This window comes from Choloepus didactylus, chromosome 21 (genome assembly GCF_015220235.1).
Source record: "Choloepus didactylus isolate mChoDid1 chromosome 21, mChoDid1.pri, whole genome shotgun sequence".
Lineage (NCBI taxonomy): Eukaryota > Metazoa > Chordata > Mammalia > Pilosa > Megalonychidae > Choloepus > Choloepus didactylus.
Genome location: NC_051327.1, coordinates 47,672,511 through 47,744,599, shown reverse-complemented (window position 1 = coordinate 47,744,599; position 72,089 = coordinate 47,672,511). Strand labels below are relative to the sequence as shown.

At 40.6% G+C, this 72,089-nt stretch overlaps 1 protein-coding gene and 1 pseudogene across 1 annotated transcript; one reads left to right on the top strand and one right to left on the bottom strand.

Moving 5' to 3' along the window:
• Positions 1-20,560: 20,560 nt before the first annotated feature.
• On the bottom strand, positions 20,561-52,641 carry LOC119517672 (eukaryotic translation initiation factor 3 subunit C). Its single transcript, XM_037814577.1, has 21 exons — positions 52,570-52,641; positions 52,292-52,431; positions 51,018-51,083; positions 50,711-50,900; positions 50,199-50,324; positions 49,959-50,013; positions 49,719-49,828; positions 49,211-49,338; positions 46,321-46,480; positions 46,078-46,181; positions 45,473-45,614; positions 45,147-45,272; positions 44,908-45,001; positions 43,777-43,967; positions 43,305-43,529; positions 23,620-23,983; positions 21,439-21,598; positions 21,277-21,342; positions 21,100-21,187; positions 20,836-20,998; positions 20,561-20,736 (listed from the first exon to the last, which is right to left on the bottom strand). The coding sequence occupies exons 2-21, from the start codon at positions 52,390-52,392 to the stop codon at positions 20,654-20,656; spliced, it is 2,742 nt and encodes a 913-aa protein (XP_037670505.1). The 5' UTR covers positions 52,393-52,431; positions 52,570-52,641; the 3' UTR covers positions 20,561-20,653.
• On the top strand, positions 52,391-59,591 carry LOC119517287 (annotated as a pseudogene).
• Positions 59,592-72,089: the final 12,498 nt, after the last annotated feature.

Sequence of the window (72,089 nt, the reverse complement as noted above, 5' to 3'; positions counted from 1 at the left end):
CATCAGGGCAACACGTTGACTCTCTTCCATCTCCTAGGCAAAAGCTTACCCCTCTCTGAATAGTGGGGTGGTGGCCAGGCTCTCCCCAATCCCTGGGGAATGTGCTCCACCCTTTCTGAAGCCTGGGGTGGCAGCATTCTTCCTGAACAATGGGGTGACCATTTTCCTCTCAATTCCCCAGGCATTTGAGGGCCCTGGGGTGGTAACACTCTTCCTGAATAATGAGGAGGAAGGCCTGCCCTCTGCAAACTCTGGGGTGAACTCACCCTTTCTATGTTCTCAAGTGGGCCTGCTCTCCTGGCCCGAGGTTTCTTTGCTCCAGACCTTAACTTCTATGATTCTGCCCTTTAAGTCATTTGTCCTTCAATCTGTCCCTTTTCTGCCCTTTTAGTCCAGGCTGACAGTAGTTCCATTCATACAGATCTCACAAAAACTTGTCAGTTTTGCATGCAGCACACAGAGGTCACAATCATCAGACAATAGGACTTTCCATAGATCCTTTCTGGGTAACTCCATCTCCAATCCTGATTTGCCCTGAAATGACTGACTGGTTCCATGTTTGGTTAAATTCTCACATGGGGCACTATTCTCTGAGGATTCATTTTCCAAAAGCTCAGAATTTTCCAAACTATCAATTTCTGGTGTCTTTGTACTCAAGAGTTCAGTTCTCAGCTTATCCCTTTCCTCTTGCATTTTACTATAAGATGCAGGAGAAGCCAGGCTGTATTTTCCACATTTTGTTTGGAAATTTCCTCAGCTAGATATCCAAGCTTGTCACTTTCAAATTCTACCTTCCATCCAACACCAGGACTCAATTTTGCCAAATTCTCTGCCACTTTAAAACAAGGATTCCCTTCCTTCCAGTTGTCAGTGACACATTCATCATTTGTGTCCAAGGCCTCAGTGGAAGTACCTTTAGCATCCATATTTCTACCAACAGTCTCTTCAAAGCAATCTAGGCCTTAATGGTTTTCAGTCATTACTTCTTCAAGTATTTGTTTTTACACCAATCTCTTTCTCTTCTCCTTCTGGTTCCCCAAAGTCTAGGATAGTGTGCTGGTTTGAATATATTATGTCCCCCAGAAAAAGCCATATTCTTTGATGCAAACTTGTGGGGCAGACATAATAGTGGGGATTAAGTTGGAATGTTTGGATTAGGTTGTTTGCATTGATGTGCCCCACCCAACTGTAGATGATAACTGATGGGATATTTCCATGGAGGCATGGCCCCACACACTGAGGGTGGGCCTTGATCAGTGGAGCCATATAAACATGCTGACTCAAAGAGAAGAAATGGAGTGCAGCTGTGAGTGACTTTTTGAAGAGGAGCAAGCTTGCTAGAGAGGAACGTCCTGGGAGAAAGCTGTCCGGCGCCCTCTCGATCTGTCCCGCGCGTCCTGTCCTCGGCCGGCGAGGAGAACAGAGGGAGAGAGAGAGAGACACAGACAAACTAACACTCGAGGCACACAATGGCTGTGAGCGCAAGCCTTTTACTGGAGTCAGGAAGAAACTTTCTCTGTTACATTTCCCACACGAGGCCTCATACCCCGTGGGAGAACAACCTCTGTGCGGCCGTCAGGCACGGCTCCTTGTGGGCTGTCTCCCCGAGGCTAGCCCGGGTAATCTCTTATATACAATAGTCACAACCAATAAGCTGGCACTACGTAAGCGTGTACAATAGGCTAGCAGCAACCGCTGCCTCATGCGTCATATGCGGAAGCAGGATGTGAGCGCCATCTTGGCTCACTCGATGGGAGGGGTGTACTCTAGAGCAGGCTGCAGCGTGTCCACTAGGCCCTAACCCGGAAAGCGGCTCCCCACAGAAAGCCATTCTGAAACCAGAACTTTGGAGCAGATGCCAGTCACATGCCTTCCCAGCTAACAGAGGTTTTCTGCCTGCCATTGGCCATCCTCCAGTGAAGGTACCCGATTACTGATGTGTTACCTTGGACGCTTTATGGCCTTAAGACTGTAACTGTGTAGCCAAATAAACCCCCTTTTTATAAAAGCCAATCCATCTCTGGTGTTTTGCATTCTGCAGCATTAGCAAACTAGAACAGATAGTCTTTTGATATGTTCCACAAGTCCCTGAGGGTCTTCATTTTTTTTTTCAATCTTTTTTCTCTATTCTTCAGGTTGGATAACTTCTTTTGATCTTCCAAGTTCACTGATTCTTTTGTTATCTTCATTGTGCTGTAGATGTAGAGCCCATCCAGAATATTTTTAATTTTGAGTATTGCATTTTTCAGTTCTATAACTTCCACTTGGCTCTGTTTTTATCACTTCTCTTTCTCTGCTGAGAACTCCTGTCTTTCCATTCATTTCAGGGTGTTTATTTTTATAAATGGAGCATTGTTACAATAGCTACTTTGTAGTCTTTGATAATAGTTGACATTTGTTAATGGATCTTTCCCTTGAGAACTGATTACACGATAACTAGTTTTGGATTGGATCCTGGACATTTTAAACATTATGTTACGAAACTCTAGGTTCTGTTAAAATCAAGTAAAGAATATTTTTGTTTTGTTATGGCAGACAAGCAACTCACTCATTCAGATCACAGGTTGTGTCTCACCTTCTGTGAGTTGTGGTTCCAATGTCAGTTCCATTTCCAGTCTTTGCAATGGTATGTTCGTTCTGGCCAACACACGTGGGACTTGGGGTTTAGTTTCAAGTACTTGTTTTCAAGGCCTTTGCTTATACTGCCTTGAGTCTTTAAGTATAACTGAGGTGAGTCCAAACTTACCCTGGCTCATATCAAGAATCAGAGGAACCCATTTTCCCTCTCTCCACTCCAGGATTTCTCTCACACACTCTGGCTTACGTGAGCCCCAATTTTCAAGTTCTCTGGCCAGAAAGATAGGGTTCTTTGCCTGTGCCAACACTACAGCTACAGCTCAATGATAAGGACCCACCCAAGGGCCGAATCAGTAACAGGAAAATAAAATGGTGATTGTCCCACTTCTTCAGGCCTGTGTGTTCCTGTTTCCTGGTTCCTCTTGTCCAGAAAGATGGGGTTTCAGCTATCTGAGCCACACTGCTGCAGCTTCCAGGCAGAGCAAAGAGGGAAAGAAAAAAATGAGATTTTGCCTCATGCTCTCCAGCTCACAGGAGCCCCTTTCACTGGCCCTCTGGTCATATCTAACAGGGTTTGGTTCTTGGAGTTTTTGTTGCTTGCCCCATCATGAAGCTTCATGACCGCATGCAGCCTGACCTCAAAGGTAAAAGCCGTGAAAAAAAGAGAAACACCTGGAAACCCACTCCCGTATTTGTTGCTTCTTCAAATTTTGATCCCCCTCCCCAATCTGCCTGTCTTTTAAAAAAAATTTCAGTCACAAGTAACTGTTCTTGCATTTTTTTCCAATTTTTAATTGTAATTTGTGGGAAAGAATAGGTTGTAGCAGGCTTATGCCATCCTGGCCAGCACCAGAAGTTGAGAAGCAACTTTTGAGAACTTAAGAATCTCTGCTTTTCGAAATAATTTCAGTGGCTGAGAGATTCCAAATGGAGTCGAGAGGTCACTCTGGTGGACATTCTTATGCACTATATAGATAACACCTCTTAGGCTTTAATGTATTGGAATAGCTAGAAGTAAATACCTGAAACCACCAAACTCCAACCCAGCAGTCTGGACTCCTGAAGACAACTATATAATAATGTAGATTACAAGGGGTGACAGTGTGATTGTGAAGACCTTGTGGATCACACCCCCTTTATCTAGTGTATGGATGAGTGGAGGAATGGGGATAAAAACTAAAGGACAAATGGGGTGGGATGGGGGGATGATTTGGGTGTTCTTTTTTCACTTTTATTTTTTATTCTTGTTCTGGTTCTTTCTGATGTAAGGAAAATGTTCAGAGATAGATTGTGGTGATGAACACATAACTATGTTATCATACTGTAGACAGTGGATTGTATGTCATGAATGATTGTATGGTGTGTGAATGTATTTCAATAAAACTGAATTTAATAAAAAAAATAAATTATAGCAGACAGCTTTAGACTGTGCCAAAAAAAAAAAAAAAAAAAAAAAAAAAAGAATCTCTGTTTTTCACAAAAGCTGATGCCCCTCATCTTGATTTGCTCAAACTGATGCTAGACCGCATGATTCTAAGCTTGTTTCAGAGCAACTGCTGTTTGAGGGCTTGATTTGCTCAAACTCACATTGGGAGATTAGTTTTAAGAATTCTTGAATCTCATTTTCTTTTCACAAAATGAATAGATTGATTTGCACAAACTCACCTTGAGAAGTTAATTTTGAGAACTTTTGAATCTGAGCTCATTTGCACAATAATCGTTGGTTTTCATTTTAGATTTGCTCAAGTTCATGTTGTGAAGTTACTTTTCAGAGCTTGTTTTCAAAAAACCCTTTTTCATCTAAATTTGCTTAGACCCATTTTTGGAAAATACTTTATAAAGAATTTGTGCATGGGGGCTTGCTTTTACAAAAACTGTTTTGTCTAGATGTGTTCAAAGTTACACTTGGAAGTTTCCTTTGAAAAGAATTTGTGAAGCTGAGTTTCTTCATTTTTACAAAAAGTACTGTGTTTCATACTTGTCATTGCAATGGCTCTTTTAGCTTAGTTACTTGTTATTGTAACGGTAACAACTCCACCTCCCCTTGTTTGAATCCATAAAAACCCTAAACTCTTCAGACTCTTGGGGAAACAGATTAGAGATTGTTTTTTTTCCTGTCTCCTTTCTTGGTGGTCACGAAATAAAGCCCTTTCTCTCTGAAGCACCGGTGTCCCTATATTGATTTGTGTGCAGTGGACAGTGAACCTGCAGTTTTAGCAGCAAATTCTGGCTACTCTGGTGGGACCAAGGCGTCCTTAGGAAGCCACTGACTGAAGATACAGACCCCAATGAGGCAGCAAGTGTTTGAACAGAGTCTGCGTGACCATCCAGAACTTTTTTGTCTGGGTTCTGAGAACAGTTTGTCTGAGAACAGTCAGGTTCTCTTCACCCTCCCAGTGCCCCAGAGCCATCTGCACATAGCAAGAGTTCAGAGGGAGAAACGGTATCTGGACCTGACTCCTGGACTGGATGAGCAGGTCATCAAGGCAGAACTTGGCCGGGGAAAGAGATAGCTTTCAAGTCCCCTGGACTGAGGTCACGGCCTGAGGTCTCCCTCCCAGAATGATCACCCTTGCTCTGACCACTCCATTTCTGGTTTAATGGATTATCTGAATTCCTGTAAAGTGCTAGTACTGTTTTGTAACACAGTCTGGCTCCACTATAAATTAGAATCTAGGGAACACTGGCCTGAAAATGAATTTTGAATTATAGTATCCTACAATTAGATTTATATTGTAAAAGGGAAGTGAAATGAGAAAACAATCCCATATATTCAATCTTTTATGTCTTTGTATCAGAATGAGAATTTACAGAAAAGGTACGAAACTATAGTTCAAACTAGTGAATTTTATATTTCTGTGTCTGATTTCTATTTATGTCTGTCTGTTTGATGTATTATTTTCTTACCTCCGTATGGTAATGCCAAATTAACAAAAATTCTTAGGCGGGCTCTATCCAAATTGTTTAAAGATAAATAAGCATTATATGTATATAAAATATATAGAGGCAGGGGCGGGGCAAGATGGAAGACTGGTGAGCTGTATGTTTTAGTTACTCCTCCAGGAAAGTAGGTAGAAAGCCAGGAACTGCATGGACTGGACACCACAGAGCAATCTGTCTTTGGGCATACTTCATACAACACTCATGAAAACGTCGAAGTGCTGAGATCAGCGAAATCTGTAAGTTTTTGCGGCCAGGGGACCCGCGCCCCTCCCTGCCAGGCTCAGTACCGTGGGAGGAGGGGCTGTCAGCTCCGGGAAGGAGAAGGGAGAACTGCAGTGGCTGCTCTTATCGGAAACTCATTCTACTGATCCAGACTCCAACCATAGATAGACAGAGACCAGACACCAGAGAATCTGTGAGCAGCCAGCCCAGCAGAGAGGAGACAGGCATAGGAAAAAAAAAACAACACGAAAAACTCCAAAATAAAAGCAGAGGAGTTTTAGAGTTCTGGTGAACACAGAAAGGGGAAGGGCGGAGCTCAGGCCCTAAGGCGCATATGCAAATCACCAAGAAAACCCGATCTCTCTGCCCTGTGGACCTTTCCTTAATGGCCCTGGTTGCTTTGTCTCTTAGCATTTCAATAACCCATTAGATCTCTGAGGAGGACCCTGTTTTTTGTTTTTTTTTTTAATCCTTTTTTCTTTTTCTAAAACAATTAATCTAAGAAGCTCAATACAGAAAGCTTCAAAGACTTTCAATTTGGGCACATCAAGTCAAGAGCAGAACTAAGAGAGCTCTGAGACAAAAGGCAATAATTCAGTGGCTGAGAAAATTCACTAAACACCACAACTTCCCAAGAAAACGGGGGTGTCCGCTCACAGCCACCATCCTGGTGGACAGGAAACACTCCTGCCCATCGCCAGCCCCATAGCCCAGAGCTGCCCCAGACAACCCAGTGTGACGGAAGGGCTTCAAATAACAGGCACACACCACAAAACTGGGCGTGGACATTAGCCTTCCCTGAAACCTCAGCTGATTGTCCCAGAGTTGGGAAGGTGGAGCAGTGTGAATTAACAAAGCCCCATTCAGCCATCATTTGAGCAGACTGGGAGCCTCCCTACACAGCCCAGCAGCCCAGAACTGCCCTGAGGGGACGGCACTCACCTGTGACATAGCACAGTCACCCCTCAACAGAGGACCCGGGGTGCACAGCCTGGAAGAGGGGCCCACTTGCAAGTCTCAGGAGCCATACGCCAATACCAAGGACTTGTGGGTCAGTGGCAGAGACAAATTGTGGCAGGACTGAACTGAAGGATTAGACTATTGCACCAGCTTTAAAACTCTAGGATCACCAGGGAGACTTGATTGTTAGGGCCACCCCCCCTCCCCGACTGCCCAGAAACACGCCCCACATAACAGGGCAGGCAACACCAACTACACACGCAAGCTTGGTACACCAATTGGGCCCCACAAGACTCACTCCCCCACTCACCAAAAAGGCTAAGCAGGGAAGAACTGGCTTGTGGAGAACAGGTGGCTCGTGGACGCCACCTGCTGGTTAGTTAGAGAAAGTGTACTCCACGAAGCTGTAGATCTGATAAATTAGAGATAAGGACTTCAATTGGTCTACAAACCCTAAAAGAACCCTATCAAGTTCAGCAAGTGCCACGAGGCCAAAAACAACAGAAAATTATAAAGCATATGAAAAAACCAGACGATATGGATAACCCAAGCCCAAGCACCCAAATCAAAAGACCAGAAGAGACACAGCACCTAGAGCAGCTACTCAAATAACTAAAGATGAACAATGAGACCATAGTACGGGATATGAAGGAAATCAAGAAGACTCTAGAAGAGCATAAAGAAGACATTGCAAGACTAAATAAAATATGGATGATCTTATGGAAATTAAAGAAACTGTTGACCAAATTAAAAAGATTCTGGACACTCATAGTACAAGACTAGAGGAAGTTGAACAACGAATCAGTGACCTGGAAGATGACAGAATGGAAAATGAAAGCATAAAAGAAAGAATGGGGAAAAAAATTGAAAAAATCGAAATGGACCTCAGGGATATGATAGATAATATGAAACGTCCAAATATAAGACTCATTGGTGTCCCAGAAGGGGAAGAAAAGGGTAAAGGTCTAGGAAGAGCATTCAAAGAAATTGTTGGGGAAAACTTCCCAAATCTTCTAAACAACATAAATACACAAATCATAAATGCTCAGCGAACTCCAAATAGAATAAATCCAAATAAACCCACTCCAAGACATATACTGATCACACTGTCAAACACAGAAGAGAAGGAGCAAGTTCTGAAAGCAGCAAGAGAAAAGCAATTCACCACATACAAAGGAAACAGCATAAGACTAAGTAGTGACTACTCAGCCGCCACCATGGAGGCGAGAAGGCAGTGGCACGATATATTTAAAATTCTGAGTGAGAAAAATTTCCAGCCAAGAATACTTTATCCAGCAAAGCTCTCCTTCCAATTTGAGGGAGAGCTTAAATTTTTCACAGACAAACAAATGCTGAGAGAATTTGCTAACAAGAGACCTGCCCTACTGGAGATACTAAAGGGAGCCCTACAGACAGAGAAACAAAGACAGGACAGAGAGACTTGGAGAAAGGTTCAGTACTAAAGAGATTCGGTATGGGTACAATAAAGGATATTAATAGAGAGAGGGGAAAAATATGGCAAACATAAACCAAAGGATAAGATGGCTGATTCAAGAAATGCCTTCACAGTTATAACGTTGAATGTAAATGGATTAAACTCCCCAATTAAAAGATATAGATTCGCAGAATGGATCAAAAAAAATGAACCATCAATATGTTGCATACAAGAGACTCATCTTAGACATAGGGACACAAAGAAACTGAAAGTGAAAGGATGGAAAAAAATATTTCATGCAAGCTACAGCCAAAAGAAAGCAGGTGTAGCAATCTTAATCTCAGATAAAATAGACTTCAAATGCAGGGATGTTTTGAGAGACAAAGAAGGCCACTACATACTAATAAAAGGGGCAATTCAGCAAGAAGAAATAACAATCGTAAATGTCTATGCACCCAATCAAGGTGCCACAAAATACATCAGAGAAACACTGGCAAAACTAAAGGAAGCAATTGATGTTTCAACAATAATTGTGGGAGACTTCAACACATCACTCTCTCCTATAGATAGATCAACCAGACAGAAGACCAATAAGGAAATTGAAAACCTAAACAATCTGATAAATGAATTAGATTTAACAGATATATACAGGACATTACATCCCAAATCACCAGGATACACATACTTTTCTAGTGCTCACGGAACTTTCTCCAGAATAGATCATATGCTGGGACATAAAACAAGCCTCAATAAATTTAAAAAGATTGAAATTATTCAAAGCACATTCTCTGACCACAATGGAATACAATTAGAAGTCAATAACCATCAGAGACTTAGAAAATTCACAAATACCTGGAGGTTAAACAACACACTCCTAAACAATCAGTGGGTTAAAGAAGAAATAGCAAGAGAAATTGCTAAATATATAGAGACGAACGAAAATGAGAACACAACATACCAAAACCTATGGGATGCAGCAAAAGCAGTGCTAAGGGGGAAATTTATAGCACTAAACGCATATATTAAAAAGGATGAAAGAGCCAAAATCAAAGAACTAATGGATCAACTGAAGAAGCTAGAAAATGAACAGCAAACCAATCCTAAACCAAGTACAAGAAAAGAAATAACAAGGATTAAAGCAGAAATAAATGACATAGAGAACAAAAAAACAATAGAGAGGATAAATATCACCAAAAGTTGGTTCTTTGAGAAGATCAACAAGATTGACAAGCCCCTAGCTAGACTGACAAAATCAAAAAGAGAGAAGACCCATATAAACAAAATAATGAATGAAAAAGGTGACATAACTGCAGATCCTGAAGAAATTAAAAAAATTATAAGAGGATATTATGAACAACTGTATGGCAATAAACTGGACAATGTAGAAGAAATGGACAATTTCCTGGAAACATATGAACAACCTAGACTGACCAGAGAAGAAATAGAAGAACTCAACCAACCCATCACAAGCAAAGAGATCCAATCAGTCATCAAAAATCTTCCCACAAATAAATGCCCAGGGCCAGATGGCTTCACAGGGGAATTCTACCAAACTTTCCAGAAAGAACTGACACCAATCTTACTCAAACTCTTTCAAAACATTGAAGAAAATGGAACACTACCTAACATATTTTATGAAGCTAACATCAATCTAATACCAAAACCAGGCAAAGATGCTACAAAAAAGGAAAACTACCGGCCAATCTCCCTAATGAATATAGATGCACAAATCCTCAACAAAATACTTGCAATTCGAATCCAAAGACACATTAAAAAAATCATACACCATGACCAAGTGGGGTTCATTCCAGGCATGCAAGGATGGTTCAACATAAGAAAAACAATCAATGTATTACAACACATTAAAAACTCGAAAGGGAAAAATCAATTGATCATCTCAATAGATGCTGAAAAAGCATTTGACAAAATCCAACATCCATTTTTGATAAAAACACTTCAAAAGGTAGGAATTGAAGGAAACTTCCTCAACATGATAAAGAGCATATATGAAAAACCCACAGCCAGCATAGTACTCAATGGTGAGAGACTGAAAGCCTTCCCTCTAAGATCAGGAACAAGACAAGGATGCCCGCTGTCACCACTGTTATTCGACATTGTGCTGGAAGTGCTAGCCAGGGCAATCCGGCAAGACAAAGAAATAAAAGGCATCCAAATTGGAAAAGAAGAAGTAAAACTGTCATTGTTTGCAGACGATATGATCTTATATCTAGAAAACCCTGAGAAATCGACGATACAGCTACTAGAGCTAATAAACAAATTTAGCAAAGTAGCGGGATACAAGATTAATGCACATAAGTCAGTAATGTTTCTATATGCTAGAAATGAACAAACTGAAGAGACACTCAAGAAAAAGATACCATTTTCAATAGCAACTAAAAAAATCAAGTACCTAGGAATAAACTTAACCAAAGATGTAAAAGACCTATACAAAGAAAACTACATAACTCTACTAAAAGAAATAGAAGGGGACCTTAAAAGATGGAAAAATATTCCATGTTCATGGATAGGAAGGCTAAATGTCATTAAGATGTCAATTCTACCGAAACTCATCTACAGATTCAATGCAATCCCAATCAAAATTCCAACAACCTACTTTGCAGACTTGGAAAAGCTAGTTATCAAATTTATTTGGAAAGGGAAGATGCCTCGAATTGCTAAAGACACTCTAAAAAGAAAAACGAAGTGGGAGGACTTACACTCCCTGACTTTGAAGCTTATTATAAAGCCACAGTTGCCAAAACAGCATGGTACTGGCACAAAGATAGACATATAGATCAATGGAATCGAATTGAGAATTCAGAGATAGACCCTCAGATCTATGGCCGACTGATCTTTGATAAGGCCCCCAAAGTCACTGAACTGAGTCATAATGGTCTTTTCAACAAATGGGGCTGGGAGAGTTGGATATCCATATCCAAAAGAATGAAAGAGGACCCCTACCTCACCCCCTACACAAAAATTAACTCAAAATGGACCAAAGATCTCAATATAAAAGAAAGTACCATAAAACTCCTAGAAGATAATGTAGGAAAACATCTTCAAGACCTTGTATTAGGCGGCCACTTCCTAGACTTTACACCAAAAGCACAAGCAACAAAAGAGAAAATAGATAAATGGGAACTCCTCAAGCTTAGAAGTTTCTGCACCTCAAAGGAATTTCTCAAAAAGGTAAAGAGGCAGCCAACTCAATGGGAAAAAAATTTTGGAAACCATGTATCTGACAAAAGACTGATATCTTGCATATACAAAGAAATCCTACAACTCAATGACAATAGTACAGACAGCCCAATTATAAAATGGGCAAAAGATATGAAAAGACAGTTCTCTGAAGAGGAAATACAAATGGCCAAGAAACACATGAAAAAATGTTCAGCTTCACTAGCTATTAGAGAGATGCAAATTAAAACCACAATGAGATACCATCTAACACCGGTTAGAATGGCTGCCATTAAACAAACAGGAAACTACAAATGCTGGAGGGGATGTGGAGAAATTGGAACTCTTATTCACTGTTGGTGGGACTGTATAATGGTTCAGCTACTCTGGAAGTCAGTCTGGCAGTTCCTTAGAAAACTAGATATAGAGCTACCATTCGATCCGGCGATTGCACTTCTCGGTATATACCCGGAAGATCGGAAAGCAGTGACACGAACAGATATCTGCACGCCAATGTTCATAGCAGCATTATTCACAATTGCCAAGAAATGGAAACAACCCAAATGTCCTTCAACAGATGAGTGGATAAATAAAATGTGGTATATACACACGATGGAATACTACGCGTCAGTAAGAAGGAACGATCTTGTGAAACATATGACAACATGGATGAACCTTGAAGACATAATGCTGAGTGAAATAAGCCAGGCACAAAAAGAGAAATATTATATGCTACCACTAATGTGAACTGTCAAAAATGTAAAACAAATGGTTTATAATGTAGAATGTAGGGGAACTAGCAGTAGAGAGTAATTAAGGAAGGGGGAACAATAATCCAAGAACAACAGATAAGCTTTTTAACGTTCTGGGGATGCCCAGAAATGACTATGGTCTGTTAATTTCTGATGGATATAGTAGGAACAAGTTCACAGAAAGGTTGCTATATTATGTAACTTTCTTGGGGTAAAGTAGGAACATGTTGGAAGTTAAGCAGTTCTCTTAGGTTAGTTGTCTTTTTCTTACTCCCTTGTTATGGTCTCTTTGAAATGTTCTTTTATTGTATGTTTGTTTTCTTTTTAACTTTTTTTTTCATACAGTTGATTTAAAAAAGAAGGGAAAGTTAAAAAAGAAAGAAAGAAAGAAAGAAAAACAAGGAAAAAAATGATGTAGTGCCCCCTTGAGGAGCCTGTGGAGAATGCAGGGGTATTCGCCTACCCCACCTCCATGGTTGCTAACATGACCACAGACATAGGGGACTGGTGGTTTGATGGGTTGAGCCCTCTACCATAAGTTTTACCCTTGGGAAGACGGTTGCTGCAAAGGAGAGGCTAGGCCTCCCTATATTTGTGCCTAAGAGTCTCCTCCTGAATGCCTCTTTGTTGCTCAGATGTGGCCCTCTCTCTCTGGCTAAGCCAACTTGAAAGGTGAAATCACTGCCCTCCCCCCTACGTGGGATCAGACACCCAGGGGAGTGAATCTCCCTGGCAACGTGGAATGTGACTCCCGGGGAGGAATGTAGACCTGGCATCGTGGGACGGAGAACATCTTCTTGACCAAAAGGGGGATGTGAAAGGAAATGAAATAAGCTTCAGTGGCAGAGATTCCAAAAGGAGCCGAGAGGTCACTCTGGTGGGCACTCTTACGCACACTTTAGACAACCCTTTTTAGGTTCTGAAGAATTGGGGTAGCTGGTGGTGGATACCTGAAACTATCAAACTACAACCCGGAACCCATGAGTCTCGAAGACAGATGTATAGGAATGTAGCTTGTGAGGGGTGACAATGGGATTGGGAAAGCCATGGGGACCACACTCCACTTTGTCTAGTTTATGGATGGATGGGTAGAAAAATAGGGGAAGGAAACAAGCAGACAAAGGTACCCAGTGTTCTTTTTTACTTCAATTGGTCTTTTTCACTCTAATTATTATTCTTGTTATTTTTGTGTGTGTGCTGATGAAGGTGTCGGGGATTGATTTGGGTGATGAATGTACAACTATGTAATGGTACTGTGAACAATCGAAAGTACGATTTGTTTTGTATGACTGCGTGGTATGTGAATATATCTCAATAAAATGATTAAAAAAATAAATAAAAAATAAAAAAATAAAAAAATAAAAAAAAATATAGAAATAAGTACTACTCGAGTCCCAGAAATTATGGTATCTGAGCTTCTAGTGCTCTTTGAACTCCTCCTGTCTTCCCTGTGTCCTGGCTCAGACTTATGAGCCCAGATATTCAGACTTTTACCAATTAATTTACAGGAATGCTGGTGAAGGTCATGCCAAAATCTGGATAGACAAAACTATTTGGGAGAAAAAACTGAGGAAAAGAAATCTTCCTGAGCTAATTAGGCCACAATAAACCCTCTAGCCCAGGTGATAGCTGGAATAGTTGGAAAGATGCTCAATTATCCTTTAGCTAGAAAATGCTTGGTATAGCCTTTAGTGGCAAGAAAACGTTTATTATAATCTCTTCACTCAAGCAGCTTTGATTCATCTAAAGCCTAAAGCCCTTACTGGAATAGCTTGCTGTTGATCTAATCTCAAGTTTACCCTCTGTTCCTAGTTAGATTAACCAGACCTTCTCAGCTTTACTTGCAGGAATGAGATAACATCCTAAAGTAGAATGGAAGGGCACCAGAAACACCATATGGCCCAGTAAATCAGCACCTTCCTGCCTTGAAGGAGGAAGGTCTGGGATGCCAGGATGGTCAGCAAAGGAAGACCATTAATCAATTGTAATGAATCCTGTGACCATTACTCAGTTTTGTTTTCTTCTTTCTTATTCTGTTTTTCTCTGGACCCTTATCCTTTCTTTGTCTCCTTGGGCTATAAAAACCTAAGTCTCCTTTTCTCATTCTGAATGGGTTTTGGAAAGATTTTCTCCAGCTCCTTGCATGTACACCTGCAATAAAACTCACCTCACCAGAGACTCATTTCTGTTTGGCACTGGATAGGGTGGACTCAACTATTGAAAGTCATGATTTCAGGGTATCATAGGGTTCAGGGTGTTAGTACTTGAAATTACTGTAAACAACCCGGACATTGTTAAGAAACCACCTGGAACTTCCAGACGGCGACAATGCCCACCCCCAATGTTCTTTGCCCTCCTAGGAAAGCAAAATAAGTGACTTTCCATGTCACTGCCTTGGAAAAACAGCTAATACCTTTCCAACTGTCTGGGTCACATCTTTAGGTGAAATAGAGCTGATAACTGGAAACAATTAAAATAAGGCTATAGGAACTCTGATCAATACTAGGGCCACCTTATCTGTCTTATATCCCACTGCCCTCATTTGGAAACTTTAAAACCAAATTCAACAGACCAGGCCTCATTCTTTCTGTCTCTCCTATCCCTGCTCCCAGGGCCTCTTAAACCTTGGTGGAAAATGAGTGAACCAGTTAGCACAGCTATAGAAGGGTCCGGTGCAGAAAGATGGGGGCAGTGTGGCTTGGTTTAAAATCCTGTCTATTGGGCCCGGACATTAGGAAAATAGGCACAGGGGAAATATCACAGAATAGGCCATGTTTGTTCTGAGGGAATTCCCCAACTCAAAATTATTTTTTCCTAATAACACCATTGTTGCAATAGCCACAGTAGACAAATCATTAAAACATTTATAGCCTTGGAATGGGAGTAAATGAGTAAAATACAATTGCCAAATTTCAAAAGTTCCAGTAGGGAAAAAGAAAATGACCTTAAGAGATACAGAGAGGTTTTCCTGGATTATGTCTGGGACAAAATAAATAATTGTAGTTTATTTTCCAGAGCATGACTGTCAGTATGCCTTTGAAGTTGTTCATAATTTTAGGATATTATGAAAAGAGAGGGTTTTTTTTTAACCTCCAATGGTGGGGTGGGGGTGGGGGGAGGATCATTTCCTGTGTTAAATTGTTGGATGACCAAAGGTTTTGGTTTTGACTGTAATTAAAATTTCTAGTCATTCTTAGGAAAACACTGGTAATCATGAGGCAAATACAGCTGCAAAAAAAGCACAACAAAGTCTAGTCCTATTCCTGTTTCTGTAACTTTTGAACCAAACAATTCTATTGGAAATAATTTAAAAGAACTGAAGAGCACTGGCTGCCTTTATAAGTCTGCAATTAAATCATGGCTTTAAACCAGCCCTCCCTACTTGGCTCCAAAAAGCTGTTCCAGAAATTGTTCACAACATATCTAACTGGAATACTGATAAAATGGTAAACTGAAGAAAACAATATTTCTGGAAACTATACCTCACAGCTATGTCCTATTGTTAAGTGTAATAAAAGAATAGAATTTTATTCTCTTGGGTATGTTCTCCCTAAATTCATACAAGTTTACTGATAAAATAAGCTAGCATTTTATCTATTACATCTTTAAGATGGTGAAAAATTAAGTCTGTTTTTAACAAAATTATTATTTTGACAGATTGTAAGAATAATTATGTTTTGTAGAATGTTTGAAGGGAGTATCAAAGATCTTTTTGGTAACTTAAGGTATGTGGTATGTAGAGTATACAGGATGTGCTTTGTTAAGGGAAGTTCTGTCCTACAGTAAAATGACTGGTTTTCATAGAATGAAAAGCAAGAATGTGCGGGACAAAGCCTGGTGAATATGGAAAGCTGTAGAAGGTTTGTGGAAATGAGTTTTATTTGTCATGGTTTGATGCTGACTAGGATTTGATAAGCTTGTTTATAATATTTTTTAATAGTTTTCATATCAAACTATATTCACGCAAAACTGGAGACTAGTTTTCTCTGTAAAAATAATGAAATTTTCTCAGATAACTGGTCTGCTCTTAATAGGAAGTTATAAAAAGTTTTTCTTAATCATCTGAGTATTCTGCTTAGAAGACAAAAGATTCTATGTCATATCGGAATATCCTCATTGATGTTTATATTGACCTTACCCTTTACTGTTTGGAAGTTAAGTCTCACTTTTAAAAGAACTAAGTCTTTTTCTAACAATTATATTAACTCCTACTTTACTTTTTTGTTGTCACATTGGCTAAATAGGGAACCAATATTGTTTCACCATAACCCATTTTCCTGTTTAGCATAATGCTCGAACTTGACAACTTCTGTCATTTTACCTTCCTCAAACCAAACCCCAAAGGCTATCTTTTTATTTCAAATTGTTGCAAAGGATTTACTCTTTCACCTTGTAAAAAGAGAGGTGCTAGAAATAGTTGGGTTCATTTGATCTTATGAGTTGCACAGGAAGTAGTATAAAAATTAAAAGGGACTTCCTAACCTATTAGTTGAATTTGTAGGGGTGAAACATTATATTTAGAGAGTGTATAAAATTCCTAGAGGCTTGACAACGTTCCCACTGTCCATGTTATGTCCTGACACTGATCTGCATATTAGACAACGGTGTAGTATCATGGTTTTAATAATTTTTAAAAACGTTATGTCACTAAAGCAATGAAATTTCCTTGTCAGTTACTGTTTTACTCTGCTCCTTCTCTGAAAGTGAACGTGGTCAGCTACAGGTCAAACTTCATCTTCAACAAAAAGGGACTTCAAAAGAGAAGCAAGGCAAGTATACAGATTATGTTCTACCTATTAACATAACCCTGCTAAAATTGTAAAGGTGAAACTGGAAAAACCTTATGCTATGGTCTGTGGTTGATGACCCCAGTATAAAGCTAACTTTTTATTTCTGCAAATGGCTTCGTCTGGAAAATGTGCATAAGGGAATTAGGGCCCAGATTGTAAGCTCTTACAGCAGTCATTTGCTCTGGGCTTTAGTTATTTCTAAATTCCGAAATGCTTTGTTCTCTGTAACCTGGTTACACCCTGGAACTTTGGTGGCTGTGTGACACACGAGACTCAGAGCTGGAGTTTTCCAGCTCTGGAGGTACTTGAGGAGCAGCATCAATTCTAAAGACAACTACATAAAGCAACTGTTAAAGAAGCTGAAGAAGGGTTCAGACTTCAATTAGGGATGTAAATGGGGATGATCTGCTTGGGACTAAGGTGAATCAGAACACAGGGTAAAGGATGATATTGTCTGTATTTTAGATCTTTAATTTCTGTGTGAGACCAAAAGAGGAGAGACTTATTTTGTCCAAACATTTAAACTTTCTGTGGCACACTATCTGATTTAACCTGTCTGGTCAGTTTATTTAGACAACTTAACTCAGCTTTATCTGACATTAACCCAGAATAAGAAATGAGATCCTGGTATTCTGTACAGGTTAATGCAATACATACCCTGCTGCTTTTCAGAGTGTTTTGGGCATGAAGTGAAAAAAATCATTTATAAGGTCCCTTGAGGGGCTAGGGAAGGAAACATCTGCACCTGGGGAATTCCTGCTACTCTCTCAACCAGTTTACTGAAACTGTAATCAAAGAACTTTGCAAAGTCTAAATCTAAGATCCATTCCTTTTAGAAAACATAAATTATCCCCATTTGAACTTATAAGAGAGTCCTAGGAAAATAAAGTCTGAAATATGAGCCCTGCCTAATAGAAGGAAACATGCTATAAGCTAAGCCCTTGATCTCGAGGCATGCACTAATGAAATTTATTTCGGAAACAATGAAACTAAGCCTAATTATAATTAATGAGTCACTCCCCTGAAAACCTTGCTCAGATGTGGTCTCTCTAAGCCAAATTCTGTGAATAAACTCACTCCCTTCCACCCTATGTGGGAAGTGACTCCAAGGAATAAGCCTCCCCGGCACTGAGGGACTAATACCAAATGTTGATCAGCAGTGCTTTCAGAGAAAGATCTTGATCAAAGGGGGAAAGGAAATAAACAATCAAGTCTTTTTTGGCTAAGAGATTTCAAATAGAGTTAGGAGGCCCTTTTGGACGTTACTCTCATGCAGGTTTCAGCCAGATATTGCAAACTGCCCCAAGTATGCCAAGCCCCAAGCAACAATGTTCCTGAAAACCCTAGGGACACATGGACACCAAAAACAAGCCACATGGCTACTAAAATGAACACCCCAGGCTCTATCTAGTAATCTATGAAAAAGCTATTTCTCTGTGACACAATTTTATTCCCTTGTAAGTTCCCTAAATCATGATCTGTCTACTTTTTAAACCTATAATTTTCAATTTACTTGTGCAGTTTGTTTCTCAGACTTAAAGCCTCTGGATTATTCTCATGCCAGTTAAGCCCTGAAACTCAGGGGTACCAGTCTCTCCAAGAACTCATGAATGTCTTCAACTGTAGGCAAAAAGGTTTCATTCCTCTACCCTTAAAAATGTTACCCCTTTTCAGCTTGAAGAAGAGCAGCTGTCATCCAAAATCCCTGATTTGAGGAATGAATAAAAAAACGGAAGACTGTAACCGCTGAGTAGTGTCAGACATGATATCGTAATGGCTATTTTAGCTTAGTTACTTGTTATTCTAATGGTAACAAATCCACTTCTTCTTGTTTGAATCCATAAAAACCCTAGACTCTTGAGACTCAAGAAGACATATTTGAGTTTTTTTTTTTTTGTTTGTTTTCTTTACTGCTATCTCCTATCCTGGTGGCCATGAAAGAAAGCCCTTTCTTTCTCTGAAGCACTGATGTCACTCTATTGATTTCAGTGGGCACTGGGCAGCAAGCCTGCAGTTTTCGGCCACATCATCACCTGTCCCCCCTTGGTTCTATGACCTCTCTGGCCACCCCTCTCCTCTGGCTTCCCTTCCACCCACCATTCACATGTTGAGAGTTCAGTCCTTGGCACTACCACCTCTATGCTCCCCTCTCCAGAAATACAATTAGCACTAAATAAAATGGTTAAGATGTAGGATCATGGAATGAGGTTGCATTGGCGTGCATCTAACTCCCTCAATTCCCAGTTTTGTGATTTCAGGCAAAAATTACTTAACCTCTTGGGTCTCTGTCTCCCTGTCTACAAAATGAGAGTAAAAATAAGGCTATAGTAAGAAAATGAAATGAAATAAGGAATGTAAAGCACCTAGCATGCAAGCATTCAATATATGCTATGATAAATGTATCTACTACCATACTTTAAAAAACCATTTAAAAGCCACTTACTTCAAAATCTTTATCTCTGCTCTTTCTGTTCTATGACAGACTAATAATTGCCCCCCAGGGTCCACCAACCCATTCTCTTCTTTTAGCACTAGAAGCCCTCAAATTTAAATGAGCACATGACCTATCTACAGGGTGGTAAGACTTGAGACCAAGTTCTGGCCAAAGGGATCTGTTAATCTCCAGGCCCTCTACTTCCTCTTCCCCTTACCGCAGGCTTGAACAGAGATGTGGGGGTGGTTTAACACAGCTGCTTCTACATAGCATTAAACATGTAGAAGAAGAGGACAACAACGTAGGGGTGGTAAGTGACAAGACGGGGGAGCCTAAAACCCTGGATGGTCTTGTGGCACTCGGCTGCTTAACCCCAAGCCTGGACCACTCACCTACTACAGGACTGCCACATGCAAATAGAATAACCTCTCTGAGCCTAAATGCCCTGGCTTTAAACACTTTTTCCTTTGTAGTTTGGCTCTCTGTCTCCAATTCCATACCCTACAATGCTGCTCACTTGATCTTTCTTAAAACTAGATCTATTTGAGGCATTTTGTCTACAAAATTTCAAAGCATTTAAAGCCTCTGTGAAATGTCCCCAGCTTAAGTCTCCAGTCTATCTCCTGCACACATTCACCAGGTTACTTTATACCAACCACACTATTCTGTTATCCCTCCAATGCCTTTGCACTTGCTCTTTTTCCTTTGCCTAAATCCACGCTTCTCAAAATATTTGTGAAGACCTTAAAAAAAAAAACAACTTCCAATCTATAATAGACCAATACTTTTGTAAAGTATAATAAACATGAATTAAATCAATTACTAGAAAGATAATCACATGCTTAGATATCATAGCAACAGGAAAGTTTCTGAATGCTTACTCTTAATCACAGTACTTGTCTTATCACGAACAGGTTACAGCAGCACCACCTAGTCCAAGACCACAGGTCGCACTGTCCTCCCTCTTCCCTGCCTGATGAATCACCACCCACCCAAACCTCAAAATCTCTAGGCCCAACAATCACCACTGCTTCCATTAAGGGTTGACTTTCACCCCACCCCCCCATAGTCACATCTGTTCAATATATCCACCACCCTTTTTTCATACCCTGGTTATAACTTATCACATGCTACTCCAATTTCCTGTTACAGTCAAAAGCAACAAGCTCTTTGGTTCACCTCTGACAGCCTTATGCCTGTCAGATGGTAGAAGCTCAGCAAATGATTGAATCCAACAAACCCCTCCTTTGGTGACATGCAGACACTCAGGAACTGTAACGACTCTAGATAGACCTTTAATGACTGGGGTGGTTTAGGGCTTAAAGGTTGAATGGCTGAAGCCCCAGAAACAGAGGTGGAGAGATCAGTAGGCTGTCTGTGACTGCTGCTGGCGATAGCCACCCCGGCGCATGTAGCCCTCGTTTTTGCGGTAGCCATCCTTCTGGTCTGCAGGATAAGGAAAAGAAGGGAAAAGGGGTCAGTGTGCAGGGAGCAGCAGTGAGGGGATCAAGACCCTGGGAGGGCAGAGGGGATGGAACCACTCACCTCGGAAGTAGCCTCCATAGGTACCCTGCTTATGGTCAAACACCCGCTCATTATTCTCCACCAGGCTGCCCAACTTCTCGGCCAGCTGCAGAGCCAGGTTCTGCTGGGCAGTGGGCTCCGTGCGGTGCATCACCACTGTCTGTGTCGGCTGATCCAAAGAGGCCTGATGGGGCGAGGCGGCGGAAGGGATACAACACAGATCAGACCCGTCCACCACGCTCTCTCTCCTGACCCACCTACCCGTTCACCACTCCTGGCTCTTACCATCAGCTCCTCATTAATGATCATCTTGCTGATGATGGAGTGCACAGTGGGCAGGTCCAACTCAAACATGTCAGACAGTGTCTCCATGCTGGGGGGAAAGAAGGCAGAGAGCAGGGAGCAGTCAGGACTCCCAATCCCAAAGCTGGGACCCCCCTTCCTCCCCGGGGTCCATCCTACCTGATGGAATCATAGACACTGCTGTAGGTGAAAAGGTAAGTCCTTAGTGACTCTTCCTGAATCTTCCTGTGGGGAGAGGGGAGAAAAGGGGGAGGTCTTCAGAGAAGGAAACCAACCAGTCTTTTACTCATCAATCCACAATGGCCTCCCCTCTCTGCTCACCTAACCAGCATGGTGCGGACTTTGTCGGCCTCTGGGAAAAGGTCCCACACTTTGCCATTCATCTTCTCGTTGATGATAAAACTGTGGCAGGTCTTCCAGTCCCCCATTTTCATGGCCTTGGAGGCAGCAACCACATGTTCCCTCATTGACTCAGGGGGACCTGAAAGGTTATAAATGAGGCAGGGCCTAGGGAACTTGGGACCAGGGCTCCTACCCTCACAAGGCCTGTCCAAGGAGGAACACAGGCCAGAAAAGTAATTAAAAAAAACAGTCTAGAGACAAAAGGGTTTGGACTGATTCTTCTCCCACCTCTCCACAACATAGCCATGTGTGACTGTACAAGTCACTTATCATCTGACATAAGTTTATTTAGGTTTAGACCAAATCAGCCCACAGATGTGCTTCAGGGGATTGTGAACCCTCGAAAATGCTGTCGAATTTCTGCATGCAAACCCTTTTGTACATTTCCCTAGGAAAAGGCCCATGGCTTTCACCAGAGTTTCAAAAGATTCCTTAGCCCAAAAACTGTCTAACACTGAATTGGAATAGAATTTAGCAAACTGCACTCATCTGTCTACCACCTTCATGATTTTTGCCACATCCATACATCACTTACACTATTATCAGCTTATTTTTCTTTAAAGTGGCTCACTTATTTCCTTAAAAATTTTAGTCTCATCCTGAATTACAACATCTGTGAAATCACAGGTTTGATATGCTGATTATGGACTTGGGCTCCCAAATATGTACTGAAAGCCAGGAAGATAAGATATGGGAAATGAAGAGTACTGAAATTTAAGGCAGACAATAAAGTGTAAAAATTCTAAGACTGGAAATGGATAGTAAGTCTAGAGAAACACGAATATGGCAGACCCTAAAACAGAGAGGGCTAGGCAGTCAAGACAAAACAGAAATGTATGACTAGGGCTGGTATTAGAAAAAGTACAACCCTTTTCGATTAGTTTTCATTTTACTGCTTTTGAAAAAGGCAGAGTTAGATGTTCAAAGAAGATTTCTCTATAATCCAAACAAACAATAGTGTAAGGCTAAGGATAAACAGAAACTGGCTCTTGGTCCCGCTGCCAGGTAGAAAAAGAGAGACGGAGGACTGTGGAGAACTGGAGAGCTCTTCCCCACAGCTGCTGTATCAGCTTTAGTCAAGTCTAGCTCATGGAAATGTAGGCCCAGGGTTGCCAGATTCACCAAAATTTTGAGAATGCGGGAAAACAAGATTTCAGGGGAAATTTTCTAACTAAAACAAAACAAAATAAAATATTACTATGTAAGCAGAACAAAATTCATTTCAATGACCACATACACAACCAGAAGAGGACAAATCTATAATGGGATGTGGCCATGTGATTAACTGTCAAGTACTTCCATGCACCAATCTCAAGAAGGGTACTATTCAAATTCCTTTTCTAGTAAAAAATCACAACTCAACCCCAAGGATGACCAGGTCTTTCAGAAATGATCAAAAGAGCCGGTGTTATATTCACGAAAGACAAAAAGTCTACTGTAATTAATTTGGCTGGAATATAACCTGCATTAAGAGGAAAAATAGGAAGAGGTTAGAGGGGCACACAAAATAGTAGTTGTATTAATCGCGGATAAGTCACTTAACTTCTCTGTGCCTCAGTTTCCTCCTCAGGAAACGGGGGTAATAGAGTGCCTACATATCATAGGTACCAAATGTTGAAAACTAAACGAAGTATTATTTGTAAAGCACTGAGAACAGTGCCAGGCAGAAAAAAAAGTGCTATGTAAGTTTATATTAAATTTTTTAAATGTTGGTGTTCAGATCACAAAGAGTTTAACTTAATGAGACTGAAGAGATATTACTTTATTCTGTAGGCAGTGAAGGCTCTCCAAAGGTACTGGGGAGGTGTATAGGATCATAAATACGGTAAAAGGATAATGCTGACAAGTACAGACAGAAGGAGAGAATGACAGGAAGCAGAAAACTCAATTCAGGGTGTCATAATAGGCAGTGTGTGTCCCATGGCAAGTCCCATGGCAAGAGACTATAGAGACTGTTTCAGGTTTTACATGGAGAGGTCATTAAATCAATTTGAATCATCAAGTGGGAAAGTTAGTCCCTTTATCTCTTCTTAATCTTTATGATTAAAAGTAATCAAGGAATAAATAAAAGGTTGCTCCAATACAGAGCCTCACACTCACCTAGCAAGGGCTGTCGCTCGCCCACCCGCAGCTGGTGATGGAACTGCTTGCTGATCATGCGTCGGCGGGCATCGCTCTCATGGGCAGCCATGTAGGGGATCTCCAGGAGCATGGCAGACACCAGATAGACACACTCCAGCAGCTCCAGGTTGATGTGCAGGTGGAAGGGCACCTGCCGGCGCCGCTCCACCTTCTCCTGCTCCTGGTTGCGCTCCTGCAGGCTACGCAGCAACAGACCCTGGCCCAGAAGCTCCTTGGCCCGGCCACTTGACTGGATGTCCAGCAGGGCATTGTGAGCATCCTTGGTCAGGCCTTGGCGGAAGGCACATATGCCCAGCTGCACCATGGTGCGGTTGTACAGGATCTGGGGACAAAAAGGTAAGGTGGTGAGAGGGGGCAGCCCTGAGGCAAGTCGTTCACTTATTCCACAAATCTACATTGAGCACCTACTATGAGCAGAGCTGTAGGCTTTGCACCAGGGACAGAGAACAAGTCCCTGGCCTCCATGGAGCTTATATTCTAGGGGTGGGGTGTGGAGGGCCAAATAACCACACTATGCAGATGGTGATTAATGCTAAGGGGAAAATAAAGCAGGGAAGGGAGTTAGGAAGGGAGTATGTGCAGAGAATACTGGGAGCTTACAATATCACAATGGATAACTGTGGAAGGCTCATTGTGAAGGGAATGTTTGAATAAGGACCTAAAGAAAAAGAGGGAGCAAGTCATGCAGGTAACTGGAAGAAGAGTATTCTAGAAAGAAAAGTAAATGCAAAGGCCACATGTGTTCTGGCAAAAGATGTGATCATAAGCTGGAGGATGGGGATGTGCAAGGCCTGGTAAGCCATTTTAAGGATTTAAAGGTGGGAGACCACTTAGAACAAGTAAGTGATATAATCTGACTTAATTTCACAGGGATACTCCAGCTGCTGTATCAAGAGCAGCCTGAAGGCAGTCCGGGCTGATGAGAAGAAACTAGGTAAGATAATGGAGGCTCAGACCAGAGGGTGGCAGAGGAAGTGACAAAAGTGGTCAGGTATTTTGAAAAGACAAAGCTGGGGAATCAGATGTAGTATGTGAGAGAAAAAGAAGAGTCAAGGATGATGCCAAGGTTTTCGGCCTGAACAAGTGAAAAGATGAACTTGCCACTAATTAAGATAGGGTAGACTGTAGGTAATACAGATTTTGGGGAAAAAAAGACTGAGTTTATTAACAACAACAAAAGAACAATATCAGTCATGAACACAAATTCACAAAATCCTTAAAAATTTATTATTAAGTAACAAAGCATGCAAGTTAATGCAATATGTTGTTAATAGGGAAAACTTTGTGTATGGGAGAGAGAGGTATGGCTCTCTGCATGATTTTTCTGTAAACCTACAAATGTTCTAGTTAAAAAAGAAAGAAAAATACATATATTAGCAAAGAGCTAATAAACAAAAAGGAGAGTATATTACAACCATGTAGCACTTATCTCAGGGATGAAAGGGTGGTACAAAAATCTAAAATCACAGTTATTCACAGTGGAAAAAACATATAACATTTCAACAGATGCAGAAAAAGCATTTTACAAAATTCATGAAAAAAATTCTCAGCAAACTAGGAATCAGATGGGACCCTCCTCAATCTAATAAAGGGCACCTACAAAAAACCCTACAGGTAACATCATACTTTATGGTGAAATATTGTCAACAGCTTCCATGCTAAAAACAAAGAAAGGATATCTGCTGTCACTACTTCTATTCAAACACTGTATCAAAGTTTGAGACACTGCTAGAAAGCAAGAAAGAAAAAATTTAAAAGTGAATTCAGCAAAATCACAGGATACAAAGCCAATATATATACAAAAATTAATTGTATTTTTATAACTAGGGGTAAACAATTGATGTGCCAGTTTGAATGTATTGTGTCCCCCAAAACACCATTATCTTTGATGTAGTCTTGTGGGGCAGACATTTTGGTGCTGATTAGATTTGCTTGGAATGTGCCCCACCCAGCTGTGGGTGATGACTCTGATGAGATATTCCCATGGAGGCGTGGCCCCACCCATTCAGGGTGGGCCTTGATCAGTGGAGCCATATAAATGAGCTGACTCAAAGAGAAGGAACTCAGTGCAGCTGTGAGTGATGTTCTGAAGAGGAGCAAGCTTGCTAGAGAGGAACGTCCTGGGAGAAAGCCATTTTGAAAACAGAACTTTGCAGCAGACACCAGCCACATGCCTTCCCAGCTAACAAAGGTTTTCCGGACACCATTGGCCATCCTCCAGTGAAGGTGCCCGATTACTGATGTGTTACCTTGGACACTTTATGGCCTTAAGACTGTAACTGTGTAGCCAAATAAACCCCCTTTTTATAAAAGCCAATCCATCTCTGGTGTTTTGCATTCCAGCAGCATTAGCAAACTAGAACAACTGGCAAATGAAATTAAAAAGCAATTGCATTTGTGAAGCATGCAACTAGGTGAATGAATCTTTGTTGATATTATGTTGAGTGAAATAAGCCAAAAACAAAGGGACAAATATTGTTAAGGCCTCACTAATATAAATTAACCTATAATGAGCAAACACTGAGAATTGAATTCAAGAACACAGGCTATCTGGGGATAGAACAGGGGCAGAGATTGGGCAATTGATTAAGGAGTACAGAATATTCCAATAAGCCTTCTTGTAAAAGTTCCTAGACTGTAAGCTCTCACAGCAGTCACATCTATTCCTGAATTTGAACTGTTATTTCTAAATACTGAGATGCTGAGCTCTTTGTGTATAACCTGCTAGTTCCCTGGAAATTTGGTATCTGTACGAGACCTGAGACTCAGAATTAGAGTTCTGCAGCTCGGACAGTCAGCATTACTCCATACAGCAATTGTTAAAAGAAGCTGAAAAAGAGATCAGACTATCAATCATTAGAGGTATGAACAAAATGGACTTGGTTAGGACTAAGGTAAATTAGAATACAGGGTAAAGGATGCTATTGACTGTATTTTAAAACTCCAACTTTTGTGTTAGACTAAAGTAATAGAAGTTTATTTTTATATTTATATTTAAATTTATATTTTCTGTAGCACACTATCTAATTTAACCTGTCTGGTCAGTTTATTTAAACATAATTACACGGAACCTAGAATAGGGAGTGAGATCTTGTTATTCTGTACAGGCTAATGTGATACCCCAATACATCCCAGAATATTTTGGGCAGAAAATAAAAAAGAACTTGCGAAGTCCCCTTCAGGGAATGGGGAAAAATGTGGAACTATTAAACTTCCCCATCTGGGAAATTCCTGCTGTTCTCTTAAACAATAGGGGCACCCAATTTAATAAGCCAAGCCCTCGATCTAGAGCCTGGCCCTTCTGAAACTTATCTCTCTGACGGCGAAGCTGAGCCTACTTATAATTAAGCCTAAGAGCCACCCCAAGAGAATCTCTTTTGTTGCTCAGATGTAGCCTGTATCTCTAGGCCAATTCTGCAAATTAACTCATTACCCTCCCCCTTATGTGGGACATGACTCCTAGGGATGAGCCTGGCCCTGGCATCGTGGGATTGAGAATTCCTTCTTGACCAAAAGGGGGAAAAGAAATGAAACAAATAAACTTTCAGTGGTTAAGAGATTTCAAATAGAGTCAAGAGGTCATTCTGTAGGTTATTCTTATGCATTATATAGATATTCCTTTAATTTTCTAGTGTATTAGAATACAAAATACCTGAAACTGTTAAACTGTAATGCAGTAGCCTTGATTCCTGAGGATGATTATATAACAAAATAGCTTTTATGGGGTAGCTGTTTGATTGTGAAAACCTTGTGACTGACACTCCCTGGACTCCATGCATGGGCAGATGAGTAATAAAATAAAGACAAACAAACAAATAAATAAATAATAGGGGGGGAGAATGGGTACGGGATGTTTTGGTGTTCTTTTTTATTTTTAAATTTATTTTTAGTTTTATTTTGGAGTAATGAAAATGTTCTAAAATTGATTGCAGTGATGAATGTACAACTATATGATGATACTGTAAGCCACTGATTGTATACTTTGTATGGATTATAAGGTATGTGAACATATCTCAATAAAACTGCATTTAGAAAAAAAAGCATGGAAAGGAAGAAGTAAAACTTGTCATTGTTTGCAGATGATATGATTTTATATCTGGAAAACCCTGAGAAGTCGACGACACAGCTACTTGAACTTATTAATAAGCAAATTCAGCAAAGTAGTGGGATACAAGATTAATGCACATAAGTCAGTAATGTTCCTATACACCAGAAATGACCTAGCAGAAGAGACATTCAAGAAAAAGATTCCATTCTCAATAGAACTACCTAGGAATAAACTTAACCAAGGATGTAAAAGACCTATACATAGAAAATGACATAACTTTACTAAAAGAATTAAAAGGGGACCTAAAAAGACAGAAAAATATTCTGTGTTCATGGATAGGAAGGCTAAATGTCATTAAGATGTCAACTTTACCCAAACTCATTTACAGATTCAATGCAATTCCAATCAAAATTCCAATTCCAACAACCTACTTTGCAGACTTGGAAAACCTAGTTATCAAATTTATTTGGAAGGGAAAGATGCCTCGAATTGCTAAAAACATTCTGAAAAAGAAAAATGAACAGGGAGGACTTACACTCCCTGACTCTGAAGCTTATTATAAAGCCACAGTAGTCAAAACAGCATGGTACTGGCACAAAGATAGACATATTGATTAATGGAATTGAACTTAGAATTCGAGACACCCCCAGATCTATGGTCGACTGATCTTTTTTTTTTTTTTTTTTATTTCATTTCCTTTCACATCCCCCTTTTGGTCAAGAAGATGTTCTCCGTCCCACGATGCCAGGTCTGCATTCCTCCCCGGGAGTCATATTCCACGTTGCCAGGGAGATTCACTCCCTTGGGTGTCTGATCCCACGTAGGGGGGAGGGCAGTGATTTCACCTTTCAAGTTGGCTTAGCCAGAGAGAGAGGGCCACATCTGAGCAACAAAGAGGCATTCGGGAGGAGGCTCTTAGGCACAACCATAGGGAGGCCTAGCCTCTCCTTTGCAGCAACCTCGACTGATCTTTGATAAGGCCCCCAAAACCAATGAACTGTGACATAACAGTCTATTCAACAAATGGGGCCTGAGAGAGCTGGATAGACATATCCAAAAGAATCAAAGAGGACCCCTACTGTGCACCCTACACAAAATTAATTCAAAATGGATTAAAGACCTCAATATAAGAGACAGTACCATAAAACTCCTAGAAGATAATGTAGAGAATCATCTTCAAGACTTTGCATTAGGAGGTTACTTCGTAGACCTTACACCCAAAGCACAAGCATCAAAAGAAAAAATTGATAAATGGGAACTCCTCAAAATTAAAAGCTTCTGTACCTCAAAGGAATTTGTCAAAAAGGTGATAAGGCAGCCAACTCAATGAAAAAAAAAATTGGAAACCATGTATCTGAATATGTAAAGAAATCCTACAACTCAACAATAGTACAGACAGCCCAATTATAAAATGGGCAAAAGATATGAAAAGACAGTTCTCCAAAGAGGAAATACAAATGGCTAAAACACATGAAAAAATGTTCATCTTCACTAGCTATTAGGGAGATGCAAATTAAGACCACAATGAAATATCATTTCACACCAATTAGATTGGCCGCCATTAAACAAACAGGAATCTACAAATGCTGGAGAGGATGTGGAGAAACTAGAACTCTTATTCATTGCTGGTGGTACAGCCACTCTTGGAAGACAGTCTGGAGGTTCCTTAGAAAACTAGATACAGAGTTAACCTTCAATCCAGCAATTTCACTTCTCGGTATATACCTGGGAGATCTGAAAGCAGTGACAAGAACAGGTATCTGCACACCAATGTTCATAGCAGCATTATTCACAATTGCCAAGAGATGGAAACAATCCAAATGTCCTTCAACAGATGAGTGGATAAACAAAATGTGGTACATACAGATGGTGGAATACTACAAGGCAGTAAGAAGGCACAAGGTTGTGAAACATGTGACAACATGGATGAACCTTGAAGATATAATGCTGAGTGAAATAAGCCAGGCACAAAAAGAGAGATATTATATGTTACCACTAATATGAACTCTGAGAAAAATGTAAAATAAATGGTATATATTGTAGGATGTAGGGGACCTAGTGATAGCCAGCAAATAGTGAAGGGGGAACGATAATCTAATAAGAACAGATAAGTATGGAGAGTAAACTTAATGTTCTGGGAGGGTATGGTAGGAACAAGTTGGCAGCAATGTAGCTACTTTAGGTTAATTGTTTCTTATTCCTTTATTTGGTTATAGTTTGTTTATTTTCTTGGGGTATGGTAGAAACATGCTGGAAGCAATGTAGTTATTTTAGATTATTTGTTTTTTCTTATTCCTTTGTTTTGGTTTTGTTTGAAATGTTTTTATTGTTCGTTTTTTAATTTTTTGATAAAGTTAAAAAAACAATGAATGAGTATTTAAAAAGTAAATAAGTAAATGAACAATAGAGGGAGGAGGGGAATGGAATGTTTTGGATGTTCTTTTTTATTTTAATTTCTATTTTATTTCTTGGAGTAATGAAAATGTTCAAAGATTGATTGTGGTGATGAATGCACAACTATATGATGATACTGTAAACAAATGACTATACTTTGGAGGACTGTATGCTATGTGAATATATCTCAATAAAACTGCATTAAAAAAAGCAATTACATTAATAGCTTAAAAACTGTAAAATATCTAGGAATAATTTTTAAAAAGACATGCAATACCTCTACACTGATAACTATATAACATTGCAGAAAAAAATTTAAGACCTAATAAATGAAGAGATAATGTATAGGACTGAAAGAGTCAATATTGTTAACATGTCAATTTTCCATAAAGTAACATACAGATTTAATATAATCACAATCATAATCCCTAGCTAGGTTTTTTTCCCACAGATATTGACAAGCTGATTCTAAAGTTTATATGGAAATGCAAGGGACACAGAATTTCCAAAACTATCTTGAAAAAGAATAAATTTAAAGGGCTGATACTAACTGACTTCAAGATTTACTATAAAGGCACAGCAACCAAGCCAATGTGGGACTGGCATAACGACAAACAACAGATGAATAAATGGAACAGAACAGAGGGCCTAGAAATATACCCACTCTTACAGGGGAAAAAAAGAATGTTGACCCAGCTCACATCATATGTAACAATTAAATGAAGACAAATCAGAGATCCAAATATAAAAGCTAACACCATGAAAGCTTTCAGAAATAAAAGAAAACAAAATGAAATAGAGTATCTTCATTAATTGGGAGCAGGCAAAGGTATCTTAGACAGGGCCCAGAAAATAATAACCATAAAAAAAAAACTGATGAGCTTTCATTCTAAGGCATGGTTAAAAAGATGAACAGGTAAACCATAGATTAGAAGAAAATATTCACAAAATATATCTGACAAAGGACTGGTATTCAGGTTATATAAATAAATCCTACAACTCAATAATAAAACCATCAAAACAACCCAATTAAAAAAAAACAGACAAAAGAAACATTTCACAAAAGAAAACATACAAATGCCAATAAATACATAAAAGCAGCCAAAATCTACAATGTTCATATAAATTTTAAATTAATTAAAAATAAAAATTTAAAAAAAAAAAAAAAAAAAAAAAAAGCAGTCAGTAACAGTCACCAGGGAAATGTAAACTAAAACTACAATACAATACCATTACACAAGTACGGAGATGGCTAAAACTAAACCTTGTCAACCAAAAGTTGACAAGGATATAGAGCTATTGGACTCTGATGCATTAGAAGAAGTGTAAAATGAGTTTCCTTATAACACAACATACACTAACCCTGTGATCCAGCAATTCTACTCCTGAGTATTTACCCAAGAAAAATGGAAACACATCAACACAAAGACATGCACAAGAATTTTAATAGCAGCTTCATTCATAATAACCAAAAACTGGAAATAGACCATACATCCATCAAAAGGAAAATGGGGTAACATCATCAACATGGCAACATAAACAGCTACTAAAAACTTCTCTCCAGGAATTCAAAAAAAAAAAGGACAATTCTGAATTATTTAAAACTCAGGAGGAGGATACAGACTGGAGTAAGACCTGTAAATGCTGAATTGAAGAAAGAGAAGAAATAACAGGTAGGAACTGTCCGTCCCAGACCAACCAGTCATCTCCCCTCCCCCTCACTCGGTCTCCATGCGGAAAAGGCACAGAAACAAAAGACAGGACCCCTCCCACCAGGGACACAGATTTTAAAACCTCACAGCAGTGAGAAATACCCTCACTATTTTCACTATTTGAAAATCTGGTGGACAGGGGAGGACATCTCAAGGCCCAGATCAGTGAGGGACAAAGAGACAGGGAAAATGTAGACAGATTCACATTCCCAGACCTGGGTCTGGGTCTGAAAGCCCAACCTCGAGAGAGGCAGTAGCCAGCAGCTGCAGTTCCCTTGCCTTGGAAACAGCTGGAGTGCTGGATCAGCTGAAGGCATAGTTTGCCACAGAGAGGAGGCAGCTGGCAGCCTTGGGGATACCTGGAGTGCTGGCTTGGCTGGGGGGAGAGTTCTGCCACGGACAGAGCTTCACTTAGAGCAAGGGCTGTGCTCTGAGCTCCAAGGCAGAACAGCCTCTGAAGATGATTAAGTTACTGAATACTGCCATCTGCTGGACAGTCTGTATGCCCTGTATGGAAACCCGGCCCTTTCTTGAAAGAGAAATAGAGAAGACCCAATTGTTGAAGCAGGGACCCAGAGCAAACCCAGGTCTTGCTGGCTGGTGGAAAATGGAGCACCACAGGAAGCCAGCGGATTTGTATTATCACACACAGTGAACCTGCTGTGGTGCCCAGTGCCTACCTCCCATCCCTGCAGCAGGCCACAATGGGTGCCTGACTCTGGGGAGAAGAATGAGGCACAGAGCCAATCTGACAAGCAGCCAGGGAGAGAAACAAAGAAAAGATAGAGATCCAAGTCAACCAACAAGAAAACCTTATGCAAAAGAGAGAAAACAACCTCCAGAATAAACCAATCAAGAAACCCACATGCCAAGACAGCAGAAAATCACGAGCCACATCATGAAACAGGAAGATATGGCTCAGTCAAAGGAACTGAGATTCATGAGTTGAAACAACTAATTACAGATGTTCAAACAAATCTTTGAAACTGAATCAACGAGGTTAGAGAGAATATGACAAAAGAGACAAAGTATATAAAGACGACACTAGGTGACCATAAGGAAGAATTCGTAAGTTTGAAAAAACAAACGGCAGAACTTATGGGAATGAAAGGCACAACAGAAGAGATGAAAACCACAGTGGTGACATATAACAGCAGAGTTGGAGGGGCAGAAGAAAGAATCAGTGAGATGGAGGAAAGGACATCTGAAATCTGGCTCACAAAGGAACAAACAGGGAAAAGAATGGAAAAATACGAGCACTGTCTCATGGAACTGAAGGATAACATGAAGTGCATGAATATATGTGTTACAGGTATCCCAGAAGAAGAGAAGGAAAAAGCAGCAGAAGGAATAACACAGGAAATAATTAATGAAAATTTCCCAACTCTTATGAAAGACATAAAATTAGAGGTCCAAGAAGCACAGTTACCCCAAACAGAACTGATCCAAATAGACCTGCTCCAAGACACTTACTAATCAGATTTTTAAATGTCAAAGATAAAGAGAGAATTCTGAAAGTAAGAGAAAAACAACCCACCACATACAAGGGAAGCTTGATAAGACTAAGTGCAGATCTCTCAGCAGAAACCACAGAGGTGAGAAGACATGGTATGACATACTCAAGATACCAAAAGAGAAAAACTGCCAACCAAAAATCCTATATCCAGCAAAACTGTCCTTCAAAAATGAGGGAAGGGAACCTAAGATGGTAGCTAGCTGAGACAGGGCAAAAAAACACCTCCGTGAAAAATACTAGATAAAAACCAGAAGTTGACCCAGAATACCGGTTCCAGTGATGCACCAGCTGGACAAGGTATGCCAGAACCACAGAGGCTGTACACTTGGTGAAACTGGGAGTCTGCATTCTGAAACGAGTGAGTAAGCTGGCTGAAAGACCTGCAGCTGTGCTGCAGTGTGGGGAAGCCAGGGGTTGGCAATTGGAGACAGACTGGTTCTTTAACCAAAAAAAAAAAAAAGGGAAAAACCCAGGAGCGGCTGCAGTTGCGACGATGGGAACCACACCAGCACGGCAGGAGCAGGCTGAGCTGGCCTCTCAGTGTCTGGCGTGGAGGATAGCCCGCTGCAGATTCCCTCAGGGCCAGGGGAGCAGAGGGGAGAGCTGGAAGGAGAAAGAAACCCCGCTGCTTGCAGCTGGCTCCCTGGTGGACTGGAGACACTCCTGCCCGGGGCCGTGCCCACAGCCCAGAGCCACACCAGCTGTTCCACAGCTGGGAAGGAGGAACTGTGTGAGGTGGGGGGGGGGGGGGTTGAGACGCCCCATTCAGCCATCTTTGCATCAGGCTGAGAGCACCCCTGCACGGCCCGGCAGCCTGGGGCTTCCCTTGAGGGACGGCGCGCACTTGTGACGTAGCACAGCCTTCCCTCAGCAGAGGTCCTGGAAGATCACAGCTGAGAAGGGGGGCCCGCTCGGAAAACCCAGGGATGCTACGTCAATGCTGGTGGTTTGTGGGTCAGCGACAGAGAGGGTCTGGGACAGAAATGAAAAGAAGGCTTAGACTCTTGCAGCGGCCTTCAATCTCCAGGAACACCTAGGGGGTTTGAATATTAAAGCTGCCCTGCCTCCCTAGCCACCCGGACACATGCTCCACATTCAGGGCGGACGGCTCCAGCAACACACCCAAACTGAGTTCACCAACTGAACCCCACAAGAATCATTTCCCCACACACCACAAGGACAAAGTTGAGGAGAACTGACTTGAGGGGTATAGGTGACTTGCAGATGCCATCTGCTGGTTAGTTAGATAAAGTGTACACCACCAACTTGTATTTCTGAAAAATTAGATTGGTATTTTTTTTTTATAATTTGAAAGAACCCTATCAAGCAAAGCAAATGCCAAGAGGCCAAAAACAACAGAAAATCTTGATGCATATGATAAAACCAGATGATATGGAGAACCCAATCCCAAACACCCAAATCAAAACATCAGAAGAGACACAGTGCTTGGCGCAATTAATCAAAGAACTACAATCGAGGAACGAAAACATGGCAAAGGATATAAAGTACATGAAGAAGACCATGGAACAGGATATAAGGGACATAAAGGAGACCCTAGAAGAGCATAAAGAAGACAATGCAAGAGTAAATAAAAAAAAAGAAGATCTTATGGAAACAAAAGAAACTGTTGGCCAAATTAAAAAGACTCTGGATACTCATAATACAAGATTAGAGGAAGCTGAACAACAACTCAGTGCCCTAGAAGTCCACAGAACAGAAAATGAAAGAACAAAAGAAAGAATGGAGAAAAAAACCTAAAAAATCTAAATGGATCTCAGGGATACGATAGATAAAATAAAACGTCCAAACTTAAGATTCATTCGTGAAGGGGAAGAGAAGGGTAAAGGTCTAGAAAGAGTATTCAAAGAAATTGTTGGGGAAAACTTCCCCAACCTTCTACACAATATAAATACACAAAGCATAAATGCCCAGGGAACTCCAAATAGAATAAACCCAAATAAACCCATTCCAAAACATATTCTGATCAGATTGTCAAATACTGAAGAGAAGGAGCAAGTTCTGAAAGCAGCAAGAGAAAAGCAATTCACCACATACTAAGGAAACAATGTAAAACTAAGTTGTGACTACTCAGTGGCCACCATGGAGGCGAGAAGGCAGTGGCATGACATATTTAAAATTCTGAGAGAGAAAAATTTCCAACCAAGAATACTTTATCCAGAAAAACTCTCCTTCAAATTTGAGGGAGAGCTTAAATTTTTCACAAACAAATGCTGAGAGAGTTTGCCAATAAAAGACCTGCCCTACTTCAGATACTAAAGGGAGCCCTACCAACAGAGAAACAAAGAAAGGAGAAAGAGATATAGACAATTTTAACAGACATATATAGAACCTCACATCCCAAATCACCAGGACACTCATTCTTCTCTAGTGATCACAGATCTTTCTCCGCAATGGATCATATGCTGGGACATAAAACAAGCCTCAATAAATTAAAAAAAAAAAAAAAAAAAAATTGAATATATTCAAAGCACATTCTCTGACCACAATGGAATACAAATAGAAGTCAATAATTTTTGAATTGTAACTCCACTATTTACTTCCTACATGATGTAAAATACACAAACTCTAATGACAGATCAGTGGTTTTGAACTCAATGTAAAATACGTAATTTTTGACAAGAACTATAAAAGGTGGGGGAATGGAGGAGTATAGGAACATAGCTTATGTGTCCTATGGAAGTTAAGTTGGTATCAAAGAAAAACAAGATTGTTATGGATTTAAGAGGTTAATTTTAACCCCCCAGTAAACACAAAGAAATTATAAGAGAATATGACCATAGAGATGAAAAGTAGAGTATGGGTTAAGAGAAATGGGGGAAGGGGCAATGGGGAGTTCAGAAATGAGTGTAGGGTTGCTGTTTGAGGTGAAGGGAAATTTCTAATAATGGATGGTGGGAAAGAGATAGCATTACAACATTCTAAATGTGATTAATCCCACTAATGGAATGCTAGGGAGGGGGTGGAATGGGAAGATTTAGGCTGTATATATGTTTCCACAATTGAGGAAAAAAAAAAAAAAAGACAGTCTAAATAGATGACAATTGAATGCTAAGGATGACCCTGGATGGGATCTGAGGACGGAGGACAGGAGGCTCAAAGGGACACAGCTGAGACATAAGAAAAAAAAATATATATATATATATAGAATGTAAGCTTTGTATCAATGTTGAATCTCTTGTACTTCTTAGCTGCGTTTAATGGGATTGCATAAAAGAATGTTCCTGTTCATGGGAATTGTATATGTGAATTACAGTGTTTATTCAAGGATGTGTGCAGCTAGCTCTCATATGTTTAGAAGACAGAACAATAGATGATGGATGATAGATGGGGAGGGAGGGAGAGAGGGAAAGAAATAGCGGTGTGACAGCATGTTAAAGTTGGCGGCTTGGGGTATCAAGGGAGTGGGGTCAGGGTATGCTGGAGTTCTGTGTATGGGGTTTGTATTGTTTTTGCAACTGTTCCTATAACTTTGAATTTATTTCAAAATAAAATTAAAAAAAAAGAAAAAAATGAGGGAAGTTTAAAATATCTAGATAAGACACTGAAAGAGCTCGTGAACAGGAGGCCTCCTCTTCAGAAAATACTAAAGGGAGTGCTACAGACAGACAAGAAAAGACAGGAGAGAGAGGTTTGGAGAAGAGTGTAGAAATGAAGATCAGGCATAGAAAGAGGGTAGAGATTGGACATTTGATGTTGAAGGAGTACAGAATGTTCTAGAGGATTGATTGTGCAGATCTAGAAATGGATAGCAAAATACTGTGTGATGGTAGCACAATATTCTAAGTACACTGAAAAAAAGATGACTGTGAATATGGTTGAAAGAGGAAGGTTAAGGAGTCTGTATGTCACCAGAAGGAAAGATAGAAGATAAAGACTGGGACAGTATAACTTAGTGAAACTTGGAGTGGTCAATGTGTTTGATTAAATGTACAAACATAAGAATGTTTTTGGATGAGGGAGCAGAAAGAATGAAGTTATGAGGTATGCAATGAAATGAATGGACCACGAGGACAGGTTGAGTGAAATAAACCAGAAATGAAAAGGCAGACATTATAATACCTCACTAAAATAGACTAATAACAATGTGTAAACTCTGAGAATTGAATCTGGGAGCATGGGCTATAAGGGGAAGGCTTATATAAAGGTTGCTAGATTGTAAGCTCATATGGCGGGCACATTTATTCATGAGTCGTAATAGTTATTTCTAAATTTTGAGATCCTGAGCAGTTTCTGTGTGACGTGGTCAATACCTGGAGCTTCAGGAGTCTATGTGGCACCTGGGACTCAGAGCCAGAGTTAGGTAGCTCTGAGTGTCAGCATTATCCCATGAATCAACTGCTAAAGAGGCCGAAAAGGAGATAAGGCTCCGACTGGAGATATAAACAAAATGGACTTGATTGAGATTGGGGTAGGTAAGAGTAAAGGGTACAGGATGGTACTAACATGTTTTAAAACTTTGACTACTGTGTGGGACCAAAGGAAGAGATGGATATATGGTGCAAAATCTATATTTTCTTTAGCACAGCATATAATTTAACTTGTATGGCCAGTTTACTCAAATGTCATAATTACATGGAATCTTGATTAGGGAGTAAGATTTTGTTGTCTGTACAGGTTGACATAAAGCCCCAATACAACCCAGAGTAATTTGGGCAGAGAATAAAAAGTATTTACAAAACCCCCTTGAGAGACTGTGGAAAATGTGGAAATATTAAACTTCCCCAGCTGGGGAATTCCTGATATTCTTGCAAGCATTGGGGACCACCAGCTTAGTAGGCCGAGCCCTCAATCTTGGGGCTTGCCCTTACAAAGCTTGATAATGCAAAGGAGAGGCTAATCCTACTCATAACTGTGCCTATGAGTCACCCAGAGGGCATCTTTGGTTGCTCAGGATGCGGCATCTTTCTCTAAGCCAACTCAGCAGATAAATTCACTGCCCTCCCCTCTATGTGGGACATGATTTCCAGGGGTATAAATCTCCCTGACAATATGGAATATGACTCCCAGGAATGAGCCTGGACCCTGCATTGTGTGATTGAGAAAGACTCTGGACCAAAAAGGGGAGGGAGAATTGAAACAAAATAGAGTTTCAACGGCTGAGATTCCAAATGGACTTGAGAGGTCATTCCGGAGGGTAACTCTTCTGCATTATATAAATATCCCTTTTTAGTTTTTAATTTATTAGAATAGTTAGAAGGAAATACCTGAAATTGTTGAATTGCAATCCAGTATCCTTGATTCTTAAAGGTATCACATGACTATATAGTTTATATGGTGTGACTGTGTGACTGTGATAACCTTATGGCTCATACTTCCTTTACCCAGTGTGTGGACAAATGAGCAGAAAAAATGAGGACAAAAAGTAAATGAGTAATAGGGAGGAGGGGGATATGGGATGTTCTGAGTGTTCTTTTTACTTTTATTTTTATTCTTAATTTTAGTTTTTGGAGTAATGAAAATGATCAAAAATTGACTGTGGTGATGAATGCACAACTATATGATGATACTGTGAACAACTTTTACATTTTGGATGACTATGGTATGTGAATATATTTCAATTTAATAGGAGAGGTATGGGATGCACAGTTATGAGTAGGATTAGCTTCTCCTTTGCATTATCAAGCTCTGTAAGGGCAAGCCCCAAGATTGAGGGCTAAGCTGGTGGTCCCCAATGCTTACAAGAATATTAGGAATTCCCCAGCTGGGGAAGTTTAATATTTCCACATTTTCCACAGTCCCTCAAGGGGGCTTTGTAAATACTTTTTATTCTTTTAATGTTTTCTTTTATTTTCTTTTATTTTCATTTTTATTTTTTGGAGTGCTGAAAATGTTCAAAAATTGACTATCGTGTTGAAAACACAACTATATGATGAAACTGTGAACAACTGTTGTACACTTAGGATGACTGTATGGTATGTGAATATATTTCAATAAAATTACATTTTAAAAAAAGGAAAATGGATAAGGAACCTGTAATAAATTCATATAATGGGATCAAAAAGAACAAACACAATAAAAAGGAACAAACTATAGACATAGACAACAACATGAATGAATCTCTAAAACAGCAAAAAGAATACACACTGTATGATTCCACTTATGTGAAGTTCTAGAACAAGTAAAACTAATCGTGGCAGAAAAAATTAAAATAGTAGTTGCCACGAGGAGCAGGAGGGACCATTCTTGAATGAGGGCAATATTCTATATCTTGAAGAGATTCAGGTTAACAGATGATAAATGTTTGCTGAAAATCCACTAATTCACTTGAGATTTGTGCACTTCTTTGTATATGACTTCTATCTATTAAGAAAACTGTAAACAAGAATATATGCTATGTGAAATTAGGAACCACCTACTTAGTAAGTCAAACCCTCGATCCTGAGGCTTGCTCTTGTGAAACTTAGGGCTGTAAAAGGGAGGCTAAGCCTCCCTATAATTATATAGGAAGGCACCTCCAAGAGGCACCTCCAAAGAACTTCTTTTGTTGCTCAGATGTGGCTTTTCTCTAAGACCAACTCAACAAATAAATTTATTACCCCTCCCCCTTTGTGGTACACAACTCCCAGGGGAATGAATCTCCCTGGCAATGTGGCACTGAGGGATTGAAAATGCCTTCTTGACCAAAAAGAGGAAAAGAAAGGTAACAAAATAAGGTTACAGTGACCAAGAGATTTCAAATAGAGTCAAGAGGCTATCCTGGAAATTACTCTTATGCAAGCTCCAGCTAGATATCCCAAATGGCCACAGTATGCCAAGCCCTAACCAACAGTAGTACTGAAATATCTAGGTCCCTATTTGAGATTCTATAAAAGTTTCACTCACTAAATTTATCTCTCAAAAACTTAAATCCACCAGTGTTCCTATGACAGACAAGTCCTAAAACCCAGAGACAACAGCCTCTTTAAGAACAATCGGATGCAGCCTCCTTCCCCATAATGTAAACACCCCTTTTCAGTATGAACAAGTTTAGGGTGGTCACTGCCTAGACACCCCTGAAGATCGAGAAAGTGATTAAACGAGAGAAAGGGGTAGCAACAGACAAAGGATTTAACAAAGAATTACAAATACTGAACCTTTATATAAATTTTTTTTTAGATGCTACGGTATTAGAAGACCTAGAAGGAAATAACTGAAATGGTGGAACTGTAACCCATAACACTCTGAAATTTGCTCTATAACACTCTTTGAAATTTGCTCTATAGCTACTCATTATCTTGTACTTTGAAAGTTATCATCTTTCTGTATATATTTTACAATAAGGAAGTAACTGAAATTGTGGAACTGTAACCCGTAACATTCTTTGAAATCTGCTAACTACTTGCTAAATTGTACTTTGAAAGTTACCACTGTTAGTATATATGAATTTCACAATAAGAAAATGTATTAAAAAAACTGTAAACAAATACTGAACACTAGCTAACGATATTCATGCTGAAATATTTAGGGGGAAGTGCACAGTTTACTAAGATATGCATATAAAAAATAAGACTAAATTAACATATGAATAGAGGCTGGATAGCTAAGAGAAAACAAGTATAGCAAGCTGTTAATAGGAGAATCTTGGTGGTATGTATTTGAATGTTTACTATACAATTATTTTGACTTTTCCATATTTTTTGAAAATTTTGTAATAAAACGTTGGGAAAAAAAAACTAGCATATAGGTTTGGACAGGTGATTTTTCAGCTGGTCATAGGATCCAAGTAGAGGTGTCCAGTAGGTGACTAGATGTTTAAGTATGGAGTTACAGGGGACAGTGATATCTAGATGCTATTTAAACCCAGGTAAAGTAAGCAAGGGTAATAACAGAAGTAGCCAATGGCAAGTGTGTGATTTTAGGCAGTAGTGGGCAGGGCCCTGATAACACTGACTCAAATGGCAAGAAAGCAAGTCCCTTTTCAATTCATAAGAACAGGCCAAGGAGCTAGAAGTAAATATCTGAAACTATCAAAGTGCAACCCAGTAGCGGTGATTCTTGGAGACAATTATGTAACTATGTAGCTTACATGTGGTGACAGTGTGCTTGTGAAAACCTTGTGGCTCACACTCCCTTTTCCCAGTGTATGGATGGAGGAGCAGAAAAATGGGGACAAAAACTAAATGAAAAATAGGATGGGATGAGTCGGGTGTTATTTTTTACTTTTTTTTTTTTATTCTATTTTAATTCTTTCTGGTGTAAGGAAAATGTTCAAAAATTGACTGAGGTGATAAATGCACAACTATAGGATGGTACTGTGAACAGTTGATCATACACCATGGATGACTGATTGGTATGTGAATATACCTCAATAAAACTGAATTTAAAAAAATAAAAAAAGAATAGGCCAAGGAGATAGTATGTTTGGTTCTAATACATAATTAACATCTTTCTCATGTTTGCTAAGTTCATTTTTAAGAGAGTAAGATGGTAACAAGTTAGATAGCATTTAATAACATTGTTTTGTTTTGATCATCCTTATTTTATGGTTAATTTCCATTTTTGGAAGGTGGCTCTCCATTTACCACAGAGATAAAAGTTTCCTTTACAAATACACATCGATGAAACAAGAAAAATCAATTTGAAAGACAATGTGAAATAAATCACAGCACAGGTTCTATGTACATAAGGCAACAAATGGTGAGATGGTAGGTGAAATACCTAAAGTTTGAGAAATACTGGCAGAGGACTTTACAGATTACAGAGTACTCTTTAAAAATGAACCACCACACAATGACCTTGCAAGGAAAGCTGACTGAGACACAAAGACGTGAGTACCAACTCATGCACACAGATTTCCAGCTATAAAACCTGAGAAGTGTAAGAACAATCCATCAAGTGAAGTGTCTAGACAATGAGAACCTGGAAAAACTGGAATAAGTATCTTGAATTGCTTGGATGCCCCCTGCTGCTGTGAGCACTGAATGGGACAGTGCCATGTCAGGGTCGAACTAGGAAACAGTAACTAGGGAACTATGAAAAAAAAAAAACTTCACAAGACCAGAATGCCAGATGTTTGCTGACAGCACCTCAAAGACCCTGGAAAGCAGAAGGCCACTGATTTGATGTCTCCAGTGGCCAGCACAGCATCTTCTGGCATGTAGTAAACCATTCAGTAAATGCCTGCCTGTTGAAGAAACTTAAAAACTGTACAGAACTGATACCCCCTCCTCTCTCTTCCTTGATATTAACAGCTAATATTTGTTATCTGTCAGCCACAGTTTCAAGTGCTTTACTGTATTCATTTAGTACTCACAACACTCACTGTGAAGGAGGAAAATTATCCTCTTCATTTTACAAATAAGAAAAGTGAAGCATCAAGGAACTCATTTGAGTACATTCAGCTAGTAAGTGACAGAAGTCAGAGTTCCCACCCTGGCATTCTAAATCCAGAGCCAGGGCTTCTAACCATTATGCCACACTGAACAAATAGGAGGGTTCTCTCAAAACCACCACTACCACCAGACAGGGTCACCAAATGCTTTACATAAAAATATTTCCTAATTATCATAAGAAAGTAACTAGTAAATACAGAATCTCAACTTCAAGACACAGCTTAAAAACTCCTATTATTCGAAAATTTCCTTACAATAATCCACCCCCACAAGATCAGATGTTCCACAATTATGTTCCAACACATCACACTGCATTTGAACCCCCGTCTTCCTCGTAACTTAACAACTTACTGGAGACAGTAAGATGAACCAGCTACAGAGCAGGCATAAGCAATGTTGGTTGAACCCTAATCTTTCTCTCTGTCTCACAAAAGTCTAGTGCTGTAGGCATAATACAAAATATATGCTAACATGCAGGGGTTCAAAGGCTGGCATTTGGGAAAGATCAAGTCTCTACTTAAATCTGCACTAGCCAGAGGGAGACTCTTCTGGTTGAGCAGGTTTGCTAGAAGAGAGGACAGGGGTGTGGCCCCTTTCCCTTGGCCATTTCCAGAGAGCCAGAGCATGCCCTCCCATCCTACCTGCACGGGCGGGTCTGCGTGCTGGATGTTGTCTTGTAGGTGGCTCATGAGCATGAGGTCCCGGGCCTGGTACCAGCGGGAGTGCAGTGCATGGTGGTAGATGTGGCAGAGGATGGCACACGTGCGGATCCGGTCTGTGCGGTCCTTGGCGTAAATGTACTTGCACAGTCTCTCCATCAGCACAGCTGAGTCTTCACCCTCATTTTCTGCCTGGTCTTGCTCCGACTGGGGTGGGGGGTGGGGGGTGTTGTTAGAGAAGGAGGTGAGGCAAACACAATGGCTTCAAATGGCTTAAGCTCTTGCAATCGAAGCCAAGACTCCATCTTCATCAAGCTCATTCAAATCCCTCAGTGTCCCTCCCTGCTGCACCCTAGGAAGTCCCTAGGGAATAGATCTGCCACCAAATCCAGACAGGCAGGTAGGAAGGACCAGCATATCTCTTTCCCCTCTAGCACCACTGCTGAGCACTCACCTTTGAGGAGCCCTCAGGGGGGGCAAGCTGCCGCTGATGGGCCTTATAATCAAACTTGTAATAGGTATGGAGGATGCGCCTCAAGTAGACGCGGCAGATCTCCTCGGTCGTGCCCTTCTCTTCCAGGTAGCGCTGCACGCGCTCAATGATGGCACACACCTGTGCCTCATCCTTCAGGTGCTCCACGTACTCTGGCAGGGAAAATGCTCACCCTCATCTCGGTCCGGCCTCAGGCCTCCTTCCCAACCACCCATCCCCAGTCAGTCCCATTACTCCTTTCTGCACCTATGAGAAATAACACCTCTCCCAGGACGTACAACACTCTCACCCCACTGCTCAGAAAAAAAATCCCAACTCCTTCCCTTGGCCAATAAGGGTGCGCAAGCTCTTGCCTTATTTCTCATGATTCTCCCATTCTCTTCCTCATCTCCAGCCACACTGGCCCCTTTCTATTCCTGGGTCATGCCATGTTCACGTCTGTTTCCCCTGCCAGGCACTCTTTCCTGCTAATTCTTCACCTGGTTAACCCCTCCTCATCATTCAGATCTCATTCCAAATGGCCCCCTCTCAAAGACGCTTTCCTTGGTCACTATCTAAAGCAACCACCATCTCCAGTCACACTCTACCACAATGGTCATTTTAATTTTAATTAGCACTTTACAGTATCTAAAATTATCTTATTTACTTTTGAACGACCTTTCTCCAGCACCAAAATGTAAGCTCCTTGCCCATGGAGAACCCTGGCTACCTTGCTCACGCCCACCTTGACTCAGTGGACACAGGCAGGCATTCTAATTTTTACTGAGTAAATGCCCTGCCCTTTCCCCTCCCGATGCCTCTGAGCCCAGCCAATCAAGACAAGTGGATAGATGCTTCATCTCGATGGTACCCAGAGCAGCAGCGTCATCTTGGAACTTGTTAGAAAAGCAATTTGTCTGGCCCCACCCAGACCTACTAGATCAGAAACTATGGGGGTGTGACCTAACAACCTGCATCTTAACAGGTCCCGCAGTGTGAAAGCTGGGTAGTGCTGGCTTTCCACACATTCCCATTTAGTATAATCCTTACCAACCCCAGAGAATTATCCCTGCACTTCTCCCCTTACCGAAGCCCAGGCTTGCTCAGACTCACCTTGGGAGTGAGGATCAGTATTCTGCATTATTTTGGTAAATTCCTCATCCATTCGTTCCACCAGAGTTAGGATACAGCCACGGACACGCAGTGGCTGAAGATGAAGGTAAAAGAGGGGTAAATAAATTAGCCCTGATCTCAGTCCCAAACCTCAACCCCTCTGTCTCCACTGAGCCTTCCCAAGGCAGACAACACATGCCACTCTATACCTACAATTATCTACCAATTCATCCACTTACCTGGTCAAGATTGTGCAGGTTCTCGCTCTCTTCAAGAATGTTTTCCCCAACAAATATGTTGGGGTTTGCAAAGAGAATGTCCATCAGTTCATTGATGCAGTCCAGGCACTTCTGCCACATCTCTGGCTGCCATGAGATCAGAGAGCAGAGTTAGAGGTGTGAGGATGGAACACAAGCAGGCACCTGTGAAGAGTCTCTTCACCATAAATCCACTGGGCCTTCAACTATCAAGACCATTTCCACAGCCCCCCAGTTTTAAGACACAAGGCACCTTCCCCTGACCCACCTAGCTCGGCCCTGAGATGCTCCTCTTTTTTCGCCCTCACCTTCATGTATGTGGCCAGGTTGGGGTTGTAGTCATACAGAGAGGCAATGATATTGAACTTGATCTTGACAACGACTCCCTCCCCTAGGTTGTTTTCTGAAGCAATCTGAACCAGCAGCTGTAGCAGCTCAATCTGGGCGGCACTGAGTGAGGATTTGGAGACAAATCAAAAAGCCTCATCCTGCCACATACCATGCCCTCTTCAGACAAGCAAGGCAGCCTCATTCCAATATTCCTCTCCTCACCCCTGGCATATGTGCCTCTCCTTTATAAATTCGAAACAGAAACAGCAAGAATGCTAAGGATCCTGGAATGACAGAAAATGCTTTCACATTCACCATTCTATGTAGTTATAGAATAACTAAAGAAGATGAGCATATTTCCATTTTACAGATGGAAAACAGTCCCAAAAGGTTAAGTGACTGATCTGCAGTCACAAAGAATAAATGGCAGAAACTGGACCTGCATGCTGCCAAACACTTTTCCTTCTACTACAGTCACACCCAGATCCTTTCAAAGCAGAACTATTTCCCTACCAATCTCCACCCAGCATCCTAGAGAAGAACTCTGAACCTGTAATCCACAGCCTAGATCCACAAATCTTACCGATCAGTTCCCTTCTTGCCTCTTGCCTGTAGGATCTCATTCAATTTCTTGATGACCACAGCATGGGTGATCTCAGTTCCCTTGGCAAACATTTTTGGCTTCTCCTAGGCAACACAAGTTCTGTCATGTGCAAGCCAATAGGACCCCCTTCTCCTCTTAAGTTTTCTCCCAACCTGACCAGGAAAGCACCTGTATGCTCTTCCCAAATTGTCCCTCAATTCATTTTAACCTCCAAATTCTCACCTTCACGAGGGGCACTCCACCCCGGACCCGTTCCCATTCCCCGCCTTCATTGTCTTCCTCCTCCTCATCCAGGCGCTTTGATTTCCTATCATGCTTCTTTTTGGCTTTGTCCTCCCGTTTCTTCTCTGCTGCCCTCTTGTCCTCCTCTGTGGTGGGGGCCCTGCCAGAAGACATGGGAGAGGATGATAAAGCAGCACCCTCCCCACCTCTGAGGCTTCCTTCCTCCCATGTGCTTCATCTTTTCTTCCATCAAGTACTAAAGTCCAAGTGACACAAGACAAGATCAGAGGCAGAGTTAACCAGAACCATAACCAAAGAAAAAATCACTTTGATAATTGGGCTAATTACCAAAGTCTACCACCATTTCATCCCCACTGAGAAATTCTTGAGTGGACTGACAAAACAGGTTCAATAAGGGTGAGGTGTCAGACAGCCCACTGGAGACACAGAAACAGCCTGTCACATGTTGCTCCACAGCTAAGCCCCAAGATTTCTCAATAATCCATAAACAAAAGTGAAACTGTTTTCTTTGATACCAGTTGGTATGTTCAGACTAACTGCTAATTAGCTGCCAACCAATCATTTTACCAAAAAAAAAAAAAAAAAACAAAACAAAAAAAAAAGGGGCAAAAAATGCTGCTCCCAGGCTGTTTTTATTCTCTTTTCATATGACAATAGATCAATCTAAATTCCAAATTTGAAAAAAACAAAAAAACTCTTCACCTAGAAGCACACAATTATCTAAACTGACTCAAGAAGGAATAAAAACTTTCAAGACCTATAACAAGTAAAGAGATTGCATTAGTAATCAACAAAGAAAAGTCCAGAACCAGATGGCTTCACTCGTGAATTTTACCAAAGAATTAACACTCAAACTCTTCCAAAACAATGAACTGAAGAGAAAAAGAATGATTCCTAATTCATTCCATGGAACTGACATCATACTAAAACCAAAACCAGACAAAGGTATCTCTGTCTCTTACTTACACACACACACACACACACACACACACACACACACAAGTACAGACCAATATCCCTAATGAATACAGATGCAAAAATCCTCAACAAATCACTAGCAAAATGAATCCAATAGAACAGTAAAGGGATTATATACCAAATACAAGTGGGATTTATCCCAGTAATGCAAGGATGGTTCAATAAGAAAATCAACTAATATAGTACACCACATTAAAAGAATGAAGGAAAAAAACCATATGATCATCTCCATTGACATGATCATCTCCAAAACACCTTTGACAACATCCAGAACCTCATCTTGATTAAAAACACTCAGAAAAATAGGAATAGAAGGAAACTTCCTCAACATGATAAAGACGATATTTGAAAACCCATAGCTAACATCATACTCAATAGTGAAAAACTGAAAGCTTTCCCCCCAATATCAGGAACAAGACCAGGATGCCCACTTTCACCATTACTATTCAACACCATACTAGAATTCTAGCCAGAACAATTAGGCAAGAAAAAGAAAGAAAAGCCATCGACACTGGAAAGGAAGAAGGAAAACCTTCCTTATTTGTAGATGACATGACCCTTTGTATAGAAAATCCCAAGAACTTCACAACAAAGCTACTAGAGCTAATAAACAAATTCAACAAAGTGGTGGAGTACAAGATCAACACACAAAAACCAGTCATGTTTCTAAATACTAGTAATGCAATCTGAAAAGGAAATCAAGAAAAATATTCCATGTATAATAGTAGCTAAAAGAATCAAATATCTAGGGATAAATTTAACCAAGGATGTAAATGACCTGTACACAGAATACTACAAAACACTGTTGAAAGAATTAAAGATGACCTAAATAAATGGAAAGACATTCTGTCCTCATGGTTAGAAAACTAAATATTGTTAAGATGTTGATTTACAGATTCAATGCAATCCTAATCAAAATTCCAACAGTCTTCTTCACAGAAATGGAAAAGACAATCACCGAATTCACATAGAAGGACAAGGGGTCCCAAAGAGATAAAATGATCTTGAAAAAAAAAAGAATAAAGGACAACTCACACTCCCTGTTTTTAAAACTTACTGCAAAGCTACAGTAATCAGAACAGTGTGGTACTGGCACAAGGACAGACACATAGACCAATGGACTAGAACTGAGAGCTCACAAATAAACCTTCACATCTATGGCCAATTATTTCTGACAAGGGTCTACTCAAATGGGAAAGTCTCTTCCCAAATGGTGCTGAGAAAACTGGATGTCCACATGCAAAATAAAAGTGGACCCCCACCTGACACAATATACAAAAATTAACTCAAAATGGATCAAAGAACGAAAACTATAAAACACCTAGAAGAAAACAGGGGATTATCTTCAAGTCCTTGTATTTGGCAATGGATTGTTAGACTTGCCACAAAAACACAAAGCAACAAAAGAAAAAAATACATACATAGGGCCTCAACAAAATTAAAAACTTTTGTGCATCTAAGGACTTTATCAAGAAGGTGAGAAGACAACCTACAGAATAAGAAAATTTATCTGGAAATCATGTATCTGTTAATAGTTTAATATCCAAGGAAATTACCCCATTTTACAGATGAGAAAACTGAAGATTAGAAAGACAAGTAACTAGTCTGTTACCACAATAGGCGTCAAAGTGAGATATGTATCCAGTCCACACACAATGAGTGCTGCTGAGTTAACTATTTAGACTCTGGAACCTTCAAAATCCCATCTCTAGGAATCATTATTAGCTTTGTGACCTTACTAATCATTCAACTCTCTGAAATCCCTCTGTAAAATGGGAGCAGTTGGCTTCTACAACCTAAAAGGACTCCATGGAAGCCACAACAACCCTCAAGATGATTAAGGGCCTCCTACCTTTCCCACTGCAGCCCTAGGTCCCACTAGTTTTCTTACTTTTTAAGGAATTTTGAGGCTAGGGCAGTCTGTTTCCCTTCTTCTTCCTCTGAGTCTGAATCAGAAGATGTGGAACCTGTGTCCCAGTCTTCATCATCTTCTGAATCTTCTGAGTCCTCTTCTTCATCCTAAAGGGAAAGGAGAGCGTCCGCAGGAAAAAGATAGGGAGACTGACTAGTCTACCTGCTCCCTCTGCTGACACATTTCAGGGATTTTCAGGAGCAGAACAAGAGTAGTTTTTCATGGAATCAGGATGTCAAGAGCCGGAATGGACCATCAAGACCCAGAGAGAAATAGTGATTTCCACCAGGGACACACTCCCCAGAGGCAGAGCTGGACTCAGAATCTAGTTCTCCAGATTCCAGTTTGTTCAGGGTGCTAATACAGCACGAAGCCTGTTCTCAAACAGACTCCACTAAACCCCATCCCTCTCAACCCTAGTCTTGTGAGTTGCCCCAAAATGGTCTCTGGCAGGCAGATCACATCTCAGTCTAACCCTAGCTCATACCTCCATCTTTTTGAGGAACTTGCGACTCTCCCCAGAAGGAGCTTCTGATTTCTTCTTTAGGAAAGCTGCAGCACTGACTCCATCCTCATCCTCATCCTCATCAGAAGAACCTGGAGAGAAAACGGAGAGAAAAAACTAAATTGGAGAAGAGCAAGGACAAAGGACAACCAAGAAACCAAGCCAAGAAAGCCCTAACTTTGGATCTTCCTAACTATTTGCAACAAGAGTCTCCCCTCTCACCTTCTGAATCCTCCTCATTCTTCTCAGCATCTTCATCTGCAGATTGCTCAGGATTCTGGACAAAGGAAAATCAGGGAATAATTAAGGATGCCTGTCAAGCATCAACCCACAACTCCATCCCAGACAATTATGTCATGATTCCTTTTCCAGTTACATGTCCCATTTGAAAATACGTTTATGAGTCTCTATCATGGGGTCACCATCTCTACAGCTCAAAAAGTCTGCCTCTAGCATCCCCACCTGCTTGTAATTTGTGATATGAGACTCAAAATCTCGGTTATATTTCCGGATCTTCTGGCGCAGGGTGCTCAGAGCCTTGGCGTTGTTCTTATTCATCTTCTTCTTCCCTTCCTTATCTTCCCACAGCTAAAGGAAAACAGAAGGAAGAAAAGGAGAACAGCAATCTGAGACTAGTATTCCCTAAACTTCAGGTTTCCCCTACCACTTTCGTGAGTCCTGCTATGTTGTACACCATCTATACTACTTCTTAACTCCACCTGTTAATTTACTTTCTAAAGATTCTTTACAAATTCCCACTAAAATCACAAATAAGAGGTAATAATAAAAAATAAAACAAAATTTGGGACCTTAAAAAAAGTTTCTGTTTGTTTTATCTTCCTATTTCTTGTTCTGTGGGAGACACTGGATAAGGCAAACAACTCCAAGGAGACACGATCCTTGAAAGTGGTTTAGGAGCCAGCCCCAGGCCCACATCCTCCTTCCTGATCCCTCCTTACCCACAGGCATCACACCTCATTAAGATAGTCCTCCAGGTCAGCCAAGATCCGAATATAGAACCGGGGGACACCTTCCTTGTCCACAATGCTCTTGGCCTTTCCATAGGCTTTTCCCAGGAGCTCAAACTCTTCCAGGCACTTAGTGACATCTCGAATTTTCATGGCATTCCGGATGGTCCGGATAAGGTTGGTTAGCTCCTCGAACCTGGGTTGGGAGCCCAAGACCACATTGGACATTGCCACCATCACCCACCCAGATAACTCACCACTGCTGCAAAGCCTCCCCCCAACCTCACCATGATTTAAAAACCACCAGCCTCACCTCTTGTCCTTGGCACTTCGGACAACCCTCTTGGTATCTTCTTCATCCTCACTCAACAACAATGGCCTGTATAGAAGGATCAGAAATCATTAGCCTCCCTACCTAGTTCTAGTCTTTCCAAGTGATCTCTATTTCTCTTCTCTGACAGGGCAGGTAGAACTGCATAACTTGGGCCATTCATACCACAGTTGTCCTCTTTTGGACTCTTCCTCTCCAGAGCCTCATCACATACAACTCCAACCTTTTAAGTCTACCTCAAGCATGACCTTTTATCAAACACTGTAAGGGCATACAAAGTTGACAATTTCTACCCCCTCAAAATTAAACAAATGAAGATACTTATTTACTGTGTAGTGAGCCCTTTAAATACTTGAGAAAAGGGTACTTCTACTGGCTTTAAGGAGCTAGTACCTGAACTAGGTCTTATAAAGCCAAGTATCCCAAAGTGTGGGAAGCCAATGGCAAGGAAAAAATCTCAATGGCCTTAACACCTCCATTACTACTTATCTTTAATACTACGTGAACATGTCCCAGACTCACAGCATTCAGCTGGCAACAGTATCTCCATTCATGTTTCCACTTTATTCATTTTTCCAATTTCTGCTTTATGGAAATGATGTTGGTTTTCCACTTATGGCAGTGATATAGAATCATTTTTGTATAGGGGTGTCTGTGTTATATTTTTTTCTTTTTTTTTTTTTTTTAACATAATAGTAAGGTTAGCACAGGTATACAGCAAAAATAATGAAGGTGATATGTGAATGACAGAAGTCTGAGAAACATTTCCCTGTTTCAAAGGATGAAAAGAATTTTAATTTGCAGATGGACTAAAGATATTTCAAGTGGAGGTAAGCAACAGATACTTAAGAACCTGTCAGGGTATCCACCAGTCATTTTAGACTTCCTTCTTTGATTAGCTAAGGGCCACTGGGACTCTCCTGGCGGTAAGAGAAACTATGACTTTTGGAGTTTTGGTAAAGACCAGTCCAACGTCGTGTGAGAAGGGAAAAGAGGAGGTACAGAGGCCGTGGACATGCAGACCAGTTAAAAAGCTGATGCAGTAGACCCAACCAGCGGGAAACTTCTCTGTGCCTTGCACCCGGTGGCTAGGCTCCCACTTCCCGGCATTCTAAGCGTGAAGGCTGTCCTTACGACGCTGCTCGGGTCCCCTAAACCCTCAACATCTTCAGAACCTAGTCGCCATTCCTCTCCCACATATACGGCCTTCCATAGCCAGCCCGAACCACCGCTCCAAGGCACAGGCCCTCACTCACTGTTTGCCGTAGTTACCCCCGACAGGTTTGGTGACCAGCTCCTCCCCGGACAGGGACGACTCGGACTCGCTGTCGGAACCGGTGGTGAAAAATCGCGACATGGCGACGGGGTTGAGGGCCTGCGGCAGGCGCGACCGGAGCTGTGAGAGAGAGGGTCGGAGCGTCACAGGCCACGAGAAGGGGACCGGGCCATCTCTCGACCCGCATCCTTCACCGTCCCCACACGTACTCGGACCCGGGTCCGCCTCCTCGAACCACAAGGCCCAAGAAATACGTACCACCTGAGCTCACGAGTCACACTGCGAAGCCTACCCAGCGGAAATGCAGAGAAAAAAGGCGGTACCCTACCATCACTTCCGGGAGGCGCCAACGAACTACACTAGCGAACTACAACTCCCACAGGCCTTCGCGCCGCAACAGGAACCTGGGCTCTAGAAGCCCCTTAGCGTCTGGTTTTAAAACATGCAGTTACCCGGGCCTCACCATCTGAATTACGGAATCAGAATCTCCGGGTCAAGAGTTTAACTTTCTTTAAAGGGCCCAAGTGGTGTTTTGTAAACTTCGAGTAAGACTATTTAGATTTGAATCCTGACTCTGCCACTTACTAGTTGTGTGAAGTTGGGCAAATTTCTTAACCTCTGTGTGCTTCAGTTTCCCGTCGCTAAACAAAAAAGGGCAAGGATAGCACCTACTTCATAGGGGTGTTATGACAATTAAACGACTTAGTACATGTGAAGCATTTAAGACAGTGCCTTGTACAAAATAAATACTAGCTAGTATTCATTCATTATTCTGCAATTTTTAGTGAGCATTTATTATGAACCATTAGTGTCTAGGCACTGGATACAGCAGTGAACAAAAGAGACAAGGTCTCTGATTTCACATTCTAGTGGAGTGACATAATTAAAAAGTAAACAAATACAAGGTAAATCTAGATAGTAATAAGCACCATAAAGTCATTGAAGTGGTTAGAGAGGAAGATTATTTTGGATAGGCTGAAGAGGTGACATTTGAGCTGAGATCCACGAAAAGAAGGAGGGAGCCGTAAGTCAGTTCAGCTGGGGACAGAGCCTTCCTAGCAGAAGGAACAGAAAGTACAAAGGCCCTGAGGCAGAAATGAGCTTAGCTAGGTTCCAGGAATAGAGAGAAGGTAGTGTGCTGTCAGCAGAGTGAGCAAGATGCTCAAAGTAGACAAGGGGGGGGGGGGGTACCAGATCTACCATGCAGGCCATGATAAAACATGTGGATTTAAATCTAGGTGGATTAGGAAAGCTTTCATAGTAGGGGGAATAGCAGAGCAGGGATTGTTTTACATTTTAAATGGTTGTTTCATTCATTCAGCATTTGCAGTTTTCCCAGCCCTGTGCTTAGCTTTTCAGGCACAATGCTTCCCTGAAAGAAAAGTGAGAATTAGCAGAATAAGGGGGGAAAGGAGGCCACTTTAGGTAGAGGGAACAGTATGAACAGAGTCCTGGAGGCAAGAAAGTTCAGGGCACATTTAGTGTCAGGTGTATTGGGATTAGAAAGTGGCAGGGCTTCTCTACACACCGTTGCCTGCCTCCCCTGTTCTCTCTTCTCTCATTCTCTCCTTCCTTCTCTATCTGTCTCTCTCTCTCCCTCTTTCTCATTCCTGTTGTCCCATACACCACAGATCTACTTGGTTGTGACATCAACCCCTTCACCTCCCAAAATAGAAACAGGAATTGCCAAGGGAACCTGAGGGTCCTGGGTAAGGCAGATTGAATGAGCTGAGGATGATCAATGTCAATGAAGAAGAAGAAATGCATATTTAATTCACATTAAAGTAAAAGCTACTGATTTTAGAGTGGCTTCCTGTTACTCCCAAGAGCCTGATCATCCTTAAAGGAAAAATCATACCAAACTTTTTACTTTTTACTAATTCTCTACTAAGTTGAATTTCAAATTAATGGGGAGGGGTTTTCTCCAGTAAAGTTGTATTGAAGTATATAACACAGATTCAGGTGAGCAACAGATCATAAGTGGACAGCTTGATGAATTTTCAAAAAGTGTAACCAGCAGTACATCAAGAAATAGAATGTGACCAGACTGCCATTACTGAAAAGCTGCCTTCTCCTATCCGCCTCCAGTCACAATCCAACAGACTTAAATGTTATTTTTTATTGTGAAATGTCTCAAACATAGAGACAAGAAGGGAGAATATTCTAATGAATGTCTATGTACCCGTAACTCAGCATTGTCAAAGCTTAATACATTGCCACATACCACATTTGCTGCAGTCCCCCACTTTTTTTAATAATAAAGATCATTTATTTACTGCATATAACAGAATAACACCATCCAATTAGAAGAAAAAGATTAGTTTTTCAATGTTAGGGCTTGTAGAGTTTTAGAGGAAAATAGAGTGTACAATAATCTTAACATCATATTTAGAATAAGATACTATAATTCATAAGAATTGGGCAGGATCAATCTATCAATACCCTTTACCACATATATTTTCAAAAGACACAACCTGAACCAGATCAGTTGTAATTTGTACTAAATTAGTAGGTGTGGCCCTTTGTAGAATGGGAGCATTGTGGTTGAATCAAAATTTGTTGAAATTGTGTCATCATAAGTATAGATGACAGTTAATAGTAACTTTTGGGGGAATTATTTAAAGGCACAGTGTGAAGTTAAGGACTATACTGATATACAAACTCAAGCCAATCACGTTGATGCTTGATATACAATAAGGCCAGCCTGTTATATCTGCAGTTACAGTTAAACAGTCCCAGAAAGTGAGCCCTAGCAATTTATTTTACTCCCACTTCTGACTTTCAGCAAAACCCCATTACATTCATGATCGGTTGTGTTGTGGAGAGGAATTAGTTCTTAAAAGACTTTAAAAGCTGAGAAGTTAGCTCTCTGAAGAGAACTTAGTCATGACTTTAAGAATAAGGATCAAAGTGGTCTCTTCAAATGGGCTTCTTGGACTATCGCCATTGGTCACCAGCCTTCTCAAAACTGAACCCCACGACAACTTAATGAACTGGGGGAAAAGGAGGGGGAGGTGGAGAACACATTTTTAAACAAGTTTTAAAGTGGCTCTTTCAAGTCTAAGAAGCCTTCTGCCTCAAAGTTCTGAAATGATTGACTAAATTTATAAAAGACCTTAATTTAGCAATGAGCTTTTTCCCCTTTTGTTTCAGTTATTCAAAATCCACTTTGGTTGTAGGAATAATATATCTGTCATTCAGTCTTCACCATGGTTTTCTTGTGATAGTGAAGTATTGTACCTGTTACTCAGATATTTAAAGACGGCATAATCACAAAAGTATAAGAACTGTAAGATCATTGGTGGTCATTAAAGTTGTTACTATTCTTGTCACTCAGGTGTATGAAGCAAGGCTCCAAGTCAGAGCAGTCACAGCTCCCGAGTCCCTTGTCTTCCACACATACTGGAGTTGAGCAAACTGCCTGGCCACACTAATGAAAGTACATAAATTCATTCCCAGATCTATGATCCACTTCTGCAGAGTGAGGACAAACCAAGAAGACAAGCAGCGAAGTAAGGTGCAGCCTGTTTCACGTCCTGCTAATATAAAGAACACAGAGTAGGAAGATGATATATTGTGCAATGAGAATGGGATACTCCGGGTAGGTCAGCAGCGGGTAACCATAGTAACACTGATACCTGAGAAACACCAAGAACCCCGCCAGCTCCGAGAAGTAAACCCGGGAAGCTGAGGCCCCGCGCGCCTCGTGCGGCCAGCGGAGCCGCGATCTGCGCAACTTGAACGCGGCGCACGCGCCCAGGGTGCTCCCCCTTTGTTAGTTTGTTTGTTTAGTGGATCAAAAATTTATTCAGTAATATAGATGGAATACGGACTTATACACAGAATGATCTGATAATTATTTCCTGTGTAATTCTGCCCATTAGTAACACTTAAGTCAAGAATTTGATAAACGTTTCATTCAGTTGCAGTACATGTTTCTGCGTGATTTGATCAACAAAAAAATATGTACACATCAGGTTTTTTCCCTTTTTTTTTCTTTCTTTTTTTAAGAGCAGCTCAGTGATTTGGGGGTGGGTTAGTACAATACAGAGAACCTAAGGGGAAGTACAAAATAGCACTTAACACCAATGCCATCACATATGGTTACTCATCACATACGGTTACAACAAAGGATAAATTAATTTTCCCATTACTAAATTTTTTAGAACATAAATCAAAGCCATTAACTTGAACTTGAGGTATATGCACAATACATACACAACATTATGCAAAATAATTTTCATAAGTAACACTACACATTAAAATATTGGGAACTGAATATCTGTGCTGATTTGTATTTTGGCTTAATAGAACAAGAAGAGAAAGAACAACATTTAACTGGGGAAGTTTATACTAATAACAAAGCTCTTAAAGTTAACAATGTCTTCCTCCTTTTGTACTTAACCACAGTCTACACAATGTCCTGAGAGGGTTCATTATGAGAAAAATGTCAGTCGCAGCTTTAAGAGCTTACTTTGGAAGGAACTAATGAGAAAGCCAATTAGAAGGTGAGGCTTCATCTTTGTTTTCAAATAAGAGGTCTTAATTTTTCTTCTTATAGAAAAAGTTTAAATCAGTTTATTATAAATATATCTAAATCATTAATTTTGCAGCTTTCAGGAAAAGTCTAGCACTTTGTTTATAGAAAGTCTATGAGAAGAGGTCAGTAGAGATCATCTAATCTTAAATCATGACATCATTCATCCAAGTCCTTGGCACAATCCCCCACTTGTAAGAGCACAGCATGCCTGGATATACCACTGGTGATCTTTAATAAATTTAGTTTCAAAAACTACAGTTTTTGCTATAGTCATACATTCTTAACATCTCGTTCGATTAGCAAAAATCAGCAATCCAGCTTTTCGTAGGTCCTCATGCAATAACATTTTATACAGTTCTTCTCTACAGAGACCCTTTCTGTCTATACTGTTCACAACAACTATTACAAACTCAGTGTTAGTATAGTGTTCCAGGAAGAACCAAGAGATTCTTGGCCACCAATATCCCACATTAGGAAACATGTATTATTAACAACTGTCTCTTCTTCATTCACAGTAAATTGGTAAAGGATGGTAGTTTTCCCTACATTATCCAGTCCAACAATGATAACTTTGTGCTCTTGGTAATTGAACAGTCTCCATATCCTGGTGAAGAAAATTTCCACTCCCGAGGAGCGGAACCCCCTCCAGTCCCTGCCGCCTGGCCTCCCCCAGTTCAGGCTGAGGGGGAGGAGAGAGACAAGCCAGAGCCTCCGCATCTGCTGCTGCTCCTCCTCCAGGGCTGGCCACTGCCTGCTTCTCGGGAGCCCGAGGGAGGCAGAAGCCCAGGTCGCCCTGCCCCGCGGGACCTCTGCACCCCTGCACGCCCCTGGCTCCCAGACATCGCCGCTGCATGGCTGCCACGAGCCTCGCGGGCCACCGTCCTCCCCCAGTTCCCCTCGGGCGGCTGCCCACCCCCGCCTTTGTTTTTAAAGAATAGAAAAATTAAAACACACTTGGTCTCAACTCAGCTACAAGCAGGGGACCCGGGGTACCGGAAACTTATTCGGGTTCCCAGCTCCGGGGCCGCCGCACCCCCAACAGCCAGCCCCCGCGGCGAGCAGAGCTAGGCGCGCGTCCAGGGCCCGCAGCTCCCGAAGTCAAGCGCGCCCCGGGGCGTGGAGGACCGCGGAGGGGCTGAAGGCGGCCGAGAGCCGGGAACGGTCGGCGCCGCTGCCCCTGGAGGGAAAGCACACCAGCCCCAAACACGACGAAGGTGCGCTCCAGGTCACCAAGAAAGAAGGCACGGGCACAGAGACGCCCGTGATTGGAGACCCTGTCTTTGTCCACTACACCGGCTGGAGTTTGACGGCACCAAGTTTGCCTCCAGTCTGGTCCGCAAGGACAGATTCTCCTTTGGCCTGGGAAAGGCTTGGGACATCTCCGAAGCAACCATGAAGGTGGGGTGCATATGCCTACAGTTCGGGGTGGGGGGGAGTGCAGGAAAGGCAGTCTTCCGGTCCTCTGACGATCACCCCCCCGCCCCCATCTCAATGCCTTTGTGTTTTTGAAGTTAAGTTGTTTGAGTTCAAGGAGAAGACCTGAGGGAAAATGAAGATGGCAGAACCGTCTTTAGAATAGAGTCCAGGTAAAGGCTCTGCCACGTGGAGGTGGCACTGAAGGACAGATCTTTGACCCCACAGGGGCTCGGCTTTGAGATGGGTGAGGGGGAACATCTGGGTCTCCCTTTGGGGCTGGAGAAAGCCATGCAGGGCATGGAGAAAAGAGAACACTTTTGGCAGTGTTGGGAAGGAAAAGCTCCAGATGCCACCACAGGCTGTGCTGAAAAATGAAGTGCATCTCAAGAGTTTTGAGAAGGCCAAGGAGTCCTGGGATGTGAGTGTGGAGGAGAAGCTGGAGCAGAGAGACATCATGAAAGAACCGAGAATAGTGTGCATCAAGGAAGACAGGTACAAGCAAGCTTTCCTGCAGTACAAGAAGACTGTGTCCAGGCTGAATATGAGTTACGTTTTTCTAATGAGGAAGTGCAGAAAGCACAGACCCTTCCACTGGACTCCCACCTCAACCTGGCCATGTGTCATCTGAAGCTACAGGCCTTCTCAGGGGCCATTGGAAGCTGCAACAAGGCCCTGGAACTGGATAGCAACGAGAAGGGCCTCTTCTACAGGGGAGAGGCCCACCTGATGGGCATAACTCTGACCTAGCATACAGGCTGACTTCCAGAAGGTTCTGCAGCTCTACCCCAGGAACAAGGCCCAGCTGGGTGACTGCCAGCAGCAGATCTGCAAGCAGCTCTCAAGGGAGAAGAAGCTCTGTGCCAACATGTTTGAGGGGCTGGCTGAGGAGGAGAGCAAAGACAATGCAAACACAGCTGCAGGAGACCATCATGCTGACACGCAGGTAAAAGACTAGTGGGTCTCAGGTGGAGACAGAGCAGAGCTTCTCCCCAGCCCTCCTCCTGCAGCTGCCTGCCTCCCCTGCTCCCTGCCCTCCTCCGCTCCCTGCCCTCCCCCACCCTGTTAGTTTTGTAAAAACTGAAAAATTTTGAGAGGAAAAAAGCAAGAAAAAAAATCACTTAGGCATCCTAGGATAATGGTGGTAGTGAATAAGGGTCACTGTACATTCATAAAGACCCTTAAGCATGTAGTATGTGCCAGGCCCTTCCTAATGGATGGTCTCTATTTTTAAATAATATGTGTACATGGTTATGAAATGTAAATGGTACAAAAGAATATACAGAGAAAAATAAATCTCCTTTCTACTCCTGCTCTCCAAATACAATTATCAGTTTATTGTGTAATCTCTGTCTATATATATAGATATAAATACATAAAAGGATATGGATATATGTGTGTGTAGGTATACATATGCATATATATTTTTTAGATCTGGTGTGTGTGTGGATGGATATATATATATATATATATATCCCATCCTTTTTCTTATGCAATCATAGCAAACTTATGTGTTCTTCTGTATTTTATGTCCTTATTCATGCATCTTGCAGCTCCTTCTATATCAGTGCATATGGATCTATCTTATTCTTTTTAATGGCAGAATATTGTTCCATTATATGATGTACCATATTGTATTTTCTAACTCCGATTGATGATTACCTCTTCTGAATCTTCACAACAATCCTGCAAGTCAGGTATTATTGTCTCTACTATAAGATGAGGATGTTGACACCCTACAAGGTCAAGTGACTTTCCCAAGGTCACACTGCTAGCCTGTACTCAAACCCAAACCTTATTCCACAGCCATCAGAACCATTGAGTGCTCTGTTGTTTTAGAGCTAGACCCTAACAGTTCCTGAGTTGGAAGAATATGGTTTTGGGAATAGGGTGGATGGGAAAGGAGGACAGCAGACTTAGCTTATTTGAGAATTTTATCCTTTGTGAGCATAAATAAGCTCTGGAACCAGAACCAAGTATAACATGGATGTTTTTATCTGGTAAAGTTTGTTAGGCACGGTCTTTGATGAGGTCCTGGATGGTCCTGGAGTAGGAAACACCACCTGGAGGTGCTTTGATCAATCTGGTGTCCCCAGTTCACGTGGGAGTGCATATTTCTCTTAGCAGATTGCTTCTCTTGGCGTGCTCGTAATAAGGCAACTAGCAAGCAGAAAGACAATAGTCATAGCTTACATTTGAATTGTAATTTCTAATGCAAACAAAAATCATTGGAAACTCATGACAAACTTGTAGGTAGGCAGGAAAAGCAGTTATTACTGAACTCATTTCACAGATGACAAAACCAAAACTAAGACATCGCAGGTGATGGCCAAGTGAGTGACAGAGTGGGGTCCTGAAACCAGGTCTTCTAATTCACAGGCCACGGGAGACTCTTCTGGATGCATTATTTTATTTTCTAATGTTCACCATGGTGGGATACATCTTAATTATGGAAGGGGACTGGGCTAAGGGAAGACAGAGGATGAAGCATGGGGGATGGGTGGGGTTAGGGTTAGGACTCACTCCTCCCTGGGCTAAAATTCTAGGTACCAGGCTCCTCCTCACTCACTCAAATCCAGCCACTAAGGCCTTGGCTCTGTCAGACCTTAGCCCCCCCGCCCCTTTTTAAGTCATTTTTTTAATTGTCGAATATAACATGTATACATAGAAGTGATAACTTTCCAAGTGCAATTTAATAAGTAGTTAGCAGATGTCAAAAAATATTGTGGGTTACAGTTCCACAGTTTCAGATATTTCCTTGTTATGAAATATAACATACATACAAAAGGCAATATCTTTCGAAGTATGATTTAACAAGTAGATACATAGGAAATTTCCAAATAACATGGTTTCAGTTATTTCTTTATGTGAAATATAACAAAAAGGTATGGCTTTCAAATTACAATTTAACAAGTAGCTATAGAACAAATTTCAAAGGATGCGATGTGTTAAAGTGCCACCATTTCAATTCTTTCCTTCTAGCTATTCTAGTACCCTAGCAACTAAGAAAAAGAAAATTATATAAAGATTCAGTTTCATAATCATTTGTTAAATTCCATCTTGTCTGTTGCTACCCCTTCCTCTAGTTTCACTTTCCTGATCTTCAGGGATGTCTAGGCAGTGACCACCCTAACCTGTTCATGTTGAAAAGGGGTGTCAACTTTATGAGCAAAGGGTACGCATCTAGTTTACCAGCACCCCCTTTTATTACGAATATTTTGAGACCCTTCCTTTATGATCTTTCTGACACATGCTATTTTATTTTTTTTAACTGTGTGTGTGTGTGTTTTACAAAATAGACTGTGAGCTTAAAGAAGACAGGGGTGGTGTCTTCTTATATGTGTCAGTATCCGTCTCAGTGCATCTCACATAGTTGGTGTTCAGTAATGTGCTCTGTTCATGGTTATTATTGAAATGTAGCATGCATACAGTCATGTTCATCTGGTGCACTAATCTGAAGGTTACTGTATACAGCTCAATGGTGCTTTTAAATCTGTTCATGTCCACATCACTGCAACCCAGATCAAGGTATTGAACCATCCCAGCACCTCTTAAGGTTCCCTTGTGCCCTTTCCCAATCTTTACCCTCCCTGGACATAATCACTGTTTTGACTTCTCTCTCAATCTGTTAGTTTTGTCTGTTCATGAACTTTATATAAATAGAACCATACAGTACTTCCTCTTTTGTGTCTGGCTTCTTTACTAAGTATAACATCAAGGAGATTCATCCATGTGTTTCCCTGTACCTGTACGTTGTTCTTTTTTTATTGAGAATTACTCTTCAATTGAATGAATTTGCCACAAGGTACTTATTCTTTCTCCTGTTGATTTGGGTTGTTTCCACTCCTGGGCTGTTAGAATAAAACTTTTATCAACATTCATTTACAAGTCTTTTGGTGGACATAAACACTCATTGTCTTGGGTGGAGTAACTGGGCCATAAAGCAAGTGCATATTCAGCTTTAGAAAATACTGCCAAGCAATTTTACAAGTGGTTGTACATTTTAAACTCCCATCAGGAGTAATTATAATACATACATATGCACACATATAATGCCCTGACTATATTTATAAAGGAGAAAAAAAGGAAATAATTTTTATTAAGCATATGTATTTCAATATGTAAATGCTGAGACATGATTCCCTTAGAAGATAGTCAGAGGTTTGCACCTGCTTGCAATGACATAGTTTTCATTATGCAATTTTATTGATATATATTCACATACCAGATAATCATTCAAAATGTACAAACAGTGGTTCACAGTATCGTCATATAGTTGTGCATTCATCAGCACAACCAATTTTTGAACATTTTCATTACTCCAAAAAAATTAAGAATAAAAATAAAAAAGAGCAACCAAAACATTCCTACCCCTTACCCTCCCCCCATTATTTATTTTTTGTCTTTATTTTCTTACTCATCTGTCCATACACTGGATAAAGGGCATGTCAGTCACAAGGTTTTCACAATTATACAGATACACCATAAAAGCTATATGGTTATTCAGTCTTTAAGAATCAAGGCTACTGGATTGCAGTTCAACAGTTTCAGGTATTTCCTTCTAGCTGTTCGAATATAGTGAAACTGAAAAAGGGATACCTGTATAATGCATAAGAATAGCCTCCAGAATGATCTCTCAACTTTATTTGAAATCTCTCAGCCACTAAAACTTCATTTTGTTTCATTTCTCTTGCCCCTTTTGGTCCAAGAAGGCTGTCTCAATCCCACAATGGCAGGGCCAGGCTCATTCCTAGGAGTCCTGTCCCTTGTTGCCAGGGAGATTTATCCCTGTCTAGAATCATGTCCCATGAAGCAGGGAGAGCAGTGAGTTTACCTGCAGAGTTGGCTTAGAGAGAGAGCAACAAAAGAGGTTCTCTGGGGTGACTCTTGGGCATAATTATAAGTAGGTTCAGCTTCTCCTTTGCAAGAATAAGTTTCATAAGGGCAAGCCCCAAGATTGAGGGCTTGGCTATTAAATTGGTAGTCCCCAATGCTTCTGAGAATATCAGAAATTTCCCAGGTGAGGAAGTTTAATATGTCCACATTTTTCCCCAGTCCCTCAAGGGGACTTTGCAAATACATTTTTATTCTCTGCCCAAATTACTCTGGGATGTATAGGGACATCACACTAACTTGTACAAACCAACAAGACCTCACTCCCTATTCAGGGTCATGTAATTACCATGTTTGAATAAACTGATCATACAAGTTAAATTAGATAGTGTGCTACAGACAATATAAATTTTGCTCCAAATAAACATCTCTTCCTTAGGTCTCACACAGAAGGTGAAGTTTTAAAATGCAGTCAGAGGCGGGGCAAGATGGCGGACTGGTGAGTTGTATGTTTTAGTTACTCCTCCAGGAAAGTAGGTAGAAAGCCAGGAACTGCGTGGACTGGAGACCACAGAGCAATCTGACTTTGGGTATACTTCATACAACACTCATGAAAACGTGGAACTGCTGAGATCAGCGAAATCTGTAAGTTTTTGTGGCCAGGGGACCCGCACCCCTCCCTGCCAGGCTCAGTCCCGTGGGAGGAGGGGCTGTCAGCTCCGGGAAGGAGAAAGGAGAACTGCAGTGGCAGCCCTTGTCGGAAACTCATTCTACCAATCCAAACTCCAGCCATAGATAGACTGAGACGACACCAGAGAATCTGAGAGCAGCCAGCCCAGCAGAGAGGAGACAGGCATAGGAAAAAACAGCACAAAAAACTCCAAAATAAAAGCGGAGGATTTTTGGAGTTCTGGTGAACATAGAAAGGGGAAAGGCAGAGCTCAGGCCCTGAGGCTCATATGCAAATCCCAAAGAAAAGCTGATCTCTCTGCCCTGTGGACCTTTCCTTAATGGCCCTAATTGCTTTGTCTCTTAGCATTTCAGTAACCCATTAGATCTGTGAGGAGGGCCCTTTTTTTTTTTAATCCTTTTTTCTTTTTCTAAAACAATTACTCTAAGAAGCCCAATACAGAAAGCCTCAAAGACTTGCAATTTGGGCAGGTCAAGACAAGAGCAGAACTAAGAGAGCTCTGAGACAAAAGGCAATAATCCAGTGGCTGAGAAAATTCACTAAACACCACAACTTCCCAAGAAAAGGGGGGTGTCCGCTCACAGCCATCATCCTGGTGGACAAGAAACACTCCTGCCCATCGCCAGACCCATAGCCCAGAGCTGCCCCAGACAACCCAGTGTGACAGAAGTGCCTCAAATAACAGGCACACACCACAAAACTGGGCATGGACATTAGCCTTCCCTGCAACCTCAGCTGATTGTCCCAGAGTTGGGAAGGTAGAGCAGTGTGAATTAACAAAGCCCCATTCAGCCATCATTTCAGCAGATTGGGAGCCTCCCTACACAGCCCAACAGACCAGAACCGCCCTGGGGGGACGGCATTCACCTGTGACATAGCACAGTCATCCCTCAACAGAGGAACAGGGGGTGCACGGCCTGGAAGAGGGGCCCACTTGCAAGTCTCAGGAGCCATACGCCAATACCAAGGACTTGTGGGTCAGTGGCAGAGACAAACTGTGGCAGGACTGAGCTGAAGGATTAGACTATTGCGGCAGCTTTAGAACTCCAGGATCACCAGGGAGATTTGATTGTTAGAGCCACCCCCCCTCCCTGACTGCCCAGAAACATGCCCCATATACAGGCAGGCAACACCAACTATACACGCAAGCTTGGTACACCAATTGGACCCCACAAGACTCACTCCCCCACTCACCAGAAAGGCAAAGCAGGGGAGAACTGGCTTGTGGAGAACAGGTGGCTCGTGGACACCACCTGCTGGTTAGTTAGAGAAAGTGTACTCCACGAAGCTGTAGATCTGATAAATTAGAGATAAGGACTTCAATTGGTCTACACATCCTAAAAGAACCCTATCAAGTTCAGCAAGTGCCAAGAGGCCAAAAACAACAGAAAATTATAAAGCATATGAAAAAACCAGACGATATGGATAACCCAAGCCCAAGCACCCAAATCAAAAGACAAGAAGAGACATAGCACCTAGAGCAGCTACTCAAAGAACTAAAGATGAACAATGAGACCATAGTACGGGATACAAAGGATATCAAGAAGACCCTAGAAGAGCATAGAGAAGACATTGCAAGACTAAATAAAAAAATAGATGATCTTATGGAAATTAAAGAAACTGTTGACCAAATTAAAAAGATTCTGGACACTCATAGTACAAGACTAGAGGAAGTTGAACAACAAATCAGTGACCTGGAAGATGGCAGAATGGAAAATGAAAGCATCAAAGAAAGAATGGGGGAAAAAATGGAAAAAATTGAAACAGACCTCAGGGATATGATAGATAATATAAAACGTCCGAATATAAGACTCATTGGTGTTCCAGAAGGGGAAGAAAAGGGTCAAGGTCTAGGAAGAGTATTCAAAGAAATTGTTGGGGAAAACTTCCCAACTCTTCTAAACAACATAAATACACAAATCATAAATGCTCAGCGAACTCCAAATAGAATAAATCCAAATAAACCCACTCCAAGACATATTCTGATCACACTGTCAAACAGGGAAGAGAAGGAGCAAGTTCTGAAAGTAGCAAGAGAAAAGCAATTCACCACATACAAAGGAAACAGCATAAGACTAAGTAGTGACTACTCAGCCGCCACCATGGAGGCAAGAAGGCAGTGGCATGATATATTTAAAATTCTGAGTGAGAAAAATTTCCAATCAAGAATACTTTATCCAGAAAAGCTCTCCTTCAAATTTGAAGGAGAGCTTAAATTTTTCACAGACAAACAAATGCTGAGAGAATTTGCTAACAAGAGACCTGCCCTACTGGAGATACTAAAGGGAGCCCTACAGAGAGAGAAACAAAGAAAGGACAGAGAGACTTGGAGAAAGGTTCAGTACTAAAGAGATTTGGTATGGGTACAATAAAGGATATTAATAGAGAGAGGGGAAAAATATATATGACAAACATAAACCAAAGGATAAGATGGCTGATTCAAGAAATGCCTTCACGGTTATAACGTTGAATGTAAATGGATTAAACTCCCCAATTAAAAGATATAGATTCGCAGAATGGATCAAAAAAAAAATGAACCATCAATATGTTGCATACAAGAGACTCATCTTAGACACAGGGACACAAAGAAACTGAAAGTGAAAGGATGGAAAAAAATATTTCATGCAAGCTACAGCCAAAAGAAAGCAGGTGTAGCAATATTAATCTCAGATAAAATAGACTTCAAATGCAGGGATGTTTTGAGAGACAAAGAAGGCCACTACATACTAATAAAAGGGGCAATTCAGCAAGAAGAAATAACAATCGTAAATGTCTATGCACCCAATCAAGGTGCCACAAAATACATGAGAGAAACACTGGCAAAACTAAAGGAAGCAATTGATGTTTCCACAATAATTGTGGGAGACTTCAACACAGTACTCTCTCCTATAGATAGATCAGCCAGACAGAAGACCAATAAGGAAATTGAAAACCTAAACAATCTGATAAATGAATTAGATTTAACAGACATATACAGGACATTACATCCCAAATCACCAGGATACACATATTTTTCTAGTGCTCATGGAACTTTCTCCAGAATAGATCATATGCTGGGACATAAAACAAGCCTCAATAAATTTAAAAAGATTGAAATTATTCAAAGCACATTCTCTGACCACAATGGAATACAATTAGAAGTCAATAACCATCAGAGACTTAGAAAATTCACAAATACCTGGAGGTTAAACAACACACTCCTAAACAATCAGTGGGTTAAAGAAGAAATAGCAAGAGAAATTGCTAAATATATAGAGACGAATGAAAATGAGAACACAACATACCAAAACCTATGGGATGCAGCAAAAGCAGTGCTAAGGGGGAAATTTATAGCACTAAACGCATATATTAAAAAGGAAGAAAGAGCCAAAATCAAAGAACTAATGGATCAACTGAAGAAGCTAGAAAATGAACAGCAAACCAATCCTAAACCAAGTACAAGAAAAGAAATAACAAGGATTAAAGCAGAAATAAATGACATAGAGAACAAAAAACAATAGAGAGGATAAATATCACAAAAAGTTGGTTCTTTAAGAAGATCAACAAGATTGACAAGCCCCTAGCTACACTGACAAAATCAAAAAGAGAGAAGACCCATATAAACAAAATAATGAATGAAAAGGGTGACATAACTGCAGATCCTGAAGAAATTTAAAAAACTATAAGAGGATACTATGAACAACTGTATGGCAACAAACTGGATAATGTGGAGGAAATGGACAATTTCCTGGAAACATATGAACAACCTACACTGACCAGAGAAGAAATACAAGACCTCAATCAACCCATCACAAGCAAAGAGATCCAATCAGTCATCAAAAATCTTCCCACAAATAAATGCCCAGGGCCAGATGGCTTCACAGGGGAATTCTACCAAACTTTCCAGAAAGAACTGACACCAATCTTACTCAAACTCTTTCAAAACATTGAAGAAAATGGAACACTACCTAACTCATTTTATGAAGCTAACATCAATCTAATACCAAAACCAGGCAAAGATGCTACAAAAAAGGAAAACTACCGGCCAATCTCCCTAATGGATATAGATGCAAAAATCCTCAACAAAATACTTGCAAATCGAATCCAAAGACACATTTAAAAAATCATACACCATGACCAAGTGGGGTTCATTCCAGGCATGCAAGGATGGTTCAACATAAGAAAATCAATCAATGTATTACAACACATTAAAAATTTGAAAGGGAAAAATCAAATGATCATCTCAATAGATGCTGAAAAAGCATTTGACAAAATCCAACATCCCTTTTTGATAAAAACACTTCAAAAGGTAGGAATTGAAGGAAACTTCCTCAATATGATAAAGAGCATATATGAAAAACCCACAGCCAGCATAGTACTCAATGGTGAGAGACTGAAAGCCTTCCCTCTAAGATCAGGAACAAGACAAGGATGCCCGCTGTCACCACTGTTATTCGACATTGTGCTGGAAGTGCTAGCCAGGGCAATCCGGCAAGACAAAGAAATAAAAGGCATCCAAATTGGAAAAGAAGAAGTAAAACTGTCATTGTTTGCAGATCATATGATCTTATATCTTGAAAACCCTGAGAAATTGACGATATAGCTACTAGAGCTAATAAACAAATTTAGCAAAGTAGCGGGATACAAGATTAATGCACATAAGTCAGTAATGTTTCTATATGCTAGAAATGAACAAACTGAAGAGACACTCAAGAAAAAGCTACCATTTTCAATAGCAACTAAAAAACTCAAGTACCTAGGAATAAACTTAACCAAAGATGTAAAAGACCTATACAAAGAAAACTACGTAACTCTACTAATAGAAATAGAAGGGGACCTTAAAATATGGAAAAATATTCCATGTTCATGGATAGGAAGACTAAATGTCATTAAGATGTCAATTCTACCCAGTCATCTACAGATTCAATGCAATCCCAATCAAAATTCCAACAACCTATATAGAGACGAATGAAAATGAGAACACAACATACCAAAACCTATGGGATGCAGCAAAAGCAGTGCTAAGGGGGAAATTTATAGCACTAAACGCATATATTAAAAAGGAAGAAAGAGGCAAAATCAAAGAACTAATGGATCAACTGAAGAAGCTAGAAAATGAACAGCAAACCAATCCTAAACCAAGTACAAGAAAAGAAATAACAAGGATTAAAGCAGAAATAAATGACATAGAGAACAAAAAAACAATAGAAAGGATAAATATCACCAAAAGTTGGTTCTTTGAGAAGATCAACAAGATTGACAAGCCCCTAGCTAGACTGACAAAATCAAAAAGAGAGAAGACCCATATAAACAAAATAATGAATGAAAAAGGTGACATAACTGCAGATCCTGAAGAAATTAAAAAAATTATAAGAGGATATTATGAACAACTGTATGGCAACAAACTGGATAATGTAGAAGAAATGGACTATTTCCTGGAAACATATGAACAACCTAGACTGACCAGAGAAGAAATAGAAGACCTCAACCAACCCATCACAAGCAAAGAGATCCAATCAGTCATCAAAAATCTTCCCACAAATAAATGCCCAGGGCCAGATGGCTTCACAGGGGAATTCTACCAAACTTTCCAGAAAGAACTGACACCAATCTTACTCAAACTCTTTCAAAACATTGAAGAAAATGGAACACTACCTAACTCATTTTATGAAGCTAACATCAATCTAATACCAAAACCAGGCAAAGATGCTACAAAAAAGGAAAACTACCGGCCAATCTCCCTAATGAATATAGATGCAAAAATCCTCAACAAAATACTTGCAAATTGAATCCAAAGACACATTAAAAAAATCATACACCATGACCAAGTGGGGTTCATTCCAGGCATGCAAGGATGGTTCAACATAAGAAAAACAATCAATGTATTACAACACATTAAAAACTCGAAAGGGAAAAATCAATTGATCATCTCAATAGATGCTGAAAAAGCATTTGACAAAATCCAACATCCCTTTTTGATAAAAACACTTCAAAAGGTAGGAATTGAAGGAAACTTCCTCAACATGATAAAGAGCATATATGAAAAACCCACAGCCAGCATAGTACTCAATGGTGAGAGACTGAAAGCCTTCCCTCTAAGATCAGGAACAAGACAAGGATGCCCGCTGTCACCACTGTTATTCAACATTGTGCTGGAAGTGCTAGCCAGGGCAATCCGGCAAGACAAAGAAATAAAAGGCATCCAAATTGGAAAAGAAGAAGTAAAACTGTCATTCTTTGCAGATGATATGATCTTATATCTAGAAAACCCTGAGACATCAACGATACAGCTACTAGAGCTAATAAACAAATTTAGCAAAGTAGCGGGATACAAGATTAATGCACATAAGTCAGTAATGTTTCTATATGCTAGAAATGAACAAACTGAAGAGACACTCAAGAAAAAGCTACCATTTTCAATAGCAACTAAAAAAATCAAGTACCTAGGAATAAACTTAACCAAAGATGTAAAAGACCTATACAAAGAAAACTACATAACTCTACTAAAAGAAATAGAAGGGGACCTTAAAAGATGGAAAAATATTCCATGTTCATGGATAGGAAGGCTAAATGTCATTAAGATGTGAATTCTACCCAAACTCATCTACAGATTCAATGCAATCCCAATCAAAATTCCAACAACCTACTTTGCAGACTTGGAAAAGCTAGTTATCAAATTTATTTGGAAAGGGAAGATGCCTCGAATTGCTAAAGACACTCTAAAAAAGAAAAACGAAGTGGGAGGACTTACACTCCCTGACTTTGAAGCTTATTATAAAGCCACAGTTGCCAAAACAGCATGGTACTGGCACAAAGATAGACATATAGATCAATGGAATCGAATTGAGAATTCAGAGATAGACCCTCAGATCTATGGCCAACTGATCTTTGATAAGGCCCCCAAAGTCACTGAACTGAGCCATAATGGTCTTTTCAACAAATGGGGCTGGGAGAGTTGGATATCCATATCCAAAAGAATGAAAGAGGACCCCTACCTCACACCCTACACAAAAATTAACTCAAAATGGACCAAAGATCTGAATATAAAAGAAAGTACCATAAAACTCCTAGAAGATAATGTAGGAAAACATCTTCAAGACCTTGTATTAGGAGGCCACTTCCTAGACTTTACACCCAAAGCACAAGGAACAAAAGAGAACATAGATAAATGGGAACTCCTCAAGCTTAGAAGTTTCTGCACCTCAAAGGAATTTCTCAAAAAGGTAAAGAGGCAGCCAACTCAATGGGAAAAAATTTTTGGAAACCATGTATCTGACAAAAGACTGATATCTTGCATATACAAAGAAATCCTACAACTCAATGACAATAGTACAGACAGCCCAATTATAAAATGGGCAAAAGATATGAAAAGACAGTTCTCTGAAGAGGAAATACAAATGGCCAAGAAACACATGAAAAAATGTTCAGCTTCACTAGCTATTAGAGAGATGCAAATTAAGACCACAATGAGATACCATCTAACACCGGTTAGAATGGCTGCCATTAAACAAACAGGAAACTACAAATGCTGGAGGGGATGTGGAGAAATTGGAACTCTTATTCATTGTGGGTGGGACTGTATAATGGTTCAGCCACTCTGGAAGTCAGTCTGGCAGTTCCTTAGAAAACTAGATATAGAGCTACCATTCGATCCAGCGATTGCACTTCTCGGTATATACCCGGAAGATCGGAAAGCAGTGACACGAACAGATATCTGCACGCCAATGTTCATAGCAGCATTATTCACAATTGCCAAGAGATGGAAACAACCCAAATGTCCTTCAACAGATGAGTGGATAAATAAAATGTGGTATATACACACGATGGAATACTACGCGGCAGTAAGAAGGAACGATCTGGTGAAACATATGACAACATGGATGAACCTTGAAGACATAATGCTGAGCGAAATAAGCCAGGCACAAAAAGAGAAATATTATATGCTACCACTAATGTGAACTTTGAAAAATGTAAAACAAATGGTTTATAATGTAGAATGTAGGGGAACTAGCAATAGAGAGCAAGTAAGGAAGGGGGTACAATAATCCAAGAAGAACAGATAAGCTATTTAACTTTCTTGGGATGCCCAGGAATGACTATGGTCTGTTAATTTCTGATGGATATAGTAGGAACAAGTTCAGAGAAATGTTGCTATATTAGGTAACTTTCTTGGGGTAAAGTAGGAACAGGTTGGAAGTAAAGCAGTTATCTTAGGTTAGTTGTCTTTTTCTTACTCCCTTGTTATGGTCTCTTTGAAATGTTCTTTTATTGTATGTTTGTTTTCTTTTTAACTTTTTTTTTCATACAGTTGATTTAAAAAAG

Bases quoted from the DNA above. Each gene is read 5' to 3' on its own strand.
- LOC119517672 (XM_037814577.1), bottom strand. From the start codon at position 52,392: ATGTCGCGATTTTTCACCACCGGTTCCGACAGCGAGTCCGAGTCGTCC. The intron at 50,325-50,710 runs GTGTGATGCCTG...GTTTTCCTTTAG, and splicing joins TGGAGGACTATCTTAATGAG to CTGTGGGAAGATAAGGAAGG. The intron at 21,343-21,438 runs GTGAGCAGAGAG...CTCTCCCCACAG, and splicing joins GTCCGCACCATGCTGGTTAG to GAAGATTCAGGAAGAGTCAC.